Source organism: Protopterus annectens, chromosome 2.part1 (assembly GCF_019279795.1).
Source record: "Protopterus annectens isolate FY-2018-M chromosome 2.part1, PAN1.0, whole genome shotgun sequence".
Classification (NCBI taxonomy): domain Eukaryota; kingdom Metazoa; phylum Chordata; order Ceratodontiformes; family Protopteridae; genus Protopterus; species Protopterus annectens.
In genome coordinates this window covers 297,769,746-297,841,834 of record NC_056729.1, presented here as the reverse complement: position 1 = coordinate 297,841,834, position 72,089 = coordinate 297,769,746, and positions in this window count along the sequence as shown.

The window sequence follows — 72,089 nt, the reverse complement described above, 5'->3', positions numbered from 1 at the left end:
CTGAACTCACTGCTTCACCCAGAATTTAAATTTGGCTGAGGGACAAACTAAACAATGTCTGTACAGGGCATTGGTGTCTTTGCCCCTGTTTAGATTGGGTATATTCTAACATCGAAGTCTTACAACTTCGAATGTTATAATATCGAACACATTAGAGCGAAACACCAGAAAACCGAGCAGTCAAAATATCGAATTTTTTCCCAGGGAAAAAATTTGCTGTTCCGACAAACATACACACAACACAAGCACACCAAAATAAATAATCCACACACATACACTTCATAAGACCCTACATTAAACCATACATACACCACTAGCTATCCACTTACCTTAACCCAACTCTAACCCTAAGGTCCCTATCTATCACACGCTCACCTTACCCATTCCCTAACCCTAAAGTCCCTATCGCACACTCACCTTACCCACTCCCTAACCCTAAGGTCCCTATCGCACACTCATCTTACCCACTCCCTAACCCTAAAGTCCCTGTCGCACACTCATCTTTGTTCGCACACTTACCTTAACCCGGTCTGTAACCTTTACTCCACAGTAGAGGAAATAGAAAAGCTGCAGAAATGGCCCACTGAATACTTTGCCTAAGAAAGTATTCGGTGTTCTGCAGCTTTGCTATTTCCAGCGTTCGCTCTAATGGGTTCGATATTATAACATTGAAGTTGTAAGACTTCAATGTTATAATATAGACCCGTTTAGATCATATAAGTGCTCATATATTCTCTGTCTAAGACATCTCTCAGTCTTACATATATAGAATGCATAACAGATGGTACAATATGCCATGTATACTATTCGTTTAGATGCACAATTGTGGTGTTCATCAGTAGGAATAAACTTATCCAAACTTGGTAAAAATGACTCACTGTTATTACCCACCATCCAACACTGTGCACAACTGCCACATCTGAAAGTACCCTTATTTTTGTGCGATGTAAAGTTACTAACTCGTGATGCATTCTCAAACAAGTTGTTAAGATTGGCACCTCTCCTATAACTAACCTTAAAGGAATATTGAAAAACTGAGAGAGTGTTGGGCATCATGGCAAACATATTCCAGAAGTTAAGAATAATGTCTTTGATTTGCAAAGAATCTTGGTTATACCCCAACACACAGTATATATCCTTGGTTCCAAATGTTCCTTTGCCTAAACGGTAAACATCTTGTGTTACCCATATTAACAAATTCTCCTGAATGCCAGCTGTCATAGCAGTAATATTGTTGTTAGCAATAGGCTTACCCCTAATCAAGGAGTAATATTTAACAGGTCTATATTATATTCTCGAAAGCCGACAATGTCGAATCTGACATTGTCAACATAAGAATATCGAATGCTCAGAATCTCGAGCATGTAAATGGAAATCTCTGTATGGGGAAATTTCCATTTACTGCAATGTAGTGCGGTCTCGGAGTTGGTATATTTAAGTAGTGGGGGTGTAGGGTACATTTTTTTTTGTCTTTTATAAGGGCGATGTTTGAAGACATCAACCATTTGGTGTCGACCATATGTTGCATATGTTGTTCGATGCTTTCAAATGTCGATCTTATAATATGGACCCTATTTAACTCCCAAACCATCCATAATTTCCTTGAGGGGCTGATGAATGAAGAGAATGAGAGGGAGAGAAGGTTGGATGATGTGGGGGATAGTGAATCATGAAGTGCGGTGGATTAGCAAGGAGGAAGTAAGGATAGCTATGAAGAGGATGAAGAATGGAAAGGCTGTTGGTCCAGATGACATACCTGTGGAAGCATGGAGGTGTTTAGGTGAAATGGCAGTGGAGTTTTTAACTAGATTGTTTAATGAAATCTTGGAAAGTGAGAGGATGCCTGAGGAATGGAGAAAAAGTGTTTTGGTACCGATTTTTAAGAATAAGGGTGATGTACAAAACTGTAGTAACTACAGAGGGATTAAATTGATCAGTCACAGCATGAAGTTATGGGAAAGAGTAGTGGAAGCTAGGTTAAGAAGGGAGGTGATGATTAGTGATCAGCAGTATGGCTTCATCCTGGGAAAGAGCACTACAGATGCGATGTTTGCTCTGAGACTGTTGATGGAGAAGTACAGAGAAGGTCAGAAGAAGTTGCATTGTGTCTTTGTGGACTTAGAGAAAACATATGACAGGGTGCCTAGAAAGGAGTTGTGGTATTGTATGAGGAAGTCAGGAGTGTCAGAGAAGTATGTAAGAGTGGTACAGGATATGTACGAGGATAGTGTGACAGCGGTGATGTCTGCAGTGGGAGTGACGGATGCGTTTAAGGGCGTCTATATCATGTTATTGAAAGTTTACTTAATCGAATCAGTAAAGGTTGAACTTTATTGATCAATTAAGTAAAACATCGAATAACATAAAAAAAAAAAACAAATTTAGAAAAAAAAACTAAATGTCGTAGGCAGGGGGGAAAGCCACCCTACACACCCCACACTCCCTCTACTTAAATATACCAACTCCGAGACCACAATACATTGAAGTAAATGGAAATCTCCCCTTATAAAGATTTCCGTTTACTTGCACGATGTTCTTCACTTTTGATATTGTCATGCTGACAATATCAGACTCGATATTGTCAGTTTACGACAACATTAAGTAGACCCGTTTAAGGTGGAGGTGAGATTACATCAAGGATCAGCTCTGAGCCCTTTCTTATTTGCAATGGTGATGGACAGGTTGACAGATGAGATCAGACAGGAGTCCCTGTGGACTATGATGTTTGCAGATGACATTGTGATCTGTAATGAGAGTAGTGAACAGGTGGAGGAGACCCTGGAGAGGTGGAGATATGCTCTAGAGAGAAGAGGAATGAAGGTCAGCAGGACTAAGATAGAATATATGTGTGTAAATGAGAGGTAGGATAGAGGAATGGTGAGGATGCAGGGAGTAGAGGTGGCAAAGGTGGATGAGTTTAAATACTTGGGATCAACAGTTCAGAGCTAAACTATTTAACCTTCCGAACATCAAGGCATAGAATTCAAGGCATTAAGCATGTCAGTGTTGACCACTGGAAAAAGTGTTAATAGGTTGAGCATCACACATGGCAATGCATGGCATGAGTATGGAAGAGAGGTGAAGAAGAGAGTACAGGCAGGCTGGAGTGGGTGGGGAAGAGTGTCAGAAGTGATTTGTGACAGCTGAGTACCAGTAAGAGTGAAAGGGAAGGTCTACAAGAGGGTAGTGAGACCAGTTATATTACATGGGTTGGAGACAGTGGCATTGACAAAAAGGCAGGAGTCAGAGCTGGATGTGGCAGAGTTAAAGATGTTAAGATTTGTACTGGGTGTGACGAGGGTGGACAAGATTAGGAATAAGCATATTAGAGGGTCAGCCCAGGTTGGAAGGTTTAGAGACAAAGCCAGAGAGGCAAGATTACATTGATTTGGACATGTGCTGAGGAGGGATGCAGAGTATATTGGGAAAAAGATGCTAAGGATGAAGCTGCCAGGTAACCAGAAATGAGGAAGGCCTAAGATAAGATTTATGAATGTGATGAGAGAGGACATGCAGGTGGTTGTTGCGACAGAGCAATATGCAGAGGACAGGAAGAAATGGAGACAGATGATCCGCTGTGGCGACCCCTAACAGAAGCAACCGAAAGAAGAAGAAGATGTTATCAATGAGAAGTTTAGGATAATCTTGAGTCAAAAATAAGCTATCAATAAATTCTAATTACCTATTCAGAACCTGTTCATTAGCCCTCACCATTTGACCCATCATGATATTCTTTTTTTGCTGTGTTGTGTGTGTAATTGTTTAAGCATGACAATTATGATAATTATTGAAAATTCCACTTGCATATCTATGATAGACAAAATAGTTCAGTTAACATCACTTTAGTCACATAACCCAACTATATGTTTAGGACTGTATTTATTGTGAAGTATGCATGCATCATACCCTAACCTGTGTTACTCAGCTCATGAAATTCTATCAACTTGAAATATATTAAACTGTAATATTGTCTCTTACATGAGAATGCAATTCCCAGGAGCTCTTAAAGTCAGTCATACAGACCTATCTGAAATATATCTGCATTCACACTGAAGGCATTATATCTGTAATGACCATGGCTGAAATGGAGTTCTCCTGTAGCACTGATAAACAATAACCTGGTTTTAAAGGTATGCATTCTTCTTTATTCCACTAGTTTGATTTCCACCTCGTAAAACTAACTTTTTACAGTCTGCAACTACCAAGTCATTTTATTTAACCTTCCGAACATCAAGGCATAGAATTCAAGGCATTAAGCATGTCAGTGCTGACCACTGGAAAAGTGTTAATAGGTTGAGCATCGCACATGGCAATCATCACTGCCATGTGTTACACCTTCTTTGCTGTTTGTTGAAATCCCTGCCTCATTTCTGGCAATGGATCTCTCTACTTTCCATTGCATAAATGTAGTTGGCATGCTTGCGCACCTTTGTGTACTGGCTGGTAAATGCAACATTGGAATTTGGCTCCAGTTCAGACAGAGTTGTTACATGACTTCTGCAGTGCCAAATTTAGAGCACAAGAGACGAGGTGTTGAGGAGTCCAGAATTTTTGTGGCACTCCTCATGAAGTGCTACAGCTATAGGCTGCTGCAGAAGGAATAGATTGGTTCTCAGTATGAGAGTGTGGCTTGGAGCAGCCTAGCCAAGGCTTTCTCCAGTGCAACTGACATTCCACACACTGGAGAGAATTGTTGTCACAACTACAGTGACCTGAAATGGTGCAAGAAGTACCTCTTTAGCCAATGGGAGGATGAATTTAGATTTGCTGACACCCCTCAGTTGTGTTAAGTATATTGGCCTATCAGCATTCAGTTATATTGAATGCATTAGACAGCAAAACTTTATTATGCTTTCGTGTCTTTTCTTCTCTTCTTCGCTATCATACAGCTGCTGACGAAACTGCAGCAAACAGTGAGGTGCACCAAGAGAGGTTAAATTGCCTGAGAGAGCATGGGGTATATATGCATCAGATCTTACTGTAAGCCTAATAACGGTTGTAATTATATACAGTACAGCAATACTGAAATAAATAGTTGTATTTATGATATCATAGCAGTGCACTTGATTAATGGTACAACAGAGTAAGACCTTCATATCATACCTGGATTTTGCAAAGGTGTTCAGACTGGATAATCATAAGTATGGAAGTAGTGAAATTATAAAGTCATGTGACATGCCATGGATCTAATTATCTCTTTTTTGTCTAACCCAATCCCTTCTCATTAACTTTAGTTTTGAATATTTTATATGGTTTAAAAATGTTCTGTTGTACATTTCTGCTTACCAAAAGTGACATTCATTCAGAGAGATAGACCGACCACTGCAGATCAGCTCACCATCTCTCCACAGGTTGCAGCACTGCCATCCAGCACTCCACAACCCATGCCCTAACTGCTCCAACTGTGTCAGGTTGCTTTGCCCTGGCTGATACTGGTACCCACAGGGTTAGTGGTGAAGGTGGTGAGTTTGAAAATCAGCAAGAGCTGACAGAGCTGGAGGAGGGTATAATGAAAAGGGGCCTCAGTGCCTGAACTGACTGTGTAGAAAAGGTGCTTCATCATATTGCCATAACAATGCCATATCAAGAACTGGCACAGGAAACTGTAACAGGAGACAGTGATAACAGTTCTGAGGGTGAGAACTAGATTCTGTTCTCAGGCTTGAAATGGATGTGTCTCTGATGTCCCCTACCTATTCCCATTCATGGTGTCTCCCAACCTTTTGGGTGCATCACCATCCCTGTCTGTCATGTATGTCCTGCATATGTGTACCTGCTTCCTCACCTACCCTGCCTACCTGACCCTCACATTCATAAGCCCCTTCCCAAATATTCCTCTCTCTTTTAAAGTAAGTCAAAATAAAATGGGCACCTATCCCACCAGAAAAAAAGAATTGACCCACACATTGCTTTCCACTTCACGTAGGTGTCTTCTTAACACACTTAATTTGGTACAGTTTGCTCTACAACACTATTTTGTTGTTATCACCTACCCTTGGTGTGGTGACAGTCTAAATTCAGCAATTTCTGTCTACAGTTCTACATTTATGTTGTGAAAAAGTAGATAGCTATGGTTCTCTCCTACTACCATCCTGCAAATTCCACTATTCTTTCCCCTGTGACCTCCCCTCTGTTTGCCAACCCATTTCACTACTTTCCTATCAACTCCTTTTTTACATGTTTAATCTGGTAAAAAATAGAATGACATACAACAGACAGGGCCAGAAATAGCCCTTAAGAAAGCCTTCACTTTTTTTCCTCAGCATTTGCCCAGAGTTTGGCATCGCACACCAAGAGCAAGTGACAGTGAATGGCCATTCATGTCCTATAGCAAAACCTGGTCAGTCATTGTCATCACCGGCAGTAGTCTGTTTATCTTCGAACAGAGGTGTTTAAACATGCTGTGCTACTGTAATACATAATAAATGCAGAATGAAGGTAATGTTTGGCAACAGTTACTTTAACAGTTCTTTGACTACTGATATAACAAAGTGCATCTTCCTGTGTGGAGTGTTGACATAAATCACTTTTCTGAAGATTTATTTTTGGCCATAACACCAAGGGTTTGATTCCAGATTTTGTCACATTATTTCTTAATGTGATGCTATACTTCTATAACATGTTTCATGATGTACATCTTAATTTTATCCAGTTATGACCATTAATGAACATATTTTTAATATAGTTGCAAAAAAGCATTTGCAAACATGTCCATGCCCGTAAGGAAGAGTTAGTAATTATTCTACTCATGTCTTAATTATGTTTTGCCTCTCCTACAGCTTTTTTGATCCCCAGAGCCCATGGGTGCTGGAATCATAGAGCAAGGGGGGAGGTTTTTGCACCTCCCAACTGCTGTGATGACATCAGTTTGCGAGCGGAAAGGATTATTCAGAAGCTGCCATGATGACATCAGCGCATATGTCCGGTTTGCGAGCGGGAACAGCAAGGGTTATTCAAAAGCTGTCAGCACGTTTGCGAGCGGCAGGACAGGATTATCGCTGCCTGAACAGAAAGGGATTTATTGGCATCTGGACTGTAATTGCAGAGTGGAGCGGGAAGGATTTACTTTTGTAAGCTGCCAGAGCAGAGTGAGTAAGGTGTGTGTGTGTGTAAGTAAGCTGCCAGAGCAGAGTGAGTAAGGTGTGTGTGTGTGTGTGTGTGTGTGTGTGTGTGTGTGTGTGTGTGTGTGTGTGTAAATGCCCCCAACAGGATACATCTGGTGGCTAGAGGTACTCAGGCTCAGACCCTGTACCTTGGGTACAGGGAAAAAGAGTCTAAAGTCCCTAGTCACCATCACTTGTGAATTTATGCCTCACATTTTTGTTCTGTTCCTCTGGTTTGCAGGAGTGGTAAAAACAAAACCTTTTATTCTAGCAATTTTCTAAGGTTATAACATCAGTATTTGAAATGTGTCCCTATTCTGGGGCTGTATTCCCCCATTATTGGCTTTGTTCTGTATTTTTGTGCTATGAGGTTGAGAGCTATGGTGAGAAGTGAAAACTGAATTCACTAATGATATGATAGCCATTTAAGTTTATCTTCCTGTCTTTCAAAAAAAAATCCTGGCTTAGCTTAGTGGTATGTTACTGTGACTGTAGTGCAGAGTGTTCTGGGTCCAAGACTTGGCAATGAAATGCATGGTGGTAACACAACACTTTATGCAAGCAACTTTCCAAAATTATACACACAATGTTTAAAATGTGTCTCTGGTTTTTCGCCTTTTGCCCTCCCCCCACCCAATTGAAAATAAGTTCAAGAAGCTGTGCAACATGCCTATGGCTTACACTACTGTGATTCTGTATTTATATATTGTGTGTGGAAGTAGACTGTTATCATGGAAATGTTCTGAATAGGGCAGTTTTGTCTTTATTGGTGCACGCAGTTTGCTTCATTGCCTACTGGAAACATGTTCAAACAAATTTAAATAACTGTGTATGGAAGTAGGCTGTTATCATGGAAATATTCTGACTAGGGCATTTTTGTCATTATTGGTGCACGCATTTTGTTTCATTGCCTACTGGAAAAATGTTCAAACAGTAAATTTAAAATGCAGTTGTGTGTGGAAGTAGATCTTTATGATAGAAATGTTCTGAATAGGGCAGTTTTGTCATTATTGGTTAATGCATTTTTGTTTCATTGCCAACTGGAAAAATGTTTAAACAATAAATTTAAAATGAGCTCTAACTTAAATCTAACAAGTGTGCTGTATTATACAAGGAATATAATTTAATACAATCAGGAAGGTGAATCAAGGAAAGCATGCATGTATGCATGGCCTTAAAATGTGTTTGAAAACAGCCCAGAGGAAAGTGTGAAAGGCTCAAAATCATGGGCAAATTTTAAGCTTTACTCTTGTTACCAAAGCAATGGATGAAGGTAAAACAGTTCACAGCACATTACCTTGACCTGGCCAAGCCTTGTGACACAATCCCCTACTCAGGTGTAGTACAAAAGATGAATAATGTAGGAGCAAACACTTACATCGCCAGCTGCATTGCCAACTTGGCTCACAGGATGCAGGAGATCAAAACAGGGGAAGAGACCAGTCACCAATGGAGTCCCCCAGGGTTCGATACTGAGACTTTTTCTGTTTGGCATATACATCTCAAAAGTAAAAGGAAATACCAAAGAGCTTTGGTCAGCTAAGTTTGAGATGACTGCAAGCTAGGAGAAGTTACTGAATCCCCAAATTGCTTAACCATCATGCATAAAGTTTTGTCCCAAATAATAACTGGTGTCAAAATCATGACCCTCTGACAACTGATCCAATTGTTTGGCATTTGGGAACTTGTGTGTACATTGACCTAACTTTTGACCAACATGTTCCCAGAGTCATAAGAAAGCCTTTCTATATTGCACAGCTTATAAAAAATTAATTGTGACTAGATCTAGAGATGTTGTTGTCCCCCTTTATAAAGCTCTCATAATGTCAATCATTTTGTATAATGCCCACTTTGGCATGTATCTGTCCAGCCTTATGCAACAATTGGAATACCTTCAGAGATACCTTACTAAAAGGATACAAGTCCTAAACAATAGGTGTTGCGTGGACCACCTCAAAGATTTATTACTATACTCAGTATCCTACAGAGTGCTTAGAGGTGACATGTCTGGCATACAAAGCATCCTCCGACATAATACAGATGGACCTACTGAACATCAGCAAGTCAAATGGCATCAGAAATACTCAGTCCAGGTATCTAAATTGAATGTTGTGGAGAGATGGATATATATCACAGAGGCTACCACTGTTCCGGAACAGACTATCCATAAAAATAAAGAAAAGCTCATCCATCCATATTCAAATGCAACTTGGATCTAAGGATGGGTAATAAAAATGTACTCCAGGATTTCCCCTCATGCCACTAATGGATAGAGGCAGTTCCTAAATGCTGCATCCCTTACATGGTCCCCTCAAATTATCTATGGTTTAATCACAGTTGTTCTCACTAGGGCTAATCTACAATTAGCAGCCATGGGGATAACTAAGACCAATCAGAAAATGCTAATTCAAGCACCAAAAGGGAATTGGCTAAGCTTAAAATGTCCTCCAAGTGAACCTATGTTGTGGTAGCAAATAGTTATAAAAAAATTACCCTTTTTAGTTCACTAAGTGCCCCTGTCACCCCCCCCCCCCATCTTTAACAACTTCCGGCGCCTATGCGAGCCACACATTACATCCGATTGACTCCTCCAGGTGCATCTACAGTTAATTCCTACTGACACCTGTAGACATCAAATATTGCATCAATAATTCCAAAACCATGCTATGTACAAGGTTTTAAAATATTTAATCTTAAAGCTTATACAATGGCAGACTTAACTGCATTAATATCTGACCTCTGTCTAGTGCAGGTAAACAGATATTAGCTGTTGCTTTTATGGTATTAATTTATATACATATAGTTTTCACATTTTTCTAAATAACTCAACAACAAAGTAACACAGACAGAACTCCTTAGCCTCATATGAAAGCTGTCAGATAGATGAATAAAATGCTGCTGACAGTATGTGTGTAACTCGAGTGGTTGCTGAGATATTGTAAGCTGTTTACAAAATATTACAAATACTGTGACTTATAAAATTTGGTTTAATACCTGGAACCTAAAGAATGTTACCAATATAAAAATAGTTTGTGCTGAAGAGTTTGCCATTTATACTTTTTTCATAACCCCTATGGTTCCAAATATATGAACATTTGTTTGAAATTTAAGGACATAATTTGATTCTGTCAAAAGTTTTAGGCTCCACCCATGGGAAGTTACAGTGCAAACTTCCTGAGCTCCATTGGAGTGAATAAGTTAAAGATACAGAACATGACAGATGAGCAATGAATACCCATCATAAAGATTTGCATTAATGACTCATAACACCAACCGTTGATGTCTGTCTGTCCATCTGTCTCTATCGTTGCCAATTCTGTCTCACCCTTTTGTAATGTTGACTATAAAATAGACTGATGGATGTGAAATTCATCTTGTGGCATTTTCATACTGTCATTACTTTGCCAAAGACTAATACATATATCTTATATTAGGTTTACAGTCGAAGAATAATACATATATCTTATATTAGGTTTACAATCGAAGACTAATACATATATCTTATATTAGGTTTACAGTCGAAGACTAATACATACATCTTATATTAGGTTTACAATCGAAGACTAATACATACATTTTATATTAGGTTTACAATCGAAGACTAATACATATATCTTATATTAGGTTTACAATCGAAGACTAATACATATATCTTATATTAGGTTTACAATCGAAGACTAATACATACATCTTATATTAGGTTTACAATCGAAGACTAATACATACATCTTATATTAGGTTTACAATCGAAGACTAATACATACATCTTATATTAGGTTTGCAATCGAAGACTAATACATACATCTTATATTAGGTTTACAATCGAAGACTAATACACACATCTTATATTAAGTTTACAATCGAAGACTAATACATATATCTTATATTAGGTTTACAATCGAAGACTAATACATACATCTTATATTAGGTTTACAATCAAAGACTAATACATGCATCATATATTAGGTTTACAATCGAAGACTAATATACACATCTTATATTAGGTTTACAATAGAAAACTAATACATATATCTTATATTAGGTTTACAATCGAAGACTAATACATACATCTTATATTAGGTTTACAATCGAAGACTAATACATACATCTTATATTCGGTTTTCAATCAGACTAATACATATATCTTATATTAGGTTTACAATCAAAACATCGAACATCGGAATGTAAACTGTTCACAAATCCAGTTTGCATTTCTGATGTTTACAATCTCAGGTAAGTTCATCTACCAAAACCGAGACAAGCAAAGTCGAATTCGACTTCTGAACTCATTGCCCCTGTAGCAGCAGTACATGTGGACCAAATCCGTACTGCTCAGCCCTAACAGTAACGTTTCCACACCCCTTGTCATTTATATATTACAACTCCGGAATCACACTACAATTTGGAAAAGAGTAAATCACGCAGTCGACTGTCATTATACAATCAGTCTTCTTGACTCGACATTGCGATGTTCTGCAAAATGTTTCTCTGCATTCTGACTCCCGCACATGTTATTGTCACACAAGGCACACTAGACATTTCAGTAGTAAACCCTTATATTAGCTAAATAGGTTATCACTATCCATTCAGCTGTGTGATTTTTGACATGTACGAAGTAGGATTACCTTTGTGGTGTGTTAAGATAGTGATTGAGTCTATAAACTTAATTTTGCTTCTTGACAATAGTTTGAATCCAGCATTGAGTGAAACTCTTCATGCCTGTTTTTATACATCTCTTACATCTGTATGTGTTGTCTCTGTATTTGTCTATCCTTTTGTTTTATCAGTTGTAGTCCTCAGCATTTGCATGAGGTCTTGCAACAAGCAAGCATACTATGTGATGCTGAATGGCTTTTCAAATATAATTGCAAAAATGAAGTGAGTGTTTGCCTTAGACCGCATTGCATATTTAGCTTAGTACAAATAGCACTATGTCCATTGCGCTATAGTAAAACAAACTCAGGGTAATAACTTGTGCAGTTACTCTTCCAGATGCATTAGGCTGCTGGTTATCATGTAAAGTATAAGGGATGCTACAACCGATATAAGTGTAATGAATACACTTGCCTACCTAAAGCTTTTATTGAACATGTTGTGTCTCTTACAATGTGTGATTGAAAGAACAGCATAAATTCCTCTGTGGTGAGCTAAGAAAATCAACCCGTCTAAAGTTTTATTTCTACTGCTTGGCATATGTTATATAGTAATGCATATTTTCTTCATATTAATATTAATATTACTTGTGTAAGTATGTGCTACATCTTTTATCAACAAAACACAATTCTCACATCAACATTGTGTTTCCAGTTTCCACACCTTCTTCAACCAGATGTATGTGGATGTATTGGTTATTGCCACTCCTGTACTTTGTCTCTGTTCCTGTATCAATCACTTAATGGTACAAAGAAGGACACTTTCTGAATGAGGAAACAAGTTATACAAACAGGCCATACAGGAGTTGATAAATGTGACATAATACAAACTTTTATGTGTCTCTCCATCTCTGTGTCCCTCATCACCTCTTCTGGCTCATCACATAATAATGTAACATATTTAACAGGCTGATGTATGAAATGTTAATCTTATATCATTTGGCTACTGTCCTTCCTGTGAGGAAGCATAATGCCCACACTTCACAAGACATCCTGCCCGACACACAGTGTTAAGATATGTGCTGAGTCATAATAATTTCAAAATACATACCATCATCATATTTAACAAATTATATACCCAATTAACTTGTGATTTTCCTTGAAGCATGGTTGTTATATAATAGAAATAAAACATTGTTTCAGTAAACGTTACTGACACAATTTGGCAAGCAACATAATTAGGATAGTCATTTGTATGTAGTCTTATAGTCATGATGAAAATGACTTATGATAATCACATTCTGACACACTTTGTAAAATGATCTTCATACTGAACCCAAACCCTTCGTCACCTTAGCTTTTTCATTTAGTGCATTGAGTTTTGCGCCACGTAGAAAGTTTGGTACCAGTTGGGTTTTCTTCACTCAGCATTATTTAAGGTGCTGATGACCGTGTATCACGGCTAAGCCTCTTTGCACTACAGAAGGCTAATGTTGCATGGATGGGGAAGGCAAGCAAACTAATTCATTTCTGAGTTAAGCTTTGGCCTATACACTTTGAAGGTAGACTCCAACGTGCAAGGTGTATATCTCCAAAATGTTAACATAAAAGAGATCTGTTGTACTTTTAATCTTAATCACATTTTCTCTCTGATCCTTATTTGCACAAAGGTTGTACAGCACAAATGAACAACAGGGAACACTGCTACTTCATATTCCAAGTTTAACTCCTCAAAATATAATCACACATGTACTAATATTTTGCAAACAGCTGTCCAAATAAGTTTTTCATTGCACTTTAGGGAAAGAGATTTTGAACAATGATAAGTTGATTACTAGATTGCATTACTTCATTATATGGAAATTGCTTAATATACTCATATGAAATGCATTGAACTGTGAGGTTAACTGTCCATTTAATTCTGGACAGATAGGTCTGTACTGCAACACTGACACTTACAAATGATATACAACCACATAGAGCCTTGGCACACATACTTCATCATTGCATAACCCTCCCGTGAAACATTAAGAACTGTTTTGTATTGACACTGCACGTTGCCCATGCATGAGCAAATACCATTGCTAATATCAGCCGTGTTTATTTAGGTTTACATACCATCATCCTAACCTGATGATCCATGGCTTCTTCATTGTCCAACCTGTATTTCACAAGTGTTTACATGTCATATACACAACATCATGTAAAACAGATACATGTCATCCTCACTTCTGCAATATACATTAATAAAAAAGTAGCTGACCTAAGGTAGAGGGTTCTAATCTTACAATGGTTAATGTGTGTGTGTGTGTGTGTGTGTGTGTGTGTGTGTGTGTGTGTGTGTGTGTGTGTGTGTGTGTGTGTGTAAATGCCCCCAACAGGATACATCTGGTGGCTAGAGGTACTCAGGCTCAGACCCTGTACCTTGGGTACAGGGAAAAAGAGTCTAAAGTCCCTAGTCACCATCACTTGTGAATTTATGCCTCACATTTTTGTTCTGTTCCTCTGGTTTGCAGGAGTGGTAAAAACAAAACCTTTTATTCTAGCAATTTTCTAAGGTTATAACATCAGTATTTGAAATGTGTCCCTATTCTGGGGCTGTATTCCCCCATTATTGGCTTTGTTCTGTATTTTTGTGCTATGAGGTTGAGAGCTATGGTGAGAAGTGAAAACTGAATTCACTAATGATATGATAGCCATTTAAGTTTATCTTCCTGTCTTTCAAAAAAAAAACTCCTGGCTTAGCTTAGTGGTATGTTACTGTGACTGTAGTGCAGAGTGTTCTGGGTCCAAGACTTGGCAATGAAATGCATGGTGGTAACACAACACTTTATGCAAGCAACTTTCCAAAATTATACACACAATGTTTAAAATGTGTCTCTGGTTTTTCGCCTTTTGCCCTCCCCCCACCCAATTGAAAATAAGTTCAAGAAGCTGTGCAACATGCCTATGGCTTACACTACTGTGATTCTGTATTTATATATTGTGTGTGGAAGTAGACTGTTATCATGGAAATGTTCTGAATAGGGCAGTTTTGTCTTTATTGGTGCACGCAGTTTGCTTCATTGCTTACTGGAAAAATGTTCAAACAAATTTAAATAACTGTGTATGGAAGTAGGCTGTTATCATGGAAATATTCTGACTAGGGCATTTTTGTCATTATTGGTGCACGCATTTTGTTTCATTGCCTACTGGAAAAATGTTCAAACAGTAAATTTAAAATGCAGTTGTGTGTGGAAGTAGATCTTTATGATAGAAATGTTCTGAATAGGGCAGTTTTGTCATTATTGGTTAATGCATTTTTGTTTCATTGCCAACTGGAAAAATGTTTAAACAATAAATTTAAAATGAGCTCTAACTTAAATCTAACAAGTGTGCTGTATTATACAAGGAATATAATTTAATACAATCAGGAAGGTGAATCAAGGAAAGCATGCATGTTTGCATGGCCTTAAAATGTGTTTGAAAACAGCCCAGAGGAAAGTGTGAAAGGCTCAAAATCATGGGCAAATTTTAAGCTTTACTCTTGTTACCAAAGCAATAGATGAAGGTAAAACAGTTCACACCAAATTACCTTGACCTAGCCAAGCCTTTTAACACAATCCCTTACTCAGGTGTAGTACAAAAGATGAATAATGTAGGAGCAAACATTTACATCACCAGCTGCATTGCCAGCTTGGCTCACAGGATGCAGGAGATCAGCACAGGGGAAGAGACCAGTCACCAATGGAGTCCCCCAGGGTTCGATACTGAGACTTTTTCTGTTTGGCATATACATCTCAAAAGTAAAAGGAAATACCAAAGAGCTTTGGTCAGCTAAGTTTGAGATGACTGCAAGCTAGGAGAAGTTACTGAATCCCCAAATGGCTTAACCATCATGCATAAAGTTTTGTCCCAAATAATAACTGGTGTCAAAATCATGACCCCCTGACAACTGATCCAATTGCTTGGCATTTGGGAACTTGTGTGTACATTGACCTAACTTTTGACCAACATGTTCCCAGAGTCATAAGAAAGCCTTTCTATATTGCACAGCTTATAAAAAATTAATTGTGACTAGATCTAGAGATGTTGTTGTCCCCCTTTATAAAGCTCTCATAATGTCAATCATTTTGTATAATGCCCACTTTGGCATGTATCTGTCCAGCCTTATGCAACAATTGGAATACCTTCAGAGATACCTTACTAAAAGGATACAAGTCCTAAACAATAGGTGTTGTGGACCACCTCAAAGATTTATTACTATACTCAGTATCCTACAGAGTGCTTAGAGGTGACATGTCTGGCATACAAAGCATCCTCCGACATAATACAGATGGACCTACTGAACATCAGCAAGTCAAATGGCATCAGAAATACTCAGTCCAGGTATCTAAATTGAATGTTGTGGAGAGATGGATATATATCACAGAGGCTACCACTGTTCCGGAACAGACTATCCATAAAAATAAAGAAAAGCTCATCCATCCATATTCAAATGCAACTTGGATCTAAGGATGGGTAATAAAAATGTACTCCAGGATTTCCCCTCATGCCACTAATGGATAGAGGCAGTTCCTAAATGCTGCATCCCTTACATGGTCCCCTCAAATTATCTATGGTTTAATCACAGTTGTTCTCACTAGGGCTAATCTACAATTATCAGCCATGGGGATAACTAAGACCAATCAGAAAATGCTAATTCAAGCACCAAAAGGGAATTGGCTAAGCTTAAAATGTCCTCCAAGTGAACCTATGTTGTGGTAGCAAATAGTTATAAAAAAATTACCCTTTTTAGTTCACTAAGTGCCCCTGTCACCCCCCCCCCCATCTTTAACAACTTCCGGCGCCTATGCGAGCCACACATTACATCCGATTGACTCCTCCAGGTGCATCTACAGTTAATTCCTACTGACACCTGTAGACATCAAATATTGCATCAATAATTCCAAAACCATGCTATGTACAAGGTTTTAAAATATTTAATCTTAAAGCTTATACAATGGCAGACTCAACTGCATTAATATCTGACCTCTGTCTAGTGCAGGTAAACAGATATTAGCTGTTGCTTTTATGGTATTAATTTATATACATATAATTTTCACATTTTTCTAAATAACTCAACAACAAAGTAACACAGGCAGAACTCCTTAGCCTCATATGAAAGCTGTCAGATAGATGAATAAAATGCTGCTGACAGTATGTGTGTAACTCGAGTGGTTGCTGAGATATTGTAAGCTGTTTACAAAATATTACAAATACTGTGACTTATAAAATTTGGTTTAATACCTGGAACCTAAAGAATGTTACCAATATAAAAATAGTTTGTGCTGAAGAGTTTGCCATTTAAACTTTTTTCATAACCCCTATGGTTCCAAATATATGAACATTTGTTTGAAATTTAAGGACATAATTTGATTCTGTCAAAAGTTTTAGGCTCCACCCATGGGAAGTTACAGTGCAAACTTCCTGAGCTCCATTGGAGTGAATGAGTTAAAGATACAGAACATGACAGATGAGCAATGAATACCCATCATAAAGATTTGCATTAATGACTCATAACACCAACCGTTGATGTCTGTCTGTCCATCTGTCTCTATCGTTGCCAATTCTGTCTCACCCTTTTGTAATGTTGACTATAAAATAGACTGATGGATGTGAAATTCATCTTGTGGCATTTTCATACTGTCATTACTTTGCCAAAGACTAATACATATATCTTATATTAGGTTTACAATCGAAGAATAATACATATATCTTATATTAGGTTTACAATCGAAGACTACTACATATATCTTATATTAGGTTTACAATCGAAGACTAATACATACATCTTATATTAGGTTTACAATCGAAGACTAATACATACATCTTATATTAGGTTTACAATCGAAGACTAATACATATATCTTATATTAGGTTTACAATCGAAGACTAATACATATATCTTATATTAGGTTTACAATCGAAGACTAATACATACATCTTATATTAGGTTTACAATCGAAGACTAATACATACATCTTATATTAGGTTTACAATCGAAGACTAATACATACATCTTATATTAGGTTTACAATCGAAGACTAATACATACATCTTATATTAGGTTTACAATCGAAGACTACTACACACATCTTGTATTAAGTTTACAATCGAAGACTAATACATATATCTTATATTAGGTTTACAATCGAAGACTAATACATACATCTTATATTAGGTTTACAATCGAAGACTAATACATACATCATATATTAGGTTTACAATCGAAGACTAATATATACATCTTATATTAGGTTTACAATAGAAAACTAATACATATATCTTATATTAGGTTTACAATCGAAGACTAATACATACATCTTATATTAGGTTTACAATCGAAGACTAATACATACATCTTATATTAGGTTTTCAATCAAAGACTAATACATATATCTTATATTAGGTTTACAATCAAAACATCGAACATCGGAATGTAAACTGTTCACAAATCCAGTTTGCATTTCTGATGTTTACAATCTCAGGTATGTTCATCTACCAAAACCGAGACAAGCAAAGTCGAATTCGACTTCTGAACTCATTACCCCTGTAGCAGCAGTACATGTGGACCAAATCCGTACTGCTCAGCCCTAACAGTAACGTTTCCACACCCCTTGTCATTTATATATTACAACTCCGGAATCACACTACAATTTGGAAAAGAGTAAATCACCCAGTCGACTGTCATTATACAATCAGTCTTCTTGACTCGACATTGCGATGTTCTGCAAAATGTTTCTCTGCATTCTGACTCCCGCACATGTTATTGTCACACAAGGCACACTAGACATTTCAGTAGTAAACCCTTATATTAGCTAAATAGGTTATCACTATCCATTCAGCTGTGTGATTTTTGACATGTACGAAGTAGGATTACCTTTGTGGTGTGTTAAGATAGTGATTGAGTCTATAAACTTAATTTTGCTTCTTGACAATAGTTTGAATCCAGCATTGAGTGAAACTCTTCATGCCTGTTTTTATACATCTCTTACATCTGTATGTGTTGTCTCTGTATTTGTCTATCCTTTTGTTTTATCAGTTGTAGTCCTCAGCATTTGCATGAGGTCTTGCAACAAGCAAGCATACTATGTGATGCTGAATGGCATTTCAAATATAACTGCAAAAATGTAGTGAGTGTTTGCCTTAGACCGCATTGCATATTTAGCTTAGTACAAATAGCACTATGTCCATTGCGCTATAGTAAAACAAACTCAGGGTAATAACTTGTGCAGTTACTCTTCCAGATGCATTAGGCTGCTGGTTATCATGTAAAGTATAAGGGATGCTACAACCGATATAAGTGTAATGAATACACTTGCCTACCTAAAGCTTTTATTGAACATGTTGTGTCTCTTACAATGTGTGATTGAAAGAACAGCATAAATTCCTCTGTGGTGAGCTAAGAAAATCAACCCGTCTAAAGTTTTATTTCTACTGCTTGGCATATGTTATATAGTAATGCATATTTTCTTCATATTAATATTAATATTACTTGTGTAAGTATGTGCTACATCTTTTATCAACAAAACACAATTCTCACATCAACATTGTGTTTCCAGTTTCCACACCTTCTTCAACCAGATGTATGTGGATGTATTGGTTATTGCCACTCCTGTACTTTGTCTCTGTTCCTGTATCAATCACTTAATGGTACAAAGAAGGACACTTTCTGAATGAGGAAACAAGTTATACAAACAGGCCATACAGGAGTTGATAAATGTGACATAATACAAACTTTTATGTGTCTCTCCATCTCTGTGTCCCTCATCACCTCTTCTGGCTCATCACATAATAATGTAACATATTTAACAGGCTGATGTATGAAATGTTAATCTTATATCATTTGGCTACTGTCCTTCCTGTGAGGAAGCATAATGCCCACACTTCACAAGACATCCTGCCCGACACACAGTGTTAAGATATGTGCTGAGTCATAATAATTTCAAAATACATACCATCATCATATTTAACAAATTATATACCCAATTAACTTGTGATTTTCCTTGAAGCATGGTTGTTATATAATAGAAATAAAACATTGTTTCAGTAAACGTTACTGACACAATTTGGCAAGCAACATAATTAGGATAGTCATTTGTATGTAGTCTTACAGTCATGATGAAAATGACTTATGATAATCACATTCTGACACACTTTGTAAAATGATCTTCATACTGAACCCAAACCCTTCGTCACCTTAGCTTTTTCATTTAGTGCATTGAGTTTTGTGCCACGTAGAAAGTTTGGTACCAGTTGGGTTTTCTTCACTCAGCATTATTTAAGGTGCTGATGACCGTGTATCACGGCTAAGCCTCTTTGCACTACAGAAGGCTAATGTTGCATGGATGGGGAAGGCAAGCAAACCAAATCATTGCTGAGTTAAGCTTTGGCCTATACACTTTGAAGGTAGACTCCAACGTGCAAGGTGTATATCTCCAAAATGTTAACATAAAAGAGATCTGTTGTACTTTTAATCTTAATCACATTTTCTCTCTGATCCTTATTTGCACAAAGGTTGGCACGCAGCACAAATGAACAACAGGGAACACTGCTACTTCATATTCCAAGTTCAACTCCTCAAAATATAATCACACATGTACTAATATTTTGCAAACAGCTGTCCAAATAAGTTTTTCATTGCACTTTAGGGAAAGAGATTTTGAACAATGATAAGTTGATTACTAGATTGCATTACTTCATTATATGGAAATTGCTTAATATACTCATATGAAATGCATTGAACTGTGAGGTTAACTGACCATTTAATTCTGGACAGATAGGTCTGTACTGCAACACTGACACTTACAAATGATATACAACCACATAGAGCCTTGGCACACATACTTCATCATTGCATAACCCTCCTGCGTCGAAACATTAAGAACTGTTTTGTATTGACACTGCACGTTGCCCATGCATGAGCAAATACCATTGCTAATATCAGCCGTGTTTATTTAGGTTTACATACCATCATCCTAACCTGATGATCCATGGCTTCTTCATTGTCCAACCTGTATTTCACAAGTGTTTGCATGTCATATACACAACATCATGTAAAACAGATACATGTCATCCTCACTTCTGCAATATACATTAATAAAAAAGTAGCTGACCTAAGGTAGAGGGTTCTAATCTTACAATGGTTAATGTGTGTGTGTGTGTGTGTGTGTGTGTGTGTGTGTGTGTGTGTGTGTGTGTGTGTGTGTGTGTGTGTGTGTGTGTGTTTGTAATGGCAGAGCTATAACATCACTGGAGGTTTACTTCAAGAGTTGTGCTCATTTGACAGGTGAAAAATATTTACATGGTCAGATCAATTGCACATCCCCTTTTCACTCTGTCAGTAAGAACATAATAAGACAGACATAAGACAGAATATATGTGTGTGAATGAGAGGGAGGATAGAGGAATGGTGGGGATGCAGGGAGTAGAGGTGGCGAAGGTAGATGAGTTGAAAAACTTGGAATCAACAGTCCAGAGTAATGGTGAGTGTGGAAGAGAGGTGAAGAAGAGAGCATGGGCAGGATGGAGTGGGTGGAGAAGAGTGTCAGGAGTGATTTGTGACAGACGATTACTGGTAAGAGTTAAAGGGAAGGTCTACAAGAAGATAGTGAGACCAGCTATGTTATATGGGTTGGAGACGGTGGCATTAACAAAAAGGCAGGAGTCAGAGCTGGATGTGGCAGAGTTAAAGATGTTAAGATTTGCAATGGGTGTGACGAGGGTGGACAGGATTAGGAATAAGTATATTAGAGGGTCAGCCCAGGTTGGAAAGTTTGAAGACAAAGCCAGAGAGGCAAGATTACATTGGTTTGGACGTGCTGAGGGGGGATGCCGAGTATATTGGGAAAAAGATGCTAAGGATGAAGCTGCCAGGTAACAGGAAAAGAGGAAGGCCTAAGATAAGGTTTATGGGCGTGGTGAGAGAAGACATGCAGGTGGTTGGTGTGACATAGCAAGATGCAGAGGACAGGAAGAAATGGAAACAGACGATCTGCTGTGGCGACCTCTAATGGGAGCAGCTGAAAGAAGAAGTCAGAACATACTGTCTGCAACACACTGATGAGGTCATCATTTAAAAAATGCACTCTCACACCAGTAAAGTTAGACCTTTCTTATGGCACATGCCTATAATACACTTGCATGTAGATTGTTTCAGTAGATAAGTAGGGAGTTTGAATACAGCAGGGAGACTCTCCTGACTGTGTGTGTGAATGTAAATAAATGCAGGAGTGACCTGCACACAGCAGACTACAGAATACAGAATTATTGCAACTTTACTTAAAGTGTTAATGTGACAATTATCAACTCTCCACACTTATCAAGTTTCATAACACATAGTAGACATGCAAATACAGGAAAGTCACAATTCCTTTACAAAACTGAGGCAGTTACATAGAAATGTGACTCATATAAAGTAAGAAACATATCAGGTGTTCATGTTTCAGGTGCTTAGTGTTTCATTTCACTTTCATATGATATTGTTGGAGAGCGCATGAAGCATGGTGATTACACTTTGATATCATATAACAGACAAACTAGTTGAGTGCTTTTATAACACCAGAGATGACCTTAACAATGCTTTTCTTTATGCCTTGCAGTCTGTGCCAGTAATCTGTCCCAGACTTTCTTTAATATAAGACAATGTATTATGCAGTCTTTCTGACACTGCTTGATAAGGCATGTTACTCCAGCTTTCTGACAGTGCTTGCTAAGTGCTCTATGGCTTTGAAAGCTATTAAAACACTTACTGTTTTTTCCTTCTGTAAGTAGTAGTGCATGGAGCAGTTAAAGCTGAATGTACTAAAAGAATTATGATTAATTCTCCAATCATAACCCTTTATTATGTATTCTCAACATGGGTGACAAGAATTTCCTGTTGAGTTTATGGGTTATGGACAGTGATTTGATCTTAATCCTTTTTAGTGCATAAAGCTTTATCTGCTTCAAGCACTAAGAGTTAGTGAAAAAATGTTGGAATGTGGACTATTTATAATCATTCTATGTTTTTGAAAGACAGTAAAGTACTTTTCCCTGTAAAAACAAACTGTCCCCCTGTAGAACTAATGGCTTTAAAAACATTTATACACTTCATTCTGTCATATGTTTGTGGCACCATAAAGTTCAAACAGCTTTTTAAGTTCTAACAACTTTTAAGAGCTGTTTTACCTTCTTGCTGCTGTAATTTGATGGTCTGCACTGTCTGCTGTTAGTCCCTAGCACTAGAACTGATTTTAACAATGCTTTGGTGTGCCTAACAAGCTTTTGGTTAGCACCCTAAGTGCTGTTAAGATCAGGTGTCACACTACTGATATCCTTAATAAGGTCATCATTTTCCTGATTTTGGAGCACAGTCAGGGTGTTCCATGCACTATGTGATTGATAAAGATGCATTTTGACTGGATCTTTGAATGGATTTGAGTAGTTAAGGATGTATGTTCCTATTATTTTAGCTGAAAGTGTGTAGTGAGAAAACTAAAATGGTATATTTTGTTAACTTTGTTTGTTATAGTGATAGTTATAGGACTGATTAAGTATCCTTCACCTGTCAGTGATTAAGATAAATTATTTAATGAAAAAAAAAGCGTCCTCCAGTTGGAGTTGTAACAATTTCGTTGACATTGTTGAATTAATCTTATATGCTTCTCACAGTCAAGACATTCCATGAAACTGAACTTCTTGAATATACCTAATAACAAGCATTCATAACTGTGAGTGTGTCATGTTGTAAAAAAAATTAACTGTATCATTCCGTGCTCATGGCTGAAGTTCCATTTTCATAAGAATGATATCACCAGCACATACGAAACATTGAAAAAAAAATACTCAAAGAACTAAACATTGAAAATAAATAAATAACCACTTCCAGTTTAATGCTTCCACTATGAGAGACAAAGTTCAGCCTGCTGAGGATCCGAATCCCCAAACTTCAGTCCCTGAAAAAAAAATGGCCAAAAAACTTTTTGCAGGGGGGCTTGCTCCCTCATACCCTGCAAGCTTATATATACCAACTATATAGTTGCATCAACTCAAACATGTGGAATTACCCCCAAAAAGGGCATTACTGCTGGGACAACTGGCTGACAGTAATTTCCTATCAAGGAGTTCCAATCCTTGGTATGTTGATCCTTGGTCAAATGACTGTTAAGAATTCAGTCTTCTTCCACCAGCAGGGCAGTGCAGTTTATTTAACAAGTGGCGTGTGTGTGTGTGTGTGTGTGTGTGTGTGTGTGTGTGTGTGTGAGAGAGCTACATAGGATCAGCATGACAACTAAATATTCACTGATGGGCACAATGGAGGTAAGTCAATAGACAACAAGGGGGTTTGGAGTAATCTGGGGTACAATATTCAAGTTGAACTGAGAGTATAAGAGTCGTTATTATCATGTCAGAAATAGACCCTAAGTTACATTTTTTAATGAGGAACACCACACCTGGGAGTACCTTTTTCATCAGTGAACACCTCTTCAAATGTATCTTCACTAGCAAAGATTGTATTTTCTGCAAGTATGAACACAATGAAATTTTGCTAGTTATGACATTGTAAGTGATGGGCGGCCATGGTGGTGCAGCGGTTAGTGTTGCCACCTCACAGCAAGAGGTTCTCTGGTTTGATTCTCGGCTGGGGTGCCTTCTGTGTGGAGTCTGCATGTCCTCCCTGTGGTCGCGTGGGTTTCCTCCGGGTGCTCCGGTTTCCTCCCACATCCCAAAGACATGCAGTAGGTGGATTGGACATTCTAAATTGGCCCTAGGTGAGAGTGTGTGCATGTGTGTGCTTTCTGTGGAAGGGCTGGCAACTCGACACCGTAAAACTCCACTGCCAATCATGAGCGGACAGATGATCCACTGCGGTGACCCCTAACCGGGAAAAAGCCGAAAGAAAAAGAAGATGAAGATGACATTGTAAGTGATACTGTTAATTGTTAATCTTAAATGAGTTTTATATAATAAAATAACATGTTACACTATGGTGCAAATTTAATAAAGCTTACACAGTCATTTTTCATGTGCTCATGCTGTGGCATGATGCAAACAAGGGCGCACTCATTTTTAGATTCAATAAAGTCGATGTAGTGGCTCGCAATCATGCGCATTCATGTGTGTCAACAGAAAGGTTCATGGGATACAAATTTCAGCATAAGTAACTGAACATTATGTTAATGAAGCAAACCAACATGGTGTGGTGAACCAACAGCCCTATACACAACCATGTAGGCTTCGTGTTGGAAGTGTATGCAGGATTTTCCACATACAGTAGCATACATGGCAGCAAGGGCATGTAGAAGTTGTGAAATATGGACAGAATGCCCATGAAAAGCTAAAAACACACCTTTAATGGCTGAGGATGTACAAAAGAATCATGGTGGTGTATTAGATCACTATAAATTTTATAATTTTTATTTTAGCCCAATTTTGTGCAGTGCACTGCTACAAGCAAAACTTTTGAAAATTAATAATGCAAATGTAATTTAAAAGGTGGGTATGATGTAGTGCCACAACAGGTACAGTAATACCCTGCATTGTGCCTTTAACTCCATACTCCTGTGCTGTTGCCCAGCTTACACGGCTACTATCCATGTAGTTTCCAGGCTGTCAACACCATTATTATGTAAATGATGTAAAAAAGCAGTGTATTTGTTGAATCACAAAAAGCAGGGACCATAAAGGACAGTGTATTTCCATGGATGTTGATGAAATTGGTGGGGGTGTCAGGTAATTTTGTTGTTATTTTATGTGGTCTTGCACTGCACCACTTCCCACAAATGGCAATGATTATGCAATCCTTAGTTGTGTGAGCAGAGTACCCTTGTACCAGACATGAGCTAGTCATCTAAAGATAGAAACCGGATGCATTCATTCAATTTTCTTGAGAATTTCTGGGAATCTCACAAACCCGGTAAGTGGGACTGACTACTAATTCCCCTTAGTTAGAGACATTTGCTTGAGTACGCCTGTGGCAATACCTGTTAAGTCTTGAACTAGGGTGTAGATAGTCTTGGGTTCAAGTGCAGGCATGTACACTTTTATCATACTGTGCTGACATTGTAGGTCATAGAAATGAAGTGCACTTATCAGTAATTAGCATATTCTGTATGTATCATGACAACAGGGATGAAATTATAAAAACATTGAAAAAATATGTACTGCAGAGGCTCCAAACTACAGTTCCAGCAGAAAACCAATTCCAGAGAAACACTCAAAAGCTGAAAGAAATGTATAATTTTAGAACTTTTGTTTTAATAAGTGCAAACTTCTTCAGATAAAATAGTGAAAAAAAACTTTTACATGATTTGCTGTCAGTATGATTTGCTGTCAGTAAATTGTGCACAGAGCGCAATACTGAGCACTGCACCAACAGTTTTAAATCATGTTAGTTATATCCTAAGCAGGTGAATGTCATTTAAAGTAGCCAATACCACATGGTGGTCCTAATCAAGAAATGTATAAAGTATGCATACAGCCTACATTCTGATTTTCCCTTGAAACTTCAACAACATTGGAGTAGAGACTTGGAACTTTTAACTGGCATAATGCTAGCGGCTGCTGCAGTTATACTACATCTGTATGTGCTCAAGGCTGAAGTCAATGCTACTGGTATTGATGAAAATAGGCCTAGGTTGAGAAGGAGAAGAGTGTTCAGGCCCAGGGTAACCCTGTTGATGCTCAATGAGCTGGGGATTGTAGGGTGCTACAGGGTGGACAGGGACACATTACTAGAAGTCTATGAGATCTGCCAGCCTCAACTCAGAGCCAGAGCCAACCTAGGGTAACCCATCCCAGTGGAAACTAAGCTATGTGTAGCCCTTAGGATATTAGCTACAGATACTTTTCAAAGACCAACTGGGGACATGATGGGGGTATCACAGACATCAGCCTCAAGGATCCACCACCAGTTCATGGATGCTATGCTTTTACATGCCAGTGAACACATATATTTTCCCATTACTGCTGAGGAGAGGACCAGCAATATGCAACACTTCTATCATGTAGCACACTACTCTGAAGTACTGGGTGCCATAGACTGCACTCATGTATATATTAAGGTACCACTTGGTGAGGAGGGTATAATCTACATTAACTGCAAGGGATACCACTCCATCAACTGCCAAGTTGTGTGCATGCCCAGAGGATTATCTTGAATGTATGTGCTGGCAACCCTGGCAATTATCATGAATCCCATATCTGGCACACATCACAGGTGTATCAGATGTTTGCTAGGGTGGCATCCCACAGGGCCACTTACTGGGGGATGCTGGTTATGTCCTGGAGCCGTAGATGATGACTTTCATCAGAAATGCATGCACACTCATGGAGGAATGCCATAATGAAGCGCACGCACAAACTTGTCCTCCACAGGTCCTGCTGATGTCATCTACTATAAGATCACCTGCAGTCCTGTTAAAATCAGACTTGTGGCATGGTGCTTGTGTTAAGGACTGTGTTCTCCAGTCTGTAAACGTAGATAGATAGGGGTTCAAATCTTACTGCAGCCAACTTGGGGTGTGTGTCTTCATAAAGAAGAATGGCAGTGTATAGCCAGGATTATCTTGACAAATGACATGGGTTGTAGTGCTTTTGTGCTTGCAAAATCATTCATTTGTAGCAGCATTGCAACCTCTTGTCCCTTACAGAGCCTGCTGATGTCATCTACTATATGATCACTTGCAGTTCTATTAAAGTTAGACTTGTGGTGGGGTGTATGCATTAAGTACTGTGTTCTCTAGTCTGTAAACTTAGATGTGTAGGGGTTCTAATTTCACTGCAGTCAACTTGCTATGTTTGTGTGTCTCCATGAAAAAGAGTGGGAGCGTGTTTCCAACACTTCCTTGGCAAATGGCATGAGTTTGAAGCAGCCCAGTTAATGTCATCTCCTACAAAATCACCTGGAGTCCTTTTAAAGCCAGACTTGTTCTGTGGTGCATGCATTATGTACCATGTTCTGTAGCCTGCAAACTTAGATAGGTAGGGGTTCTAATCTTACTTCAGTCAGCTTGGTGTGCTTGTGTGTGAGCTGTTGGTGGGCATTAGACAGCACATTCTGCAGCAGTCTATGAGACACTGTCATCATATCTTCAACAGACACTGCTGATGTTATCAGCTATACCAGATTCCTGGATAAGTATTCATCACAACAGACCATGGACACACACTGGCCTGGCAGACAGGTAGATGTCACCTCATCCAATATAAGACAGACAACAGTGAGATTCCTTTTATTGTATGCACAAACATCATGACATCTGTTTGCAATGGTGATGGACAGGTTGACACATGAGAGCACATAGGAGCCCCCGTGGACTATGATGTTTGCGGATGATATTGTGATCTGTATTGACAGTAGGGAACATGTTTAGGAGACCTTGGAGAACTGGATTTATGCTATACATAGGAGATTAATGAAGGGCATAAGGACTAAGACAGAATATATGTGTGCAAATTAGAGGGAGCATAGAGGAATGATGAGACTGCAGGAAGTAGAGCTGGCAAAGGTGTATGATTTTAAATACTTTGAATCAAAAGTTCAGAGTAATGGTGAGTATGGAAGAGAGGTGAAGAAGACATGCAGGGTGGAGTGGGTGTAGAAGAGTGTCAGGAGTGATTTGTGACAGACTGTTACCAATAACACTGAAAGGGAAGGTCTACACGATTGTAGCAAGAACAGCTATGGTTTGGAAACTGGGTCACTGACAAATATACAGGAGTCAGCTCAGGTTGTACGGCTTGGAGACAAGGACAGAGAGGTGAGATTGCATTGCTTTGGACATGTGCTTAGGAGGGATGCTGGGTATATTTGGAGACAGGTGCTAAGGATGGAGCTGGCAGGTAAGAGGAAAAGAGGAAAAGAGGAAGGCCTAAGATAAGGTTCATGGATGTGGTGACCATGAACATGCAGGTGGTTGGTGTGACAGAACAAAATGCAGAGGAAAGGAGGAACTGGAAGCAAATGATGTGTGGTAGTGACCCATGATGGTAGTAGCCAAAAGAATAAGATTAGTATGACATCTGGCTTTGGAGAAATCCCACCTGTACACTTGTGGCAGGAGTGTACAGTAGGAGTATCTATTTGAAGTTTAGTATTTCTGGACCCAGTGTGAGCTTTAACAGTGTTTATTTGTATTACCTGCTCTGTTCTGGCTTATGTGAAGTGGTCTTAACACTTTGCCCTCATACATACAGAAATGCCAATACACTTATCTTCCAATACAATCGATTGCTGCTATGTAGCAGAGCAGATCCTCAACAGCTCTAATGAGCTATCATACTTTCTGTTACATAACAAGCAGCAATTAAATCACACACCAATCAATTACAGAACTATAGCTTCAGATTATGAAGGACCTCATATTGTACACTCCATAGGTTACTCCCTGAAAATACCACTCAGATCACATATACCCCTCCTTTTAGAATTCTGTATGCAGATACCAGGTTCAAACCTCCCCTTTCTCACCTATCATTTTCCAATGTTTCTCCTGCAAGCCTAGTTCATATGATTCTTTTTACTCAGTGCATATAATGCCTCACCTGGATAATTATAGGAAGACAAAATCATTTTCAAAAACATAACTGGATTTTGCAAAATGAAATGCCATGGAAGAAATAGTGCACCACCCTACAAGGATCTGTAATATGTCAGACCTGTTCCTCAACAATCTGAGTGAACAATGTAATGGCACATGTGTAATGCCTGCACTGTTAATCCAACCATAAAACAGTATGTGTTGAATTTGGAATACCTAATGAACTCCCTAAAGGAGGACTCAGGTTCCAAAACATCATCCAAGGTAACTACACCCTCCTAAGGAATGGTATCACCAACTTCCAAGTTCAGGTTTCCACAAAGGACATTGACAGCTGTAGTAAGTTACACCCTGATGCCCTGTCTACACATCTACACATATGTATACACACAGTCGTGCCTGATATGCTCAAAGACAGATCTACCAGGAAATACAATCCATACTGGTGTATGTTTGTCATTAGTACATTCTACAGTCAGTGAAAGAAGCTGTTGTTTACAAATACAAATATGTACAAAACAGTTCTGGAAGGCCACTTACCTCAGTGCACCCAAACAAATTTGACACATTGAAAATCCCTCATATAGCAACTATGCTAATAATTGATGACACATATCTGGGAATAACCATAAGCCTGTCTTCATTTACAGCTGCAGACTGATCTATATCACTCAGATTTATTTTAAACTAATTCCAGATGGTATTGTACAAACTGACCCACTGTAATTTCCAAACCTGCTAGCAGAGCAGACACAGGTGACTGTAAAGTGTCCCCCACTCACAACACCAAGCTTACTACATTTGTGCATTATCACTTCCAGATTGTGGCATCTACAAAGAGCAAGTCATCACTGCTCTTTTCAAGACTAGAAGCACAGTCTCCATTGGACCAGATGACATTCTGGGTTGTGTTCTTCATGTGCTGCAACAGTGAGCAACTCGACTAGGCACCATATTCAACCACAGTCTGAGTGCTGCTGTTGTCCACACTGAATGGAATACAACAACCATTTCCCACCCACACAATGGAGGACAGGCAACATACGAGTGGAATTATAGACCCATAACTGGATTCAACCTTCACTGTAAGGCAATGGAAACAATGTGCATGCATCTCAGACAAAAGGACATAAGTGACCTTCAAACAGTAGATCCGTTCCAGTTAGCTGTTCTCATGGGTAGCGTGTGCCTGCAAAACCTGGTGGGATTCAAGACTGTGGGGAGACATAGACAGAGCCATGCAGTCATCCTGTCTTGCCTTGGCCAAGTCTTTCAACACAATCCATCATTCAGTCTCATTGAGAAACTAACCAAGGTGAATATCACATCTAGTGTTATCAGGTGGGTTGCAAATGGGATCACAGACCTACAACGCTCAGTCAAAGTGGGAGACTTCACCTCAAGCAACAGACCTGTGTGGTAACAGATGTGTCAGTGCTGTCTCCCCTCTTGTTTGTCATATAATTCTCAAAAGTCCAAAACAAAACAGAGGAGGTGTGGCAAAAAATCTTTGTCCACTAATGACTAGTGACAAAGCCATGGTTGTTATAACAACTGCACAAACATGCATCACTATACACTGTGTTAATAAATGCTTCTGCTTCTTAAAAAATAACCCAGAGTACAGTATTTCCAAATTCTGTCTCAATACACCTTGGAACACATGTCGACTGCAACCTGTGTGTACTGTGTGGAGGAAGGCATTCTACATCTTACATATGATTAGCAAAGGCATTACACAGAGAACAATTAATGTTATCAGTCCCCTATACTCATCCATCATCAGTCCTATTAATGAATATAATACTCTCTTTGATATGTATTGTCCCAGACACCTGGAGCATGTTGACAGACCTCAGAAATCTCTGAATAATAAAACATCAGGGGTGTCCAATATGTGTCTCCTGTGGGCAGAATGAAGTAGCTGTCACTGTACGCAGTATCATGAGTGATGTGCTACTTACTTATAAAAGTAATAAGTTACTACTACTAGTTAATTTTCAGTGAAAATAAGTATTATTACTAGTTACTAACTAAAAAATTTTACTTTTACATAAGTATAGTTTATCAATTATAATGTTGAGATTTACTCACACAAGTGTACATATGAGTGTATTATTAAAGCTGTATACACAATGTTACAATGATGATGGATAGCATTTAACAGATGAAAACTTCATTAGACTAGTCTTTACAGCTGGGTGGCACAGTGGTGCAGTGGTTAACATTGTCACCTCACAACAAGAGGTTCTCCAGTTTGATTCTTGGCTGGGGTACCTTCTGAGGGGAATCTGCATGGCCTCCCTGTACTTGCATGGGTTTCCTCCAGGTGCTCTGTTTTCCTCAAACATTCCCAAGACATGATGCAGGTAGATTGGACATTCTAAATTGGCCCTAGGTGAGTGTGCATGTGCAGGGCTGGCATTTCAATACTGTAAAACTCTACTGCCACATGTTCTGCAGACTGATGATCTGCTGTGGTGACCCCTAACAGGAGCAACCAAAAAGAGGAGAAGAAGACTAGACTTTATAGCTTGAGAATCACAAATAATAATTAAACCAAACCATATGCAGCCAGCAGCACAAGACCTATAAAAACCTATTGCCTTTTTGTTATTTTCAGCAACTAAAAATCTAAACCTGAAAAAAGTTTTAAACAAAACATAACAAAAAATTGTCAAGAATAAAGTTGGTTGATCATAGATCTACCTGAAGAGTGCTGCTTGGTGCAGTGGTTGGGGCATCAGGTGTTTAACTGATGAGTGGTAAGTTCAGTTCCAATTGATGGTGGTATAGAGAACCAATGTTGTTTATTATACGGCAAGGTAAGGATATGATGTCTAGCAGGCTAGAATTGTCACAATATTAGGGGGTGTTTTAGTGGATGAGAGTTCCATAGTATCAGGTCAGGGCTGGAGTCTGGTCATCATTAGCTCCAGACTAATTCTAGTGATCTATTATGAATGCTAAGTGCTATGAGTTGTGGCAACATTATGTTGCAATTTTTTTATCCAAATTGCCCCTTCAAAGTCTCTATTCCCTCTTAACATCTGATTACTATACATACTATCCAGGGCCCCAGAAGTTTCCCTTCACTCTTTAGGGGGATATATTGTCCTCATTGAGAAGCACTGGTTTAAGCAAAAGTAACTTAAAAGTAATGCACATTTAAGTTACTAGTTACTAAAAAAAGTAATATATTACTATTACTTTGTTACCATTTTGAAAAATGTAGCTAGTTATATTACTAGTTACTAGAAATTGTAATATATTACTCCTACCACTGAGTATCATATATATAGCTTTGAGGCAGATTATGTATGCATTACATGACTATCTCAATGTACAGTATGGCATACATAAGACATCCTGGAGAGACACACATCTCTCAAAGATTGTCAGTGCTCTGCGTTTGGCTTTCAATCCATGTCAAGCAGAGTACATCCATTAACCTGTTTAAGGCTGGTTGACTTGATGAGAAAATGTTATCTGCCATGAATCACTGTTGATTCTGTCTGGGACATGGTGGATCTTTTCTGTAAGAGTCATGGCCATGCATTATATCTGCCATTGCATATTATATTGTGATGTATTGGGTACATTTCTAAACACCATCAGGCCAGTACCCTTGTCACAGGGTTCATAAGGAACTTGTTTTCAGAGTGCCCTTTCTTCCTTTGTCTCTAGAGTGGGTGGAGAATCTGCATTCTGACTCTTACACTGCATTGATTTAGTCTTCATATTAGGGTTTATACAAGGCTCTGTGCTGCTGTTCTCTTCCTACTGTTGTCAAAGATATCTAAACCACTGGAAGTCCTCTTCAATTATTACTTCATGATTTTGGAGGGGTGTCATGGCTACCAGGTGTAGGACTGTATACAACAGGGACTGTAGCTCTACTTGAGTAATTGGGTGCTATCCTTTCTCTTCATGCATGCATGCAACCTCTGTTGTCTTTGGTGAGTGGTCCTCTCTTTAATGGCTATGCAAACCTTTCTCTAGAGTGATCATACTCTCAGTATCAAGCAGAGATGGCGGGCCCTGCCTTTAAACCCCAGTCATGCATTTCATTAACTTTGTGATGCCACAATAGCAAAATGCTGATTTGATTAAGTCAGTAGTCATTGCCTTCCTCACCCCAACCTCCTTTATAGAGGTCTGAACAACAGTTTCTGTCTGGGTGTTCCCTTCACAATAATTATTAATATGTCCTCTTTTCTCTTATTTAAAGTATAGATTTATCTCAACTAGTGTTACAAAACTTTTTGCATTATGCAGGTCTGCCTGGTATACCAACTTCTTAATTACTACTGGTAAACCTCTTTTGAAATGATCAGTCATGGCATGCATATTTTATAGTCTCCTTAGTATTTCCCCTGCAGGGTAATTAATTCATTTTAATTACATTCAGTTCAAATAATGTAATAACTGTGCCCAGACTGTTTTATCTCTAAAACAACTCAATTCATGGAACTCAAGGGCTTGAGGTTCTGAGGTAACTCTTACCTTCTTGAACAGTTTTTCTTTATTTTCAAAGTCACTACAGACTTATCTTCGAATGTCTGTATAAATACAGTTAGGATTCTTTCCCAACTACTGTGATCCCAGTCTTCTTGGATTGCTATCCATCTGTGCAAATGTGACTAAATAGACCTCTAAATCATCTGCACTGAAGGAGGATTTTAATGGGAACAACCCCCTTGGTTGTGTCATGGATATTTCTACTGTCACCACCCACCTGACAGCAATAACAATAACCTGGAGAAACTGCTTGACTGCAGTCATGACAAAACCAGCAGGACAAGTTCTCTTCCAGTCAACCCACTGGTGCACTCCTACATAAGCAGGCACAGGTGTTCTACCTTTCTCATTGGGTTACAGAGAAAAAAAATCACTGTCAGCATATAAAAGATTGAGTAGATACCTGTGTTCTCCAGCAGATGAGATGTTTAAATTAGTAAGCACGTTTGGTTTCTTTAAAAACAGGTGAATGCTATTAACACAACCTAAACAGGCACCAAGGAAAAAGTGGTAACACAATATATATATATATATATATATATATATATATATATATATATATATATATATATATGAGTCTACTTCTAATGATCGACTGTCACATAACCGACTTTCAAATACCCTAGATGAAAAGAATGAAACGTCAGAAACCCGAATGGCGAATTTCACTAGGGTAAGGAAATACATGGCTGACTGTTAACGAAACTCACACTGAGATAAATAAAACACACCTAGGTGGGGGAGCTATGCCCCCCCCCCACATCCCCTCTAACTAGATATACCAACTCCGGGATTGCGCTATAATGGAGAACAGGGCATGTCGCAAAGTGTTTACTTACCCTAATAAACAGTTGATGTTCAGGTTTCTGAAGTATGTTTGAAAGCTATAATGCACAGGAATGCATGTAGTGTGAACAATGAAAATAATGTTTCACAGAGAAGAACAAAGGTACACAGAACAGTCTTCTGGAGAAGTTGCCGTAAAACTGGAGGCAGTCCTAACAAGTTGCACCAATTAAGTACAAATAAAAACACCTGTACCTGGTTCTAGCAAGCAGGCACTACCTTTTTTGAGGTGAAATTAAAGCCTGAAGTATAGTAACCTGCTGTATTTTCCCCATTACTAAATTATTCACAAAATAAAGGCATGCAGTTCTGAAGCATTTGATGCTGGACAGTAGCTCGCTCTTTGTTTTCTTTTTGAAAACTGATCCTGTGCCTTTTTTTCTGCACTTGGAACATGTTTTAGAAATTATGAAAGTACAAGACATCTGTCATGTACTCTTAAACATGAGTAAGATATTAAATTATATGTATTAGGTTGTCAGGGAAGCTTATCCATTTGGTAGGATGAGAGCCAAAGTAGGTCAATATACTTTTTTGTAACATTCTGCATTTCTGTACAATAGATTAAAAGTTACATAATATTGGGACTTACTGATTTAGAAAGGGTTCTTTGTTTTACAACTAAATAGACATTCTTGGCTGGTTAAAGTGAAAAGGCAGACCTAAACAAAATAATATTGCTGAAAAATGAAACGTGTCTAGGCATGTTTAAATATGGCTAGCAAAACAAAGCGTGTTACTGTATACAGCAGGAGATATGAACAAAAGAAAAAAAAAGAATATCCTGGAGAATGCTGAAACTAAAACATTGAAAGACAGAGGAAGTATTTTCAGTAAGAATTATCTTGGAAAATATTTTAAAGTATGACCCAAAGTGTAACTTCTGGCTACTGCAATGAGAGCTGTGATTTGGTTATAACCATAACAGATCACATCACTGTTTCACAACACACACACACACACACACACACACACACACACACACACACACACACACACACAGACACATGAGTCTCTTGTTTTCTAACATTTTACTACACAAATCTACAGTGTTATGTTGAAGATAAGCAATGTTCACGTTTTAATAAATAGGTGGACAAGGGACACAGCTGACTAAGGTAGATAGAAGAAGACAACTGAAATATTCCTGACTCTTTAATGCAACTAAATAATCACTGTTGCTCCTTTGTTTTAGGTATCACGCTTCACTGTTTTTCATCCCTTCCTTCCATCTCTGTATGGCCATCTTTTCATGACATTAGGTGAAGCATGAAATGGTGCACTAGTTACATGGACACATGCATTTCCATTTCTGTGGACTATAAAATCAACGCTGATAAAACTAGTACCATTATCAGACTCAGCCACTTATGGAATATCATGTATACTGAAACACTGTCTCAGTTTGTCAATGGCTGTATGCAAAGCAGATGAGTTCATGGCATACACATCTTATTACTTTGATAAGCATACATCAACACCAGAAATATTTTTCAATGGAATTAACCAGCATAATTCACACATAGTCTGAACTATGGCTTTTCAAGCCATTTGTAAGAGAGTACATGTGAATTCAGTGGTGATTTATGATTTACTGCTGGCTTCACATGCATCACTTATCATTTCCTTTTCTACATCTTGATCCATGCCAGGACATCATATGTATTAATTAGCTATACCTGATTCAACATTTTCCATGTTGGATAATGGCTTATCGGAAGAATAATGGTGATAGAATTTCAGCAGGACATATACACCTGTATCACACGATGTTTGTTTTTAGCAGTAATATAGCATAAACTATGGTTCATTTATGTTAAGCCTTCATTTCAAAATATATTCATACACCTGCAACACTGTTAAGTCTCTGGAGTCCATTGTTTCATTTGGGCAGTATGCAGAGGTGTGTTATCCATAATGTCTAACACAGATGCATAACTGGGTTTATCGAATTCTGCTAACTTTTCTGAAACAGATAACCTACCCACTGCTTCAGTGACTGCATGATGCTTTCCTGGTTTGAAAAAAAATTAAGTTTTGCTTCTGCTGGAGCATGAATATAAACTGTTGTTCCTTTTAACATGCTAATTCTTCATTAAGTAGTTTCACTGTAGAAAAACAACATTTATAATGCTTTGCATTCAGAATGTATGTGCTCTAATTATTTTGATTTTAAATTACTTTTATTATTTATCCCCTTCTAATATATCAGGACTATTGTTTTGCACTTTTCCCAACAGTAATGTTCTATTTTATATAATCCCCTATATAAGTTTTCAATACAAGATAGTCAGTTCCAAAACTGTGTTACTTTACTTCTAAAGTTCTGTTCTAATTCATGGTTATACCATTAATAATGTTTAATTCAAAATTCTCATGTATTTGTACCAGAGAAAGGATAACTTTTTGCAGGTTTAAGTTTTGTACAGTATGTAGCAAAGACATTTCCTCTGAATAATCTGCATTTGATGTATTGTTTGGATATTATATGTCTATGCTTTTTGCTTCTTGAAAGACATGCAAATAATGAATGAAAAAATAAATCACGGCTCTTTTATATAAATGTTTTGTAAACATTAATCTTACTTTTTTCCATATTATATTCTCTTACATGAAAAATTCTTCCAGAAGCACACAGTTTCTTTATGACAGACAACAGTGTGTCAGTATTTTAAATTCTGTAAATGAAGCCAAACCTCATTTTTCCAGCTTTTGTAGTCATTTTCCTGGCTATTTTAATAAGGTCCAGTGAAGTGGGAACTAAGACTTGGGTACCCATCCAGGAAGTAGAGCATTAAGTAGCACCAAATGTTTAATTAATATACATTTATCAGACTGCAATGTTTAGTGAATACATTTTTTTCTTCTTCCCAAAAAGTTAAAGAACATTGCAATCATAAACATGTTGTCAATCTGCTTTGATTAAGGATTTACACCACTCACAACTAATACCCTCCTTTTTTGTATATATAATTTCAGTTCTGTGAGGAGTCACGAATGATCTATGACGGAATTTCCAAGAGGATAATCTACAAAATATAGATGATTCGAAATCATTTGTATCTGTTGGAGTTAAAGATAATCCACTCATTTGGAAGGTATATCTTTCATATGAAATTTGTAATTCTTAATTATTCTACATATTTTGTATATGTATGTTCTAGCTATCTCACAATTTGTTTCAAGATTTAGAAAAGCAAAAATTAATGGATATTATTTTTAAATTATTTCTAACATTATGCCATCTTTAGAGATTAAGAAATGTCTAATTGTTTGTACTATAAGGAATTTTTCCACATCCAAATCATACTTGCCCATTAAATAATCTGTGTTAAGCACTTTAGTCCTTCTTAATATATGATTCTTAAAGATGAAGTCCTTATATTTTAAGCTTATCATTTTTGAAAGTTCAGACTGACCATACATTCTGGTATACGTGTTAAAGGGAATAAAGTGAAAAGTAATGCAAATATATATATATATATATATATATATATACATGCATGAGTCGACTTCAGAAGACAGACAAACCAAAAGACTGAATCCCAAAAGACTGAAAATTCAAAATACTGAACACATTTTTAATGTAGAATGAAAGCCCCCCTGCACCCCTCATGTGGGGGCTGTACCCCACACACCCCCTATATATATATGCCAATTCCAAGATCACACAACAGTGGAGAAGGGACAAATTCCATCATCCAGTATTTTGAATTTTCAGTCTTTTGGGATTCAGTCTTTTGCTTTTTCAGTCTTCTGAAGTAAACCTGTATATGTACACACACACACACACACACACACACACACACACACACACATATATATATATATATATATATATATATATATATATATATATATATATATATATATATAATATTTCTAAATGTTTAATATGCTGTTTACATAAGTACAATCTATTTCTTTATCAGATACTTTTTATTTATTTTTATTTATTTAAATTTGTTGACCGAGTGTATATATATATATATATATATATATATATATATATATATATATATATATATATATATATATATTATATGTATATATATATATATATATATTAATATATATATAGATACTTCATATTATTATTCAAGATTTGTATATGTTGTATAGTGATGCTTTTTTTTTCTTTATTTAACCAAATTGTTTCATGCAGTCTTTTTTCTTTCCAATTAGCTGAATAACCAATTTAACCACATAGCTACCGATGTAATAACTGAGGCAATAACAGATATTTCTAAGTCAGGAAATACTATTTCCATTTCTATACATGATGTCCCAAAGATATTTTAGGTTTGTTAGAATGCCAAAAGAACTTCAAATAAATATTGTTAAACTGATTAATGTATTTTCTAGAAGGAACTTAAGAAGTTGTCTGCATAATGTATAGTATTTTTGGTAAAATGACCATTTTGATTAAAGTCAACTCTATCTTCTATAAGAAAGAATAACATCCTACTTACTTATCATTGTTTTAATATCTTCTTAGATAGTTTTATAATTTATTGATGTTATTTATTTATTTACAATTGCACTTAAGAGGAACCCCTAAATATTTAATTTCTTTGCTATCTCATTTAAATTAACTATTAATTTCCATTAAATAATATAACTCTATGTTAATCAATAAGTCATTACTTTTATTCTAACTTAACATTACACCTGACATCAATTCAAAACATTTAATGATTTTTATAGAATCAGTATTGCATATTAACAGTATATAATCAGCAAATAGTTATTTTTGAAGTATAGTTATCATTTACTTTAAACCTTAGCCAAAGCAAACAAAAAGACAATGTACAAACTTACTTAACATTATTGACTGAGAAATGAAAGATCCTAGTTTAATATATGAGAATGAATTTCAATAAAGATTATTTTAAAAAGATGTAAAATTACTTGGGAATCTGTATATTTCTAAAACTTTATTTAATAAGACCCATTCACTGAACTGAAGATTTTGTCTAGATCTAGGCCATTGAATAGCTAGCTATTGTTCATTGTTATTAGCATAATCAATTAAAGACATTATTCCACTTATGTTCTCTTGTGTTTGCATATTTAATATGAAGGCAGTTTGATCTTTGTTTGTTAATGCATGCAGTATATTTTAATCTATTTTCACCAATTAACATAAAAATTTGTAATCCATGTTCAGTAATAGTATGGGTCTATAAAATGTGCATAGAGATTGATCTTTATCCTGCATAAATAGAGGACACATTATTCCATATTTCCATGATGGATGGATGTTAAATGCAGTTTTAATTTCTGTCATTACCTTCCATAAAAAACATAAAGCATTGCAAAGTAATATTTTGTAAAATTTAGGAATGATGCCATCATCACCGCTTGTAACTTTATTTTTCCTTCAATCTTTTAATTTGGTTCTTTATTTCTGTTTTAGAAACAGATTTTTTTTCTGTTTCTCTTATTTGCTCTGAAAATATATATTTTTTTGTATAGTCCTATTTAAAAGGCATCAACTACTTGTTCATTTTCTATGCTACTGTTCTATACATTGAATTTTTCATACTCCAGAATTTCTTCTATATCTATTTCTCCTGTTACTACCAGGGAAAGACATACTGTTGATATGATTAGTTGTTGGTATTAGTTTGGATCTATGAACTAACTTATATAAGCCTGTAGGAGTTAAAGAATAATAGTGTAATTTGATTTTTTTCTAAACTAATACAAACCTTATGCTGTAGGATCTTCTGAAACTCTACATTCACTTTTTCACTTCTGATAATAGGCCTTTTTCTTCTTTACCATTTTAACTTCATTTTTTCTATCTTTCCTTATGGTTCCAATAAGTGTTTATCCTTTGCTTTCTTTTGTTGTAATGTCAAGTAGCAACTTTGTCATATGAATATGCTTTCATTGAGTCCCAGATTATTATTTTTTAAGCCTAAGAACTGTTATACTTCTGTTAGAAACTATGTATTTATTTTCAAATGTGTTACATGAGCTCATAGTCTATTAAAATAAGCAAACTTTCATTGATTTATCATAAAATTTTAAGTAATTACACTGAAATCTGATAAGGGATATGTTATTGTTTTACCTTTTCATTTTGGAAATCAAATTATTTGAAATATATTCACTATCAATTAATGTCTGTGTACATTTGCATATATCCCATAAGCCTCAATTCAATGAAACTGGGCACAGATCAGTACATTCAACAATTCATGTAGGAAAATTAGGACTTTTTCATCAGTGGAATGCTGCATAACTTGTTGAGCAGAATAGATTCATTGAGCTAAAACAGGAAAGCTACTGGAGTAGTGCAGAAAAGGTAGGGATAAAACATTTAGGAACCATATAATTTTCATTTTACAGATGTCATTCCATCTAGCATTCTGAAAGCCCACTTTAACCCATTAAAAATGGATCAATAGTGCTCATAAAAAGAAATACCACAATAACTGTATATTAATCCATTTAGATGGGGATCTTTTTGAAATTGCAAGGGCTACATTTGTGATCCTCAAAACAATCATAGCAATTCTATTAAAAGAGGAAACTATACATATATTACTTTCAGATAAAATTATTTAAACTTTAGAACTATTAACTCCAAACTAGTAAATTAGCTATCTTTCCCAATACACTCAAGGCAGAACTGATCTCTTATTTTGGCAGCTATAACTGTAAGGTGTTTTTGAATGGATACACTATCTAATAGTCATTATAAGTCTTCATTAAACAAACCATTTAAGTACGGGGTACTGTTCTCCATTTTAATGGTGTAGGGGGAGAAGACACCCTGCTTAAATAATTTAATGGCAGAACAATAAGGTTAAAGCTGCATCATTTTTATTTTGATTCATAGTGTATTTTGATAGGGGTGGAATTTGCTGTGACAGGTTACACAATTACAAGAGAGAGCCATAGATGTGAGTATGCCTATTTATCAGTGTTTATGTGGATATTCCTGCGTATATCTATCTATCTAGGTAGACCAATAGATATCAGATCTGATGAAGCTTTGACAAGAGAAAAATCACTCATCTCTTTGTTTTACTTGATAAACAGCACTTTAAATAAGCAATACCAACTTGAATCCCATTTTCTTATTTTTAATAACTGTGCAAAGGGGTCTTGGACAAGGATCTTAAATTAGAAGTTATGACAACAGTCCATTTTTGTAATTTATAAATAATTCTCGTACAACTAGTTTTCCATTTATTTTTTATTTGGTTTGTTCTTCCTTAAGGAAATTGTGCACTATCCTTAAAGCTGGAAAGCTACATGTCATTGATAATATGTTATGTTTTATATATATATATATATATATATATATATATATATATATATATATATATATATATATATAAATAGAAAGATATATGTAGTTATAGAAATATATGTCTGTGTGTTTATGTGTATACAGTACTATACCATGGTGGCTCTACCAAGTGACTGTCCAGCGGGAAAGATGAGACAGGTTGTATAAGGGTAGTTTGGCACAGTGAGTGTGTGTGTGTGTGTGTGTGTGTGTGTGTGTGTGTGTGTGTGTGTGTGTGTGTGTGTGTGTGTGTGTGTGTGTGTATGCTTAAAGGTGCATATGGCTATGTGGTTTATGGTTTCCATGGTTGCTTGTCTAGTGTTGTTCTAATACACCTATGTCTGTATGTCATAACAGTGAGTATGTAGAACTGAGTGACACCAAAATTTTAAATATGCAAGATATTTTTTCTTACCTGAATTTCTATTATTAATTTATTTCTGTTTTTTTATTTTCATTTTGAAGTAGTAGCTCCTTTGTGCAAATACTGCCTTTATTGCATTATTACTAGTAATATCATCTGACAAGGTTTCATTCTGATATTTTAATAGATTCTTAAGGTTTAAGTAAATAATTTTCATACAGTCAATAATCAATAGTCTCATATACATGCGCAGGTATATATCTGTAAGTATATGCTTATATGTAAGCACGTATACGTGTGAGTACACAGGTCAGTACTGACCTTGATGCCTTTTGTGTATACTTGTTTGGTATACCTGCAAGTGGTAAATATACATAAAGCACAATAGCCGGAAGGGTTTCAAATGTTAACCTTAACTGGATGCTTACTTGCTGTTATGTAGTGTAGAATAGTAGATTTGTTATTTATAATTTTTTTGTATTTGTGCATTATAACATTATAGTTATTTACTGCCAATACTTGAAAACGTTAACTTGACAGGAGATGGAGACACCTCAGTATTTCTAATCCGCCTGCCTACACCTACCGTATGAGGTATATTTCTTAGTGACCTTATTTTCCTCTCCTGTTATAAGAATAGGCTTCTTTCCTTCCCATGCATTCTTGAATTTAATCATAATTTGTGACCATAACAACTCTTCCAGCAAGCTGCTCCTATGATATACTGTTTTTATCTGAAAAAAAATCCTTGAATTTAATTGGGATTGAGTAGTTTGTATCTTCATTTTTTTCAGTATTTCTTGTATCTGTTTTATAAACATGGTTTAGAGAGCAATGCTAGGAAGTTTTGAAAACATGAGACACCAACAAATTACAAACAGTGAATACAAAAAAAAAATAGAAGACAAAGCTTAATATACTAAATAATACCAATGAGGTTGTGTCTAAGGCGATCCTGTGCACAATTACGCTGAAGTTCTTCAATTAAAAGAATCAGTCTGAAAGGAAAATATGGCTGCCAGTATGTTAAAAGCTGTACCACATAAGATGTCAGGATGCCAAAAGGCTTATCAAATGTTCTTTGATTGACAATAGCTTGAAGAAATCAATGAGAAATACAAGGAGCCATCCATCAAAAATATGGACTATTAAATATGAGCTGATGGTTTTCCTTCACTTACTGACCCCCCAAAAAAAATAATTACCACAAAGCCATAACAACTGCATTGTAACAATTCTGCATCATGAGAGTGAAACTGACACAACTAATTACAACCACTCTACCACTTTCCTGACCAAGAAATCAATATGGAAGAAAAGCACATATTTTGCATAATGTGGAGAAAAGGCATGAACCACAACCTTTGAAATACATATTTCTTTTGTGAAATATTACAGTGCAATCCCGTATGAAACTTGCATAAATAATTTTATTAAACTGTTCTTAATTTCTTAGCCCCACCACTTATAAATGCACACATACATAGACACACACACACACACACACACACACACACACACACACACACACACACACACACACACACACACACACACGCAAGGTTGCTGCTTGACTGCTCTCCTAATTGCTGATATAAAGTGTGATCACATGACTCTTACATGATAATGCATTTCAACCCAAATGATAAAAATTTTGTCAGTTTCTTAACTGGGTGTACTCACTGGGCAAACAAAGTCCTTATGAAATAATTGCACCAGATGTGTTCAAGGTGTGGGGAAATACTTTTTTATATTTATGGCATTTAAAGTAAGTTATCTCATCACTTCTAGTTTTGACCATTGTTTACAGTGATGAGGAAAACTGTCACTCATAGTTAATAGAATAAACAATTTTACTGAAGAATAAGTCAGCACGTTCTGCTGCAGGGTTCCAAGCAGCTTTAGCAATGGTGGTCAGACAATGATGCATGAATTATGAAGCACTGTAACAGACTGGCATCCTACCGATGGATATTTTCTCTACCTTGCAATCACTGAGTGCTCTGATAGACTCCATCTCTTCCATGGAGTTGATATCAACAAAAACTACAATAAAAACCCAGCCAAGCTAGATTTTCCACTGTGTGAGTCCATAAAACCTTTTGTGTTAGAGGTAACATGGGATATATGCAAATGACCCTTAAGAATATCAGGTATTTCAGCTATATGACAGTTCTGGATGCCCTTGAGTTTTTCCTTTTTAGGTCTGTTATGGACAAATTCAGGTCAATAAAGCCAAACCCCACTAACTGTGGACATGCATTTTTTAGCCAAGAGTGGAAATAGATAAGTATAAAAAATAAAATAATTGTACTATGAGAATATGCTCCAATTAATGACATTGCCAAGTGCTAATTTGTGAAAAAATGAAAGACAAACTTAGGCAAACTAATACAGTTTTAGAGAGAAATATTTTACTCAATGCTAGAGGCTAAATTCATAAAACTTCACCTCACTGTGATAAGTAATTTTTGAGTAACAAGTGTCAATGTGCAGGGTGTGTGGGATTCAGTAAACACAGCTACATGATGCAGCCAGATGAAACAAGAAGGGCGGCCATGTTATATGCTAATGACTTCATGATGGAGTGCTGCATATGCTAATGATAAAAAAACATAGCAAAGTGATTCTGAAACATTTAAACACCACACAATGACACTGCACCTGCTTAGACATGCATATGGACAGATGCTAGTGTTCAAGCAGTGTAAGGTTGTGAAAAATGGTAAAGGTTGCCACAGCTGTTATAAACTAGAATCTGCCAGAGGGTCTCAAAGCTGCCACTGTATTAGTTTTGTCCTAAGCACAGTTTCCCCACCACCCAAAATACCAGGAATGACTGCAACATAACAGTTACACAGCTTAACAAGCACATGATCATTAGCTACAGTTTTTGTGGAAATTACAGTGTAATCATGTATATTTAAGGCACAGAACATTACACTAGTGTGTGGTACACTTACATTGCCACAACTCAATGTAATGTGGCCATGTGCTAGCATGGTCAGCACACTCACAATATACGCCTTTAGACAACTGGCAAGTACATGTAGATATAATGAAAAACTGACAGCATTTCTAGGTTTTATGGTAAATAATACATAAAAAGATACTGCTGTACAAAGAAGAAAGTGTAAGAAGTACCACACACCTTATGTAAACTGATAATCTTATGCAGAAACAAATCTTCGAGGTACTAGAAGCAGGATTTGAATAAACGTTCATCTTCCATAGCATGATCAGGATGTGTGCCTCATGTCATGCTTATATTGTGGAGATTACCCTGACTGGGTGCAGTGAGTATGCTAACTAGGGCGCATCTAATTATTGTTTTTAATTCCTAAATTTGTGTGATAAACATAATTTTGAATTCTGCACAATGCCCTGCACATGACTGAGCACCCGCAGTAAGCCTAACATTCATAAGGAAAAATGATTATGTGAGCTTGGAGAAAATCGTCATCTCATAATTATTAATTACTAATTCTATTAGTGACCATCTCCCCTCCTATGCTATCCAAGTTAGCTCAGCTATCCCAAAAAAACATAATATTAAACTAGTCCAAAACCTCTCTAAATTTGACCCCAACACCTTCAACACAATCCTGAAAAGCATTAACTGGCATATCCTTAAGACTCTCCCCCTGGATGATGCTTTGCTCTATTTTAATAGTTCTTTTAAAAAAAAAATTTAGATAGTCTAGCCCCGTCAAGAACTAAAAGAACTAAAACTAATAATGCCCCCTGGCTAACTAAAGCTACCAAACCAATTATGACTGACAGGGACAAAGCATGGAAAGTTTGGCTTAAATCTAAAAACATATCTGATCTAATTCATTATAGACAGCTCTGTAACCAAGCTAAGAAACTTATCTCAAAAGACAAGCTGCACTATGTCTGGAACCAGCAAATTAGTAGAAAAACGAATCCTAAAGCTTTCTGGTCCTCTACCAACAATCTTCTTAACCCTAGCACTAAACTCAATCCCTGCCCACACCCCAATAAACCACCAGAACAAATTGCAAGTATCTTTAATTCTTACTTTATTGACACAATTGCCAATATCTCCTCTACCTTCTCCCATCCTGCCCCAAACACTAACACTACTTCTTCACCACCTTCTCCTCACCACCCCTCTCTATCCACTGACACTCCCTTTCCAAATGGCAAACATCTGAATCATCCACCCCTTTTTACTCTCTCTCCTATACGTACCTGCCATATCTTCTAAAACTAAAGCCCTGCTCCAACTCCGCTTACAATATCTCTGCCAAATTCCTCAAACTTGCAGCAGACTCAGTGGCCTACCCCATTAGCATTCTGATTAATATATCCAAACAGGAATCTTACATCCCTGGCCTCTGGAAGAAAGCTATAATATTACCACTTTATAAAGGTTGTCCCACAGCTGATATCTCCAACTTCTGACTCATAGCCTTACTCTCTCCTATCTCAAAAATTCTAGAAAAATTTATTCAAAAACAACTTTTAGACTACCTTACAGTATAATCTTCTCTCCCCTACTCAGCACGGTTTCCGTCCTGGACATTGTATATCCACTACATTAGTCTCATTCCTAGACATTGTGAACAAAGCATAAGACTCTGGTAACATTGTATCAGCCCTGCTCTTGGATTTATGAAAAGCATTGATACTATCTCTCACACTATCCTTCTCTCCCAACTGTCTAGTATTGGCCTATCCTCTCAGTCTCTTAACTGGTTCAAAAGCTACCTCTGTAACAGACAGTAGGTTGTTAAATGGCAGAACTCCCTTTCCCCTTACATTCATAAACCTACTGATGTTCCCCAATGTTCAGTTTTAGGCCCTCTTCTGTCCAACATTTTTATAAATAATCTTCACCAAGCTATTCAGCAGGCCTCCCTAGTCTAGTAGGCAGACGACTCCAAAATAGTCTGTTCTGCCCACAACTCAGACAGTCTAAAGCAAATCACCCAAGCTGCATTTACCACAGTAGAAACCTGGCTTCACAATAATCACCTCTCTTTAAATCCTAAAAAAAACAGACTTATGTGCTTCACTCCCAAGAGAAATCTACATCATAATAAAGCTGAGTTTGAAATTCTCGTCCTTAACTACAAAATTGAGTTAGTTCATAGGTTCATAGGTTCATAGGTTCATACAAGGCTATCTGCCCAAGGACATTTATAAGCCTAGCCCATAGTTATGTGGCTTTCGTTTAGTTTAGTTTGAATAAAAACTATGCCTATCATTTTTCTGTGCCTCTGTCAAGCAGTGACACTGAAGTAATCCCTGGGGTATATCTGCGATCTCCCATCCATTGGTCAAGATTCCTCTTGAACAAGGCCAGCGAGGTGCTCTGCCTCACATGTACCGGGATTTTGTTCCACAGCATAGGGAGTCTCTGGGTGATGAATCTGTCCCTCCAGCACGTTCTATTTATAACCGTGTCAAGGTTTAAGTCTCCCGCCCTTGTGGTTCTGAGGGATCTAGATTTTCTGAGATGAAGCATATTCATCAAATCTGGGTTTGACATGGCCTTATATGTCAGGCACAGGTCACCTCTGAGCAAGCGGTATGAGACTGAATAGAGCTGGAGTTCTTTCAGTCGGGCAGCATAAGACATATTTTTGAGACCCTTTATCCTTTTGGTGAGGAACTTTTGGGGCCTTTCAAGCTGCATCAGGTGTCTGGTCAGATACATTCGAACGGGCATTGTACGCAATCATAGGTCTAATGAGTGATGAGTACAGGGGACGATGACCTCCCTTGATCTAGATGTGAATCTCTTCATGATCAGGTGGGCGATATAGAAGGTTTTCCTAACTACTTTAGCAACATGAGTGTCAAACGAAGGCTACTGTCAACTTGGGTCCCCAGATCCCTGATGACTTTTCTGTGCTCAGTGGATTGCCACCTATATGGTAGCTAGGGGTAACCTTGTTTTTCCCGAAGGGTATGACTATGCATTTTTTGGCGTTTAACTTCAGGCCATGGCTCTGGCACCAGTTATCCATTTCTGTGAGGCCCTTCTGGAGGATATCTGTGTCAGATGTGTTTTCGACTATGGCGCCCAGTTTGCAGTCATCTGCAAACTTTGTCAGCCATAACCCTCCTGTGTTTGCTTGTACTTCAGAAAAGTAGATGCCGAACAAGAGTGGACCCAGGACTGAGCCCTGTGGGACACCACTTGTGACAGGCTTTGAGTCTAACATGGCTCCAGCAACTCTGACCCTGTGGGTTCTGTCACCAACCCATCTTGTGATGTATGGGTTTACATTCAAGCTGATGAGTTTTTCGATGATACCTGAGTGGGGTATTGTGTCGAAGGCCTTTGCCAGGTTGAGGTAGGCTGTATGGACTGCCTTTCCCTCATCAATGGCCTTGGTGACTGTCTCGAAAAAGTCAACCAAGTTTAAGAGGCAGGATCTGCCTTTGACAAAGCCAAACTGGGTTGGATCCAAAGTCTGCAAGTTTCCTATGTCTTTATTTATGAGTTCCATTATGATCCTCTCCATGGCTTTGCAGATAAGGCTCGTCAAGCTAATGGGGCGGTAATTTCCAGGGTCTGTGGAGGCACCACCCTTATGAAGTGGGACCACAGTCGCCGTGTACCACTCCTTGGGTATGTATCCTGAGGTGAGGCTAAGATTAAACAGCTGTCCTAACTGTGGGTTTAATTCCTCGTTGAGCTCATGAAGCACACAGCCGGGGACACCATCCGGTCCCATGGATGCTGTGTTTTTTGCCTTAGTGAGGGCAGTTCTCACCTGGGCGTTGGAGATGTTTGGGGCTACAATCCTCTGGAATAGATATCTCTCCTTTGGGGAGGGGAGAAGTTTGCACTGAACCTGTCAGCCAGTATGTTAGCAATGTGTGTAGGTTCAGTAATTTTCACATCATTTTGAACTAATTCTGAGCATATCTGGGAGTTTCCTCCTAGGTTTCTAACATAGCTAAAGAAGGCCTTATGATTGTCTTTAGAGTCCTTGGCAATTTTTCTCTCAAAATTTGCCTTGGATGATTTTATGAGAGCTCTTAGTTTTTTACTTATAATGATCAAAGGTGCCTTACCTTTCAAGGATTTTGCTCTATCTTGTAGTAGCTTCCTCCTTTTGTTGTAGAGCTTGTTTATGGCTGGGGCCCACCAGACTGGATGCTTGCCTTTGGTACAGAGAGTCTTAGTTTTGTTTGGGATTGCCTGATCCATGCAGTCCTGTAGGTGCTGGTAGAAGGCATTTGTAAGTGATTCAGCGGTTTGAGTAATGTTTACCACTGGCTCAGGGGCCTTAAAGGAGACCACACTAGTTTTAGAAGTGTGAAATCGGCTTTGAGAAGTTTTTCACTGTGGTCTTTTTGTTTCAGGTGGGGCGGGATGAGGACCTCCAGCGAGATTAGTTTATGATCTGATCTCACCAGTGAGGCGATACTTCGGTGTTGAACATTTTGATCCCATGTTCGTGATGATGAGATCAAGTATGTTTTCTCCTCTTGTGGGGATGGTGACTAGTTGTTCCATGGCATTTGAGTTTATGAACTCCAGGAATCTTTGGGTTAGAGTGTTCGGGCTTGAGTAGTGTTCCCAGTCTATATTAGGGTAGTTGAAGTCACCTAGTATGATGGTGTTTGGAGATACATTTATCCCTCCAATGTTTTCAGGAAGGCCATGTGAGTTTCCTGAGTTTGAGAGGTGGCCTGTAACATGCTACAAATTGCAGAGCAGTCTTGCCTATGGTTAATTGCACCTGGATGGTCTCCGATGCATAACCTTGAGGTGTGGGTGTCCTTTATGAATATGGACACCCTCCTTTCTTGGTGTTGTCCGATTTTGGGGCGCATGATATGAGGTGAAACCTGTTAGTGCTGGGGTGCTCTCAGGAGCCTTGAACCAGGTTTCTGTCACAGCACAGACATCGATGTTCTCCATATTGAGAAGGGCCTCGAGTGCGTGCATCTTGAGATTGAGACTTCTGGCATTGAGCAGCATTACCCTTAGTTTTTCCCTTTTGGTGTTCTAGGGTGGTAGGTTTAGAATTTGAGCCTTGCCTAAAAAGGCACTATGGGGTGGCAAGAGCCTTTGCCAATATCCGAAGCCCAGGGGTGACAGGTGCAAGCAGTCGCAGCGTGGCTTGTCCAGCATGTCATCCCAGGCAGACAGACATTGGATCCCCTTTGAATGACACCAGAATTTAAGCCAATTATTAAAGCTGATCATCTTATCACTGTATTGTGGCATCATTCTAGGTGAAGGTAGGATACTGCTCAAGGTCAGGGTCATACATGCCTGGGCTACATAATCAGAGAGCTCCTCGATGTCCCTTTCATGTAGTCCCCTCAGGTCGTTGACACCAGTGCGGACAATGACTGAGTCATACTTGTACCTGCTGTTGAGAGACCTGAGTGCTTGCGTTATGTGGCGGATTCTAGCGCCCGACAGGCAGCTTACTGTGACCTTCTCCTTACTCAGTCTGGCAGTGTGTCTGACTATGGAATCACCAATGACAAGTGTGTCTGGCATTTTGTTTGGCCTTAAGGACTGTGACTGTTTGACACTCTGACTGTGTGGTCTATGTGTTGCATGTGTTGGAGGTGGTAGTTGTTTGGGTGTCTGCTTTGGTGGCCTCTGCTGTTTTGGTAAATTTTTGATCAGAGCCTCGTATGTCTTTGTGTGAGTATGTGTATGATTTGAAGTTGTGATGGTGCCATGTGTGACTGGGTATGTATTGTGTGTGGTTACCTTCTCCTCCTGTCTGGTCTTGCCAGTCCTATGTTGAGAGAGCTCAGCCTCCAGTTTGGCCGTATAGTTGCATCTCTCACATGTATTTGTGTTTTGTGGGAGAAGGAGAGGATTGTCTGTGTACATGAGGCAATTGTAACATTGCCTCAATATTCCCAGGTTCACCAGTTGAGCTGGAGAGGACACTAGCAACTGATCCCTCGACATACTAGAAGTAGTAGATAAAGAGACTTTCAAAGGACTAAGTGGGTTTTAGGCTGGTGGGGTACTATCTATAATAAGAGTGCTTTATCAAGGTGCAAGTACTGTAGGAGTAAGTGCTAGGCTTTACAGATAGAGAATAGTCTACTTGGGAATCAAGTAGAGATGAACTTTCAGTTGTAGGATATGCTGGTTAGATCAGCAGTACAGTTTAGCGTGTTTTATAGCAGGGGCTGAAGGGAGCTAGGAATTGGCCCAAAACGACCAATGGACTATTAGTTTCTGGCTGAAACTTCACCGAATCGGACAACAGTGCTTCCCACTCCCACTGGTAAGCAAAGAAACTTCCTCCTTCCTCAAAAGGGAATGGAGCAGTAACAGGAACTAAAAACAAAGCCCAGGGGGCAGCAACTCTGTAACTGGACTACTCTAGTTCAGTAAGGCGGAAAACAAGAGATTTTTTGTTTTATTACAGAGATAAGGAAAAATCAGACAGTAAATGCTATAAATGCTGTAAATCGGCGCGACTTTAGTGTGTAGCCTACAGAAACAATTTGCAACAATTAGTAACTTAAAGTGCAATAAACAGTGTAAAATGCAGAAATCACTTAAAGTAGCAGTAAAACAGGCGAAATGCAGTCGCTAGCTTAATAACAGTGGGAAAGCCACAAAAATACTTATATCTGGTAGAAAGTCACTCTTTTAGCTCTCTGCTGCTTGGATCACTCTGCAGGCCACCACGAGGATCTGTGCTGAGTTGGTACAAGCTGGAAAACGCGTGTTTAGCATGTTTTATAGCAGGGGGCTGAAAGGAGCTAGGAATTGGCCCAAAATGACCAATAGACTACTAGTTTCTGGCTGAAACTTCACCAATTCGGACAAAAAGGCTGCTCAGTGCTTCCCACTCCCACTGGTAAGCAAAGAAACTTCCCTCCTTCCTAATAAGGCAATGGATCAGTAACAGGAACTAAAAACAAAGCCCAGGGATCAGCAACTCTGAAACTGGACTACTCTAGTTCAGTAAGGTGGGAAAACAAGAGATGTTTTTTTTACAGAGACAAGGAAAAACAGACAGTAAATGCTATAAACACTTGAGTGTGTTAGCCTACAGGTAAAATTAAGCAACAAATAACTTTAAGAGTGCAAAACAGTTAATCAACACAAAAACAGTTTAAATAGAATGCAGAGCTGTATAAACAGGCTAAGATGCAGTCGCTAAGCAGTAAATATTCAAAAGCCAGAAAAATTCTTAAATCAGTTATAGCAAATACAGTTATAACAAATGCTCTGAAATATACTGTATATTTCCAATATGTTTGAGAAGGACAGTCAGAACACAAGAAGGTTCAGGTGAAAAGAAAAAAGTTTTGTTTTACTTTTTGAAAAGGGAAAAAGGAGGAACAGAAGGCCTTATCAAATGTTCTCTCTGTATTAAGAAGAATGAGCTAATGACACTAGACTGGGAGGTGTGTCACAGTAGGGGCGGGCAACTGCAAAGCCACCAAGTATAAGAGCAAGACACCAACAGGGAGGGTGGGACAAAATAGCCTAAGACAGCAAGCACTACAGATTCAAATGAAAGTTTTTAAACAGATAAGGATTTGTGAAGATTCTGAATAGACAAAGTGCTTTATATATATTAAATTATAAAAACAGTAATCTGTAAAAATAATCAAAAGATACTTATATTTTGTTGCTCAGTTGTGGTCGAACAACTTCTCCAGCCTGCACTGTGCAAAGACAGAGATCCTACCAAGTTAGGGCAAGACCAGAACAACAACTTTTTTTTTTACAAGAACACAAAAGAACCAGCCCCCACTAGCCAAGAGATAATTACACAGAGTAAATGTTTCAGTTTATACAATAGCCTAAGACAGCAAGCACTACAGATTCAAATGAAAGTTTTTAAACAGATAAGGATTTGTGAAGATTCTGAATAGACAAAGTGCTTTATATCTATTAAATTATAAAAACAGTAATCTGTAAAAATAATCAAAAGATACTTATATTTTGTAGCTCAGGTCAAACAACTTCTCCAGCCTGCACTGTGCAAAGACAGAGATCCTACCAAGTTAGGGCAAGACCAGAACAACAACTTTTTTTTACAAGAACACAAAAGAACCAGCCCCCACTAGCCAAGAGATAATTACACAGAGTAAATGTTTCAGTTTATACAATAGCCTAAGACAGCAAGCACTACAGATTCAAATGAAAGTTTTTAAACAGATAAGGATTTGTGAAGATTCTGAATAGACAAAGTGCTTTATATATATTAAATTATAAAAACAGTAATCTGTAAAAATAATCAAAAGATACTTATATTTTGTAGCTCAGTTGCGGTCAAACAACTTCTCCAGCCTGCACTGTGCAAAGACACATACTAAGTTATTAATGGTAATTATAGATGATAATCTTAAATTTGATTACAACATCCAAAATAACATAAACAAAACCCACAAGAAAATGGTGCTCCTATATACCATAACAAATTCCTCTTCCTCCCTTCTAAACTAGCATTAGCTTTATCATACCTTCTACCTTTATTAACTTATGGTGCTCCCTTACTTACTAACTAATCTGCAGTCTTCCTTAATGACAAAAGTGGAAACTTGCTATAATAAGATTGCTAAATTTGCTACAAATAGTTGCCACTCCACTCACCCTTTCATCGCCCTAAAGCAACTACAATGGCTTGAACTCCCCCATTACCTTCTCCTCCAGCTCACAATCTCTCAGAAACTTATATATAAACCTCAGGACTGTTCAGCACTCAGCTCCGTCTTTACCCTGTACACTTCAGCTCATTCCCAACACTCTGAACACCAATACTTTCTCCAAGTACATAAAACCAAATTACCTGCAGATAAATTCTTATACTCCTGGACAATTTCCAAAACTTGGAATAATTTGCCAGCTTCTATACACTTTCAACCAAGACCTTCTAAATTCAAAAGTGCACTGCACAATCATTTCTCTTCCATATGGATATGTAACTGTTCAATTCCCTCCTCAGCCATTACCTAAACTCAGTCTTCCCAGCACATTTACTCACAATTTCCTTTCTTTCTTTCTTTTAAACTCCCAAATGAACACCTCATCTAGCACCCCCTCTTCTCATATTTTATCTTCCTTCCTCCTTCCCCCACCCTTTTCTCACTACTCTCCCTCTACTTTTCCAAACTACCTTCCTTGTCTTCCCCCCCCTTTCTCTCTCCATTTCTCACTTTCCCTCTGCTGTACCAAACTTCCTTCTCCTGTACTGCATGACTGTTCACTATCCATTACTAAACTGCATACACCTCTTTCGCTGACTACTCCACATCTCATTGCCTTACTACCATGCTATCATAAACCCTTTCCCTATGCCTTCTCACTAACCTTTACTTTCATGTTCCCACTTACTGATCAAATAAAGTTTCAATTGTTATACTTCTCTACTTTTGGGTTTAACAGCTTGTTATTATCTACTGCCAATACCACTGTGTTATTCTTTTGCATGATATACTAGATTTCTTTATTGAATAATACTTTATACTATGACATTTTTCCTTTTGTTTTTCCAATATGTTTATGTATCTTCTGCGATTTTATTGTCTATTTTTAAGATACTTTTTTATGTAAAATATGTTTTAATCTTGTTATAGTTTGTATGCTTTGTATGTTCCCTGGAGCTTGTTTTGTTTTGTACTCAATGCGTGTTCCTTGGAGCTTTTCTCCGCGGGCCTCCACTGAAAATGGGCTAGCTTGGCTCAGTGGACTTTCCCGGTAAACAAATGTCAATAAATAAATAAAAGAAAATAATTAACCATCAGTCATTGTTGAAGCATTTATTCTCAGCAGCACACAAAGAAATGGAGGACTTCCCTAGTTCACACCTTAAATACAACAACTGTGTTTTATTATTTTGCCATACATCATACAAATGAGATGCCCATCAGTGCCCATCTTTGCACGCACCTCAGTGCCCATCTTTGCACAAGGCTGAAACATGTGAAAAGTCATCTGGGCACCAATTCCTTGACATTTTCCTGAGATCTTTAAAAGTGAGACTATTATGTCTGGAGAATTTGAGGCTAGTGCTACTTTCATGCAACAGAGGCGGTATAAAGAGGAGTCCAAGATTTTTCTGGATATTCTCCATAAAAAGTATACATTCTCAACCTTTTGCAAGAGGGTTATAGTGAGTCAAAGCATAAAGCTGATTCCTGGAATAATTTGACAAAGGAGGTCATCTGTGCTACTGGCATCTCACACTACCAAGCAGTGCCATCACCACTACAGTGACTTGAGTCACTGCAAGTTTGAATTCCTTGACTGATGAGAGGATGAAACTTAGGTGCAACCATCACACCAGAACTATAACATCATTTACCTATCCAAACATCCCACCATTTAATGGCACCATACACCTTTTCATTATGTTCTTACTCGATCTCCAGCCCGGTGGAGCTTGAAGACAGCCGAGAGATACATACAGATAGACTACAGTGTTTAAGAAAGTGACAGGATAAACAGAGCCAGATCCAGCACTAGGTGACCTAGGCAGTTGCCTAGGGACTACTGGCTTGGGGAGGCCCACTGGCCAGGAGAGTGCTACAACTTGCATTTCTTCTTTAAGGATGCATGCAAAGTGCATCCTTAGTAGTGCCTGTACCTGCTTTATATTAAGGATGCACACGCATTTCTTGGAGTATAGCACAGATTTTTTAAGAGATGAGATCCAATTTGGATTTTAAATGAGAGAAATGCTGTTTTGATTTATTATGGAGATGAATGACACTGAGAGCAGTTCCAACAAGCGAACTGCCATTCTGATTTATTATGGAGACGAATGACACTGACAGGAGAACTGCCATTTCAAACAGGTTGTTTTGATTTAGATTTATTGTAGAGATGAATAACACCGATAACAGTTCCAACAAGAGAATTGCCATTCCAAACAGGTTAAGTGTGTATGTGTGTGTCTGTGTGCATGCGCATGCACACAACGTCCCAGTTAGGGATTGCAGATGGGTTAACATATTCAGGTTCAAACCCTACACCTTGAATACAGGATCCTAGAGCATGAATTCTCTATACCATCTACCAAACTGTCTTCAGCTGGTGCATTTTCAAGGACTGTTTAGTTCCTGTGAATTTTCAAATAGCGTTGACTTCCAGTGCATTTTCAAAGACTGTTGATTTTTATGTGCATTTTCAAGGAATGCTGAGTTTCAAGTGAAGAAAATGTTACTGCTGTTCATGCTGTCTGTTTTCAATGTGTAAATGTATTGTTTAGCAAATGACCATCATTGGTATTTGTACCATACATTTTGAAACAGTGTTAGCACAGCAGGTAGCATACCTTGCCTTTGGTATCAAAGGTTATGGTGTGGATATTGAACTCTTGTAGCTTGTAAATAGTCATCACTAAAGAAGGTGTTTGTATTCTCAAGAAGCCACACAGTACTCATTAAGAGTTTCATATAACAATAGTTTTATTTATTTTTTTGTTACCTTAGTTAATCAGGGACAGCAGGCAAGGATGTCAGCAGAGGATTATGGCAAGCTGACAAGGAGCCAGTTGGCTGAGATGTGCCAAGCCAAAGGACTAGTGCATGTCAACCTGACTAAAGCAGAAATTATTGCAGCCTTAGCCACAGCTGCATCACAGACCAGCAACCAGGAGGACAACCAGACTGGCCTTGGGAATGTAAAACTCTCAGAAAATGGACAGTTCAGCTTTGTCTCAGAGGATTTAAAAATCCATCTGGAGTTAAAGAGACTTGAACTGGAGGCCAAACGGTTGGAACTAGAATCAGCAGAGAGAGAGAGACTGCGGTGAAGAAAATGAGAAACAGATGGCATTAGAATCAGCAGAGAGATTGAGACATCTGGAAGCCAAAGAAAATGTGAAACTGTGGTATTTAGAGGCGAAAGAAAATAAGAGACTGAGATGTTTGGAGGCTGAAGAAAATGAGAGGCAGAGACAACATGAAAAGAAGATGCTGACTCTTTGCCAATGTCATGAAGGTAATCGGGAAGGGAATAACTGAACCCCAGAAGCAATAAAGGTCAGTAAATATCTTCCACAATTTACAGAGTGTGATAATTTTGATAGTTTATATGTTTGAAAGGGTATGTAAACAGTATAATGTTGAGCAAGGGCTTTGGGTAAGGTTCCTGACCCCTTACTTCATAATAAAGCTGTAACTGCTGATCTAAATTGTCTGAAACTGATTGCTTAAATTATAATACAATTAAAACTTGATTATTAGAGTGTTTTAAGTTAACACCTGAAGCTTATAGAAACATTTTTTGTGAGCATGAAAGGCAGATGAAAGTCTGTGTGATTATGTTGCAGATTTAAGCACTTATTTTCATACGTGAGTAACCGGGTGTCAGGTCACCACTTCTGAAGAGATAGCTGACCTTTTGGTGAGGGAAAAAGCCCTTAGCACTTTGCCTGAAGACATGATTATCTGGCTGGTAGATAGACAATGCAATACCACAGATGAGGTGGGGAAAAACGACCTATACCTAGCAAGCAGTGCATCATTGCACAGGAAATGTATATGCAGTGGTGCACATGGGTATAAGGGAACCCATGGCGGGAAGCCTAAACTGCTCTAACAGAGTCTGCCAGTAACAGAGGAAGCTACTAGTTCAGGTACATGGCCAGGATCAAAGGTTAAAAGTTTTAAATGTAACAAGTGGGGTCATGTAGCATATAGATGTCCATGGAGGCAAGGTGGTGAACAAAAGGTAGGGGAGCCGGCAAGTGAGAATGATAGAATGCCAGCAGTAAGTTGTCTGGAGACCAGGGTACCAAACTACTACAAGAGGTTATGTCCTATCTTAGCAGATGGGAAGCAGGCTACTGCTAAGTGGGACATAGCCTCTGACATAACCATTGTGAAGCCTACAATGGTTAAAGAGGAACACTACTTGCTTGGGCAGTTTACTCCAGTCAATGCTTTAAAAGGGACCCCATTCCAAATATCTTTGGCTAGGGTTCACCTTGACTGGGCGGATGGAAAAGGAAGCAAGCAAGTAGGTGTGTTTGAGGAAATTCTTGCAGATGTCCTGATAGGGAATGATTTTCATAATGCAGGACCTTGTGTGCATGCAGTTACACACAGTCAGGCTTGGAGATAAGCATGTGGGTCTGGTATCCTGGGGTGGGGGGAATGACCCAGACAGACCTCACTCTTGAACCAGGACTAGTGAGGTGGTTACTTCAGACAGGGAGATACTCTGTAGCAGTGAGACTGAAGGTGAACCACAGGTGCTGGTGGGTACTGATGTTCCCTTGGACAGAGTGACTGCAAGGGCAGAGGTGAATAGATGTACCCAGGTTGACAGTGAGGCACAACTGTCAGGAGATACCAGACTTCCTGTGGAAGGGGAGCGGGAAAGTGTTACAAAGAGAGCATTGAGACAGGCTCAGCTCTCAGATCCTACATTACAAGACTTGAGGGAGGTAGCCAGGGAGTCACCTGATTCTCAAGGAAAGGGGGAATCTGTATACTGGGACAAAGGGTTACTGTATAGAGAGTGGACTCCTGAGGGAGGGTTAGAGGGTGAGGTAATACAGCAGTTGGTAGTGCCCAGAACCTATGGTCTGGCACTTCTAGCCATAGCCCATGACATTTCCTTTGCAGGTCATATGGGCATAAAGTATACCAAGAGATGTATTATGCAGAACTTTTACTGGCCTGGGATTTCCAGGGATGTAACAGCATACTGCAGGACCTGTGAGCAGTGCCAAAAGGTAGACAAGGCAAAAGACAAAGTGAAAAGTCTTTTGATGCTTTTGCCTGTGATTGAGAAGTACCCCAAATTCCTAGTGGTAGTAGATTATGCTACCAGATACCCTGAGATGGTGACCCTGTCCTCCATTGAGGCAGAAAAGATGACAAATGCTTTGTTACAGATTTTCAGCAGAGTAGGTTTCCCAAAAGAAATACTGACTGACAGAGGTGCCAATTTCATGTCAGAACTACTGGCTTGTTTGTGGAAGTACTGTAGGGTGAAGCACCTAAAGACCACCTCCTACCATCCCCATACTAATGGTCTTGTGGAGAGGATAAACTCTACACTAAAGACCATGCTATGGGCATTTGCAGACCAGTTTAAGAGGAAATGGGACAGATATTTTCCCCATCTGTTGTTTGCTTACAGAGAGGTGCCCCAGGAATCCACAGGTTTTTTACCCTTTGAGTTGCTGTATGGGCATAGGGTGAGGAGACCTCTAGATTTGATTCATGATTAGTGAGAGGGTGAGTGTGAATTCCACAAGGATTCTGTTGTGGCATATGTCCTAAACCTCAAGACAAGGCTCAGGGAACTCATGGGCTTGGCCAAGGAGAACCTGGCAGAAGCTCAACAGCAGAAAAAGGTCTGGTATGACAGGAATACTCGAGCTAGATAGTATTCCATGGAGAGCAGGTTATGGTTCTCATTCCTGTCAGACACAACAAGCTGCAGGCAGCTTGGGAGGGACACATCAAAGTGGTAAGGAAGGTCAGTGCTGTTAACTACATGGTAGACCTGCTAGGCAGAAGGCAGGGGCACAAACTATACCCTGTTAACATGATGAAACATTATAATGGCAGGGAGACCCTTGTACTAAGTATTTGCAGTAGAAGGCAGGAGGAGTCTGAGTGGGATGTACGGCTACAGGAGCCAGCCAGCAAAATCTCAAGTTACTATGGTAGAGCCTAGGGTCACAGGCACATGATATGACAGTGCAACACTGTAATGGGGTCAGCAATGCAAAGGCAGCTGGAATCTCAAGACAGGGAATGGGGTAATGTATTGCTATATATGCTCATTCCTCTCAAGCAACGTTTCTCAAGGGTCACTTAAAAAACTAGCTTGTGTCTGAAGGGGGTAAGAAGTGTGACAAAAGGAGATACTGCAAGCACAGCTAGCTGGAATTTTGTTCATAGGTTCAAGGTTCATAGGTGTGTACTAGGCTAATGGCCTTGGAGCCTTTACAAGCCTAGCCCATAGGATTACCTTAGCATTGTGCCACTCGACCTTAGTTCTTAGTGCCTTTGTCGAGTAGAGCCACTGGACTGATCCCTGGAGGGAATTTTCTATTTCCCATTCACTCATCGAGATTTCCCTTGAAAAGGGCCACTGAGGTGCCCTGCTTGACATGTATGGGAAGTCTATTCCATAGCATGGGCAGTCTCTGGGTTATGAACCTGTCCCTCCAGCATGCTCTGTTGATAGTGGTAATGAGGTTGAGGTATCTGGAGAGTGTGGTGTGGAGGAACTGGGATTTCTTTAGATGTAGAATTTCTAACAGAGTTGGTTCAGACATGGCTTTGTAAATAATTATATGTCACTGGTGAATATCAAAATGATTTATGCAAGATGCTTGTGTTACAAATGAATTAGAACTGTATGTTATGTATATATCAAACTGTTCTGTACAGATGTTTGTGTTGAAAAGGTATTTTGTACAGTACTTGTGCTTAAAATGTATCCACAGTGTGCCCTACTTGAACAGAACAGAAATGTACATGCACTACTGTAACTGTTTAAATGTATATGTCAAAAGAGGAACCTGGAGTCTTAACTTCAGTCCAGCAAACAATAGAAAAATAGCTGAAATAAAATTACTTTATAGGCTATGCAATAAAAGAGGTTATCTCTCAGGTTTACAATGCAGCTAGAGACAGAGTCTATACTAAGAGGCTTTTTGTATTGTTCTTGGAGTGAACTAATTGCTAATTTTGAAAATATTCCCTATTGCAATATTACCAGCTTACCATTTTTTAATGTAACATGGACAATTTATTCTTCAAAGGCAGCAGCCACTGAATTTGTACACGGAATACTGAAATGTAAAGTTGTTTGCCTGCAGCAACCACTTCATTAGTTATAGATCTCCTTAATGTAGAATTATTCAGATGACTTTTACTTCTGCATGGATTGTGTGTATTGACTGATATCAGTGAACTGTAATAACAGATATCTGAGTGGTTTATTGTGGCTGAAATGTTCTGTAATGGGCAGTTTTGTCAATACTGGTTCATACATTTTGTTTCATTGCCTACTGGAAAAATATTAAAACCTACAAATTTAAAACCAACTCTAACAAGTGATGCTGTATTATACAAGGAATATAATTTAATCAATCAGGATGGTACATCAAAGAACACATGCATGTATGCATGGTCCTAAAAATGTGTGCAAGCAGCTTATGAGCTGAAAATAGCAGTCTAAAGGTAAACAATCTGACCCTGGCCAGGTGCATCTTCTTTGCAAGAATGATGTTTCAATGAATGTGAGTTCCAAGGGCAGAGGCGTTTACAGTTCATGCTAAGTCTGTTTTCATTGTAAGACTGTATTGTTTTGTTTAGCAAAAGACTGTCAATGTTTGTGTTATTAAATTTTAAATAAAAGTTTTAAATATCTCTAGTCATTGTAGAAGTAAAGAAGAAAATAGTGTGTACACCGACAGGTTTGAACAGTGTTTGTGGCAACTGGATAGAAATAGCAAAGTAATGGGACACTGGAATGGCTGGGGGAGGTACTGCTGGGGAGCTTCTTTGGGGGGATGATCCATTACCCTGCCTAGGTCCCCGTTTGATCATGTTTTAACTTTGGGGGAAAGTAAAGCTGCTGTTGTAAATACTGACAGTCATAGCAATTAAAATAATGGTCAACAACATTCATGCAGCAGGACTACATCTGTCACAATTGGGATACCTTACTGCAGCAGGACTACACTTGTCACAATTGGGATACGTTACTGCAGCAGGACAACATCTGTCACAATTGGGATAACTTACAGCAGCAGGACTACATCTGTCACAATTGGGATACCTTACTGCAGCAGGACTACATCTGTCACAATTGGGATACCTTACTGCAGCAGGAATACATCTGTCACAATTGGGATACCTTACTGCAGCAGGACTACACCTGTCACACTTGGGATACCATACTGCAGCAGGACTACACCTGTCACAATTGGGATACCTTACTGCAGCAGGACTACACCTGTCACAATTGGGATACCTTACTGCAGCAGGACTATATCTGTCACAATTGGGATACCTTACTGCAGCAGGACTACATCTGTCACAACTGGGATACCTTACTGCAGCAGGACTACATCTGTCACAATTGGGATACCTTACAGCATCAGGATGACATCTGTCACAACTGGGATGCCTTACTGCAGCAGGACTACATCTGTCACAACTGGGATATCTTACTGCAGCAGGACTACATCTGTCACAACTGGGATACCTTACTGCAGCAGGACTACATCTGTCACAATTGGGATACCTTACTGCAGCAGGCCTACATCTGTCACAATTGGGATACCTTACTGCAGCAGGACTACATCTGTCACTATTGGGATATCTTACTGCAGCAGGAATACATCTGTCACAATTGGGATACCTTACTGCAGCAGGACTACACCTGTCACAATTGGGATACCTACTATCATCTGTTCTGCAAAATCTCTCCCTGAGCTTAAATCTCTAAGCCAAACTATCTTCTCCATAGTAGAAACATAGTTCCAAAACCAGTGCTTACTCTTGAATGCCAAAAAAAACAAACTACTTCTGATTACTCCTAACAACAAGACCCCTCCCATACACTTCTCCATCCTAGCTAGTAATGGAACCCTTATATCACCTGAACTGACCTGTAAGTTATTAGGAGTTGCAATAGACAATAAACTCACTTTTGACAATCATATTAATAACACCATTAAGTCCATTAACAGAAAATTAGGCTCCTTGTATAGGATAAGACCCTTCCTCACCCTTAAAGCAAGAACTACCGTTGCCCACTCTCATTTACTCTCTACCCTCCTCTATGCTTCTCCCATTTATACCAGTTTAAAGCAAAACAATCTCAACAAACTTACCAAAGCCTACAACAGTATTGCAAGGTTTGTGACTGGTAAGCCCTATAGAACCCATCACTGCATTAACCTACATCAGCTAGACTGGCTTGAACTGCAACATGCCCTGCTACTCTCTCAACTAACAACTGCTCATAAATCTTCTACCTACCTAACAACACACCTACACTAAACAATCTTATAACACCCTATAATAATCTTCATTCCCTACGCTCCTCTAATAAACTCCTAGCTTATATACCCAAATCTAACAACTCGGCTGGTGACTCCTTGTTCTCTATCACCACAGGTAAGCAATGGAACATGCTGCCACCCAACCTAACCTCTATCTCCTCCTTTCCCCTCTTCAAACTTAATCTTAAAAATAACCTAAAATTTCAATGGTTATGCCCTTTCTGTAACCCTGACTAAAACTCTACTATTAGCTTGTAACCTCACTTCTCACTCTTCCTTTACATTACTACTCTGCCAACAAATGTTATGTAAATGTTATCTTCCACAATTTTTTAATCCTGATGGTTTACTGTACAATGTTATGTTAATTCCTTCCTAATGTATGCGGCATTGCCTCTTATTGCTTTGTTTTTTCTATATTATTATTAAGTATGTGGAGCTTTTCCCCCCGGGCCTCTACTGAAAAAGGAAATATCTCCAGCTAGACTAGCCCGGTCAACAAATGTAAAATAAATAAAAATAAATAAATAAATAAATACTGCAGCAGGACTACATCTGTCACAACTGGGATACCTTACTGCAGCAGGACTACATCTGTCACAACTGGGATACCTTACTGCAGCAGGACTACATCTGTCACAATTGGGATACCTTACTGCAGCAGGACTACATCTGTCACAATTGGGATACCTTACTGCAGCAGGACGACATCTGTCACAATTGGGATGCCTTACTGCAGCAGGACTACATCTGTCACAATTGAGATATCTTACTGCAGCAGGACTACATCTGTCACAACTGGGATACCTTACTGCAGCAGGACTACATCTGTCACAATTGGGATACCTTACTGCAGCAGGACTACATCTGTCACAATTGGGATACCTTACTGCAGCAGGACTACATCTGTCACAACTGGGATACCTTACTGCAGCAGGACTACATCTGTCACAATTGGGATATGTTACTGCAGCTGGACTACATCTGTCACAATTGGGAAACCTTACTGCAGCAGGACTACATCTGTAAAAGCTGGGATACCTTGCTGCAGCAGGACTACATCTGTCACAATTGGGATACCTTACTGCAGCAGGACTACATCTGTCACAATTGGGATACCTTACTGCAGAAGGACGACATCTTTCACAATTGGGATGCCTTATTGCAGCAGGACTACATCTGTCACAATTGGGATATCTTACTGCAGCAGGACTACATCTGTCACAACTGGGATACCTTACTGCAGCAGGACTACATCTGTCACAATTGGGATACCTTACTGCAGCAGGACTACATCTGTCACAATTGGGATACCTTACTGCAGCAGGATTACATATGTCACAACTGGGATACCGTACTGCAGCAGGACTACATCTGTCACAACTGGGATACGTTACTGCAGCAGGACTACATCTGTCACAATTGGGATACCTTACTGCAGCAGGACTACATCTGTCACAATTGGGATACCTTACTGCAGCAGGACTACATCTGTCAAATTTGGGATACCTTACTGCAGCAGGACTACATCTGTCACAATTGGGATACCTTACTGCAGCAGGACTACATCTGTCACAATTGGGATACCTTACTGCAGCAGGACTACATTTGTCACAATTGGGATACCTTACTGCAGCAGGACTACATCTGTCACAACTGGGATACCTTACTGCAGCAGGACTACATCTGTCACAATTGGGATACCTTACTGCAGCAGGACTACATCTGTCAAATTTGGGATACCTTACTGCAGCAGGACTACATCTGTCACAATTGGGATACCTTACTGCAGCAGGACTACATCTGTCACAATTGGGATACCTTACTGCAGCAGGACTACATCTGTCACAATTGGGATACCTTACTGCAGCAGGACGACATCTGTCACAATTGGGATGCCTTACTGCAGCAGGACTACATCTGTCACAATTGAGATATCGTACTGCAGCAGGACTACATCTGTCACAATTGGGATACCTTACTGCAGCAGGACTACATCTGTCACAATTGGGATACCTTACTGCAGCAGGACTACATCTGTCACAATTGGGATACCTTACTGCAGCAGGACTACATCTGTCACAATTGGGATACCTTACTGCAGCAGGACTACATCTGTCACAATTGGGATACTATACTGCAGCAGGACTACATCTGCCACAATTGGAATGCCTTACTGCAGCAGGACTACATCGGTCACAATTGGGATACCTTACTGCAGCAGGTCTACATCTGTCACAATTGGAATACCTTACTGTAGCAGGACTACATCTGTCACAATTGGGATACCTTACTGCAGCAGGACTACATCTGTCACAATTGGGATACCTTACAACAGCAGGACTTCATCTTCCACAATTGGGATACCTTACTGCAGCAGGACTACACCTGTCACAATTGTGATACCTTACTGCAGCAGGACTACATCTATCACAATTGGGATTCCTTACTGCAGCCGGACTACATCTGTCACAATTGAGATACCTTACTGCGGCAGGACTACATCTTTCAAAATTGGGATACCTTACTGCAGCAGGACTACATATGTCACAATTGGGATACTTTACTGCAGCAGGACTACATCTGTCACAATTGGGATACCTTACTGCAGCAGGACTACATCTGTCACAATTGGGATACCTTACTGCAGCAGGACAACACCTGTCACAATTGGGATACCTAACTGCAGTAGGCATACACCTGTCACAATTGGAATACTTTACTGCTGCAGGACTACATCTGTCAATATTGGGATACCTTACTGCAGCAGGACTACATCTGTCACAACTGGGATACCTTACTGCAGCAAGACTACATCTGTCACATTTGGGATATATTACTGCAGCAGGACTCCATCTGTCACAATTGGGATACCTTACTGCAGCAGGACTACCTCTGTCAAAACTGGGATGCCTTACGGCAGCAGGACTACATCTGCGACAATTGGGATACCTTACTGGAGCAGGACTACATCTGTCACAACTGGGATAGCTTACTGCAGCAGGAACACATCTGTCACAAGTGGGATAACTTACTGCAGCAGGACTACATCTGTCACAACTGGGATACCTTACCGCAGCAGGACTACATCTGTCACAAGTGGGATACCTTACTGCACCAGGACTTCATCTGTCACAATTGGGATACCTTACTGCAGCAGGGCTACATCTGTCACAAGTGGGATACCTTACTGCAGCAGGACTACATCTATCATAATTGGGATACCATACTGCAGCAGGAATACACCTGTCACAGTTGGGATACCTTACTGCAGCAGGACTACATCTGTCACAATTGGGATACCTTACTGAAGCAGGACTACATCTGTCAAATTTGGAATACCTCACGGCAGCAGGACTACATCTGTCACAAGTGGGATACCTTATTGAAGCAGGACTACATCTGTCACAAATGGGATACCTTACTGTAGCAGGACTGCATGTCGCAATTGGGATACCTTACTGCAGCAGGACTACATCTGTCACAATTTGGATACCTTACTGCAGCAGGACTACATCTGTCACAACTGGGATACCTTACTGCAGCAGGACTACATCTGTCACAATTGGGATACCTTACTGCAGCAGGACTACATCTGTCACAACTGAGATACCTTACTGCAGCAGGACTACATCTGTCTCAATTGGGATACCTTACTGCAACAGGACTACATCTGTCACAGTTGTGATACCTTACTGCAGCAGGACTTCACCTGTCACAACTGGGATACCTTACTGCAGCAGGACTACATCTGTCATAATTGGAATACCTTACTGCAATAGGACTACACCTGTCACAATTGGGATACCCTGCAGCAGGACTACATCTGTCTCCTCACTGCAGCAGACACTGTCCTGTTCAATTCTGCAGCAGGACTACATCTGCGTTGGGAGACATGCAGCAGGACTACATCTGAATTGGGATACCTTACTGCAGCAGGACTGCATCTGTCCTGGTACCTTACTGCAGTAAAAATCACCTACCAATCATTAGTGGACTGGAGTACATCTGTCACAATTGGGATACCTTACTGCAGCAGGACTACATCTGTCACAATTGGGATACCTTACTGCAGCAGGACTACATCTGTCACAATTGGGATACCTTACTGCAGCAGGACTACATCTGTCACAATTGGGATACCTTACTGCAGCAGGACTACATCTGTCACAATTGGGCTACCTTACTGCAGCAGGACTACATCTGTCACAATTGGGATACCTTACTGCAGCAGGACAACATCTGTCACAATTGGGATACCTTACTGCAGCAGGACTACATCTGTCCAACTGGGATACCTTACTACAGCAGGACTATATCTGTCTCAACTGGGATACCTTACTGCAGCATGTCTACATCTGTCACAATTGGGATACCTTACTGCAGCAGGACTACATCTGTCACAACTGGGATACCTTACTGCAGCAGGACTACATCTGCCACAATTGGGATACCTTACTGCAGCAGGACTACATCTGTCACAATTGGGATACTTTACTGCAGCTGGACTACATCTGTCACAATTGGAATACCTTACTGCACCAGGACTACATCTGTCATAATTGGGATACCTTACTGCAACAGGACTACACCTGTCACAATTGGGATACCTTACTGCAGCAGGACTACATTGTCACTGGGATACCTTACTGCAGCAAGATACATCTGTCACAATTGGGATCTTCTGCAGCAGGACTACATCTGTCACAATTGGGATACCTTCTGCAGCAGGACTGCATCAGTCACTGGGATACTTTACTGCAGCAGGACTACATCTGTCACAATTGGAATCATTAGCGGCCCGGAGTTCCGCTGTGGTGACCCCTAACCAGCAATAGCCGAAAGACACAAACAATCTGCAGCAGGACTACATCTGTCACAATTGGGATACCTTACTGCAGCAGGACTACATCTGTCACAATTGGGATTCCTTACTGAAGCAGGACTACATCTGTCACAACTGGGATACCTTACTGCAGCAGGACTACATCTGTCACAAGTGGGATACCTTACTGCAGCAGGACTACATCTATCACAACTGGAATACCTTACTGCAGCAGGACTACACCTGTCCCTACTGGGATACCTTACTGCAGCAGGACTACACCTGTCACAATTTGGATAACTTACTGCAGCTGGACTTCATCTGTAACAATTGGGGTATCTTACTGCAGCAGAACTACATCTGTCACAATTGGGATACCTTACTGCAGCAGGACTACATCTGTCACAATTGGAATACCTTACTGCAGCAGGACTACATCTGACACAATTGGGATACCTTACTGCAGCAAGACTACATCTGTCACAGCTGGGATACCTTACTGCAGCAGGACTACATCTGTCACAATTGGGATACCTTACCGGAATTAGTGTGACTGTTAGTTATCTTACTGCTGCATGACTACATCTGTCACAACTGATTTACTGCAGCAGGACTACATCTGTCACAATTGGGATACCTTACTGCAGCAGGACTACATCTGTCACAATTGGGATACCTTACTGCAGCAGGACTACATCTGTCACAACTATACCTTACTGCAGCAGGACTACATCTGTCACAATATATTACTGTGGACTACATCTGTCACAATTGGGAAACCTTACTGCAGCAGGACTACATCTGTAAAAGCTGGGATACCTTACTGCAGCAGGACTACATCTATCACAATTGCAATACCTTACTGCAGCAGGACTACATATGTCACAATTGGGATACCTTACTGCAGCAGGACTACATCTGTCAAATTTGGGATACCTTACTGCAGTCATCTGTCACAATTGGGATACCTTACTGCAACAGGACTACATCTGTCACAATTGGGATACCTTACTGCAGCAGGACTACATCTATCACAATTGCAATACCTTACTGCAGCAGGACTACATATGTCACAATTGGGATATGCCAGATAATTGTCAAATTTGGGATACCTTACTACAGCAGGACTACATCTAAAATAGGCCTGACTAATTCTGTACCCTATACTATACCATACCAGGACTACATGCTGTATTGATTTGATCTTAATATTGAAATACAGTAATTAAAAGCCTGGTTGGGGGGTGGGGGGCAGAAAGCGAAACCCATGAACATTGAATTGAATTGTTCATAATGTATTGTATTTCTTCAATTACTTTTTGCCAGTTGCTTGAGAGTGCTGGTTGCTTGCGTTCCAGTTAACTGAGAGTTTACTTGTAACATCTCAGACACAAGCACAAATAAGCTGTCCTTATGAATCACAGTTGTCATGCTTTTGACAGACTGCATGTGAAGACAGCATTTGATATATGCCCCAACATGCTCAAGTATAATTATGCAGACAAAACTTGAAGATATAACTATATAGCTCCTACTATTAAAATCTTATTTTCCTTCATTGTCTTATGAGTAAGAACATGATTAGAAATGCAGTTTAATTGTTTTGGTATGTCTTTTCCCCACCTCCACTTTGCTGCTATCCTTTGTCATAACTTTGTCATATATATATATATATATATATATATATATATATATATATATATATATATATATATATATATATATATATATATATAGTTATACATATATATGGATCCCCTTCAGAAGCTCAAAGTTTCAAAACTTTGAACGTCAAACGGCCAAGACCATAAAACTAAAGTTTTGAAACTGAACGTTTTGAATGGAGATCGCTGTACAGCGCAAACAGGATATTATTATTTTCCTCACTGTAGTGCAATCTCAGAGTTGGTATATTCATTTAGGAGGGAGTGTGGGGGTGCGGTGGGGCTTGGCCCCTGCAAAAATGTAAAAGAAAACATTTTTGTTTTTATTTTATTTTGTTTTCGAAGTTTCAAAACTTAGATTTTCTGGTCTCAGCTATCTGAAGTTTGAAGTTTTGAACTTCTGTATTTAGAAGTATTTCCATATATACATGAATTATGTCTCTCAATTTATTTTACTATAGTGTGCAGATGCAGTGCCACCAACACCCCCACCAGAGGAACCTAGGACATTTGGGTCAGCACCTGCTAGAATTGCCACCAGACCTACTGTCCTACTTGCACCAGGTGCATCAGGCAGCACTGCACCCGAGGATGATGCAATGGTAAATGCCAGCAGCAGGGTGCATGGAGGTGACAATTTTTTCAGTTATCACCCATCATGAGCTGGCAGAACTTGTGGGGATAGATACTAGAGAGGAGGTTAGGTGTCCACTTTGACTGCAGAGACATCTTGCTCCAGCAATACACTGAGTCACTTTCCTGCCCACTGCTTATCCAATTTTTAAGATGACACAGTGTTGATGGCTTCCAGGATGAAGATTAATCTATAACTATATCTAAGCTGGTAGAGACTGCATCTCTGAACACCCAGTCATATCCCCTAATCCAGTCCACCCCTTTCTTTTGCATCTATAACCATCCCTGTATGTTATACAACACTCCCCTTACCATCACCTGTCATCTGTTTGTCAAATATCTCCTTCACTGTTAAATTTCTTCTCCATCAATGTGTTACCGCACCCTGTCAGTTATGTCTATCTTCCCATACAACCAGCCTTACCCCTCTTACCCAGCCTTTACTTTCCTGAGTTCCTTCCCCAAATTTCCCTTCTCAGTAATAATATAATTCTGACATGTCCCTGAGGATTTTGGTCATTTAATCATTAGAACTCTTGTTGTAATTCACCTGTGAATATTGAGTTAAGAAATTGAGAGGTATGACTCTTATTCCACCTCCGTCTTGCTCGCTCCTTGTTTGGTCACCTTGTATATTCCACCTCCATCCTGCTCGCTCCTTGTTTGGTCACCTTGTATATTCCACCTCCATCCTGCTCGCTCCTTGTTTGGTCACCTTGTATATTCCACCTCCGTCCTGCTTGCTCCTTGTTTGGTCACCTTGTATATTCCACCTCCGTCCTGCTCACTCCTTGTTTGGTCACCTTGTATATTCCACCTCCGTCCTGCTCGCTCCTTGTTTGGTCCTCCTTGTTTGGTCACCTTGTATATTCCACCTCCGTCCTGCTCACTCCTTGTTTGGTCACCTTGTATATTCCACCTCCGTCCTGCTCGCTCCTTGTTTGGTCACCTTGTATATTCCACCTCCGTCCTGCTCGCACATTGTTTGGTCACCTTGTATATTCCACCTCCGTCCTGCTTGCTCCTTGTTTGGTCACCTTGTGTTCTACCCTCTGCTTGCTTCCTCTTTTCATCACTGTTCTGCACTCTCTTTTCAAGCCTTTAATCTGGTCAAAAGACAGACACATGCAAACTTTCTTCAAAATAGGCTTATACATTAAAATCATCTTTCTGTGGCCATGCTTTTTGTGATGTTTGGCATAGAGCAATGTCATTGGTCATGTATATCCACAGGAAAATGATAGTTCTCATCCTATGGCAAAAATCAAGAACAATTGTTTGAACACTCAGTGATCTTAGCATTAGTCTTACAAATGAGATTAGTGCAGGTATGCAGGAACAATGCAATAACGAAAAATAGTAAGGTTGATATTTTCCCTGTGAAGGCTTCTGTGGCTCAATGTTTTCTTAACAAGATGAACCTGTACTAGATGCAGGGTTCTAATCCACTAATGGCAGGATTTTTCTTACAATATTATATTTTCATCATACAACTTTATGCCATTCCCCTGCCTTCTTGTCTTTTTTACATATTTTCTCTGTGTGCTTCAGTGGCGTACCTGGCTACACAGGCATGGGTTTAAATACCGTCTCTTTTACTGTTATCCTATGTTTCAGTTTACTGACATCTTTCCTATGTATCATTCTGTAGCATACCTGGCTAACGCCCTGTTTTGAAGAATATGAGTGACACAAAAGCATGATTTTAAGC